The 72,089-nt window shown below is 42.2% G+C and overlaps 1 protein-coding gene across 2 annotated transcripts; it reads right to left on the bottom strand.

The window, feature by feature from the left end:
- Positions 1–22,291: 22,291 nt before the first annotated feature.
- On the bottom strand, positions 22,292–45,077 carry Cd34 (CD34 molecule). Of its 2 annotated transcripts, none has more exons than XM_076873006.1 (8): positions 44,653–45,076; positions 35,241–35,426; positions 34,397–34,644; positions 32,957–33,037; positions 25,033–25,183; positions 24,764–24,816; positions 24,278–24,442; positions 22,292–23,594 (listed from the first exon to the last, which is right to left on the bottom strand). In XM_076873006.1, the coding sequence occupies exons 1-8, from the start codon at positions 44,729–44,731 to the stop codon at positions 23,409–23,411; spliced, it is 1,149 nt and encodes a 382-aa protein (XP_076729121.1). In that variant the 5' UTR covers positions 44,732–45,076; the 3' UTR covers positions 22,292–23,408. The 2 variants fall into 2 exon arrangements, with proteins under 2 accessions (XP_076729121.1, XP_076729122.1); XM_076873007.2 differs by having other exon boundaries at positions 23,505–23,750; positions 44,653–45,077.
- Positions 45,078–72,089: the final 27,012 nt, after the last annotated feature.

The raw sequence follows: 72,089 nt of genomic DNA, 5'->3' as shown, positions 1-72,089 counted from the left end.
GAGGGAATATTAGTGACACAAGGAGAAGGGAAAGTGCTAGGACAATGCCCAGAATATATGAGGTAGACTGTAATTTATGCAGAGAGGGGGTGCCCTTGGACAGGACCCCAAATAGTTCATGCAAAGAAATGGTAGACATGTCACAGCCACTGAACTTTTTTGTTTTATGATGTATATACATTATTAATAGAGAATTGCTATATATAAACACACATGGGAAGTTGCTCAAAAGTTTTAACTGATACATGTACATATTAAAATAAGTAAAAACTATTTAATTGAAAAAAATACTCTAAACCATGTAACCTGCTGTGGCCAAAGATGTATATCATGACATAGTTAATATGCTCTATATTATATTTTAAGTATATACTAAAAATCTAGGAGTGGTAAAAGAATATTAGTGTTTGTATCTGAGAAAATATTTTTACCAATATTTCTTTAAAAGTCTTAGAAACTATAATCCAGCTACATTTGAACTTAAAATACAAAAAAATACATATATATAATACAAATCACAGAGCAATCACAAAACCAGAGCATCGCAGAGATCAAACAAAACTCTCATTATTTACATAGAGAAATGTCAATTACTTAAAAGTTTCGTTGACAAGACAGGATTAAACCGTACCCTCAGATTCTGCCACCGCAGAAGTATGTATACACAATACTGTAAGCTCTGCAAAGAACAGCAAATCAAGTAAATGGGCCTGTCACCTGAAAGGCCCGTAGGTAACCTAATTAAAGCAGGCAAAGCCCCAATTCAAGCTGCACTCCACAAAGTCAGAGAAACATCGAACTTGTGCAAACATCATCAGTACCACTTGGTGCTTGCCAAGCCCTTTACCAATTCAGGATACCTTTTAAACGTTTTCATTTAGCCTCTCTACGATCCATCGGTTAAGTAAGCTCTCCATTTTAACTCTCAGCTACACACACTCAGGCCCATACACACACGTAAAGGGAGCACTGCTGCTAGCAGGCAGGTTGCAGGGCTATGAAACACTTGGCTTTTTGGGGGCACCTCCCATCAGTCACATAAAATGACAGCACAAGAACATGAACACCAAGCCCTAAAATGTGGCATATCTGTCAACACGGAAGTGATGGCCACGGTCACACAACTCACACAGGGAAAACTGACGGCAGCTCTTCGTGGTTAGATGGTGAACATCATGAGAGCAGGATGCTGCCTGTCTTTTCACAGGTGCATGCCCAGTGCCTGGTACAGTGCCTGGCACAGAGCAAGCTCTCAAGAAATCATTATTGAAGGAAGAAATAAATGACTAGTCACATGAAACCATAAAGCAACAGGGATAATGGAGGATGTTCAAAATCATAAAAATGTTTCCATGAAACCCAGGCAAGCTGTTGACAGCAGTTGACTGGGGATAGTGGTGGGCAGCTAGGTAAAGGTAGAAATGAAAAACTGCAAAACAAATTAAGAATAGCTGTACTCTTTATTAACAGAGATTTCAAGGTTTATCAATTAAATGAAAAGTGTGGATCTTATTTGGATCTTGATTTAAACCAACAGTTTTAAAAAAAAGAGAGACAACAGGGAAAACTTAAATACCTACTGGATGACAGGTGATATTTAGGCATGACTGTGCTTTCTCCAGGTGTGATAAAGGTATTATCATGCAGATACATAATGATGTCTGTATGGATAAAATGCGACAATGCCTGAGAAGTGCTACTAAATAATCCATGAAGGGGGGAAGGGGATAATAAATGAGAGGAGATGGGCTATGCATTGAATGTGCGTTGAAAACTGGGTGATGGGAACATAAAGATTGGGAACACTCTACCTTCATATGCCTGTGAAAATTTCCACAGTAAGAAGTTTTTAATAAAAGAATAACCATAATGTCAAATCACAGTTGACATATTTGCATTTGCTGCACCGTAAGAAATTAACCGAGTGGTATATCTGGTCATACACAGGCACAGTCATTTCCACAGAGACCTGCAGAACATGGCTGGGAATCCCGCCTCTTATCCATTCCTGCCACCATGTTCATCTGGATTCACAGGCTACATGTCTGCCCTCACTCTGGGCCCAGAGATGCTTGTGTTTCCTGTTTCCTCACACTGACTTCTACTCCCCTTTGCCAATCCTCCCTTTCCTGCCATGAGCTCTTTCTTCTTTCCCCAGCCCTCTGTTCTATCTGATAGTACTGGCTGCCTTTAACCCACCTCTGGGTATCAGGTCATACTCCTCCTTTCTCATGGCCCTGATTGATGGCAATGAATTTTCTCATGCTCATTGGCATTAATCCCTCCCTATCCTGAAAGGTAGTCACACTAGCAGTATACCCCAGTATGTCCATACCTCCCCAAACTTGTCACTCTTACTGGTGTGAGTCCCTTTCTTCCTCCACTTACCTACTCAGATCCCTCCTGCACATTTCCAAAGCAAACCAAATAAGGATGGGTCAGCCAATTAAACATCTGCATGCCTCCAGCATGCCAGCTCTGCATCCGGCACCAAGGTGACGGCAATGAACAAGACAGACACAGACACGCTCTCCTGAAGCGTTATGATCTAGTGCACATGGAATTAAAATTGGTTCAACTGTTCATCAGCCTTCCAGTCCAGATTGTGAATCCTTTATTCAGAACGTAATGAATATCCAGCAGATAAAGTGAATGATTCTCCCAAGTCAATGCATAGGTCCCAACAGTAGTTTAAGCCCACGTAATGTGGAGGTCACCCTAAACTCCACAAATGAAAGGTAGTAAGAGAGAATTTTTTAATGAGAATCTTTTTTTTTTTTTTTTTTTTTTTTGATGAGCAGCCAGAGACCCAGCCTCTGGGGAAATGTATCAGGGAGGTACAAAGGAAGGTTTCTGGAGCCTGGCTTACCATTACCAGCTAAAAGCAGCTCTCGGTGTGCTTGGCTTCTGCCTTCTTTCCTATTCTGGATCATCTGCTCCCTCCTCCCACTACCAGCCTCCTCCCTTCTTCCTTCCAGCTGCAATGGGAATAAACCTCAGTTACCCCTCCCCATTCTCCCCACTTCTCTGTGCCTGTGGTTTCCTCTTGCCACAGCGTCTTTCACTTCCTATCGCAGCCTTGAGAAGAACTGCCCCAACTGCTGCGTTGTTGCTGTTCTACAGCAACAAGAACTTTAAATGAGCCCTGTTACCAGTCAAGAATTTCACGAAGACTCCAGTATGAGGACCCAGGTCAACAAGATGGCAACCAGTACACAAAAGAACCCCATAAAAATGGCCTGCAAAAAAAAAAAAAAAAAAAATGCTAATCCCAGCCCCAAGCCAGTACAGACACACACCCCAACTCCGAGCCCAGGGCCTTGTCTGACAGTGTTGATGAGTGCCAGGTTCAAGAAGACACACCAGGCTGGGGTGGAGATCATCTCTGCAGGAGTATTTTCAGGGCCTGAAACTAAAGCAGGTAATGAGGCCTGAAGTGGTAAAGCAGAGATATCAGGAGACTTAGCTGTAGCACGTGGCAGGAACCATTAGCCTCCCTTCTGTCCTGAGCTGGGTTTGGATCAGTCCAATCTCTTCTGCACAGGCCTGTGAAATTAGAGAGGGAGGGACAGTAGCTTGTCAAACCAAGGCCACAACCCAGCCCTGCACAGGAACTCTCAGGCCTCCTGGCCCAAAGACAGGGTAGGGCACGCTCCAGACTCCAGAAAAAGGACTAAAAATGAGGAATTTCTCTGATACAGAATTGCTGTTTTTAAGGCTAACTCTAATAATCTATCATCTTGACTACTAGATTATCCTCCTATGGGATCTCAAAGGCAGGCCCAATGCAGAATCTTCAAGAACTCTGGAGATCTGAAATGGTCACAGTAAGTACCCCCAACAGAGACCTAAACACTTTTCTCATTGCCTATGGCAGAGGTTGGCAAACTTTTATCTTTTATATCTTAAAGGTCAAGAGAGTAAATATTTTAGGCTGTTGGGTCATATGGTCTCTCTTGCAACTACTTAACCACGCCCCTATCACATGAAACCAGCCAAAAACAATTCATAAATAATGAACATGTCTATGTGCCAATAAAACTTTATTTACATAAACAGGTATCCAATCCATGGGTCATAGTTTGCCAAACCCTGGTCATTGGGAAAACCTGCTCTTCTAGAATTTTCATGCCCCAAAGAAGAGGCCACCATGTACCTAAAGGGCTCCCACCCACACTGAAGCCAAGGGACTTCATTCCTGCTATTCACTTCCAGAAAACACTGAAGAAAATCTAGGCTGCTTGCTCCAAAGCCTGGCCTGGATCAGCAAGCTGGGCAAAGGTGGAAAAAGCGGTAGACATCAAATCTGAGGGCTTCAGAGCTGGAAAAAACTAGATCCCTGGGACTAGGCATCAAGGCCTGGAAAAGGAAGTGGTGTGCCCAAGATCATGTGCTGCCAAAGGTCTCCATATTCTATACTCTGCAGAGTGATAAATAACCAGAAGCATATAAACAGTAGGCTAGGGGAGGCCAAGCACCTATGGCACCTCTCTATAGCACTACTTGGGGCTGAAAGCAAATGGTTCGGCAAAGGTCAAGGAGACTGCCTAGAGAGGTAAGTATATGTACATATGACTATTTTTCCAACAGTACCTGAACACAGTTACTAGGGAGAAAACAAAAACAAAACCCCAAACTTAAAAAAAAGGATGTGGTTAGGTAGCAGATGTGGGTGATCAGCAGAAACTGGTCTAGGAGCCTGGGCAAGCCCTGGGGTAATAAACAAGCACAAGGCATACAGTATCACCCCATTCCAGGTCAATGCCCTAAGTCCTGGGATCTTCTCAGCAAGACCTTCTCAGCAACCAAGTACCTTCAAACTTCGTAATCCAATATCCTCCAAATCTCTTCCCAGAACTGACTTCCACTGCAAACTTAAGTTGCCTGACCATAAACATCTCTGTCCCAATGCCCTGGCCATCATCTTGAAGAGCACATGTCCAAAAGCAAATAAAATAGGATTCCCCCGTGAAAGTCTGAATGCTAATTTTTCTTTTTCTTCAATCACCGAGGCTCAAAAATTCAGTACCTTGTCTTCCCCATGTCCTATCTCCAAGTCAAAGTGGCTTTCTATACTACCTCTTCCTCCCCATTCCCATAGGCTCCACCCTAACCCATGATCTCCAATCTGGTATGTTGCCAGTCTCCTGCCTGGGGCCCCCGGATTCCACAACACCAGATCTTCCCTCATTTATTCATCCACCTCACATCCACTATGATCCCTTCAAGGTCAAGGTCGAGTGTTATCTACCTTTTGTGTCCCAGCTCCAAAAACCTAATCCAACATGGGTGTGAGGGGAGGATACAATAAATGCTTAATGAAGGGTTCCTAGCTTTCACCATGGAGCACTCAAAAAAACCTCAGGGCCTTCCTATTTCCCAAGACTCACAAGCTCTGAAGGCCCTCTAACAGCTCACTCACCCTTCCCACCCTCATCTCTTACCATCCCAGAAACAAGATCTTGGCTCCATCAAGCTGATCAATCCCTGATCCTCTTCATGTGCCCATCTTTCCTGCATCCACATCTCTGCCCACGCTCTGCTCACCCTTCCCTGCAATGACGTCCATGCCCTGTCCCCACTACGCACTCCAACTTCTATGCAACTGCCAGTTACTGAGCTGGGGGTGGGGGATGTAAAAAGGGGTTAGATGATTTAAAAAACAAAATGGGGAAAGAGGAGTATAACAAGGATATGCCGGGGGTCTCTGATCCCTGGAGGCAACACCCTCCCAATGGTCGCAAATGATTAGAGAACGAAGAGGCGGGAGGAGGAGCCAGATTTTTCCACTGAACGAAAGGCATGATTTTCATCACTGCTTCTGTTGCCCTGGTAACCAGGGACAGCCCAGTGGAGAGTACAGTAAAAGAACACCATGTTTATCTTTGCTGTCTGATCCACTTCCCTGTACACCCTTCCCTGACCATCCCCTACCCCCTAAGCTTATTCCAAATTTCTTATGATGCCATCAACATCCTTCTGGTCTCTTGCTCAAAACCTCAAAGGCAGAAGTAATTTTTCCCTCTTTTTACCTAAGGCTAAGTACCATGTACTTTTCTACTGCGGCATTCTGGGGGTCATCTCACCACACCCACCTGCCATGCCAGGGGCCCCAAGAACCAAGGATTGGCCTCAAAGCACAAGAATGGCATCCACTCTGCCAGATGTTCCCCTGGGCAAGGGGAAATAAATGGGCAAGGTGGTGGTGAAGACTGCCCAGCCAACCCTTCTTTCTCAGGCCCAGACAGCTTGTGTGGAATGGGTCCCGTTCTCCCAGTCCCCCTCCCATGCCTGGGATCAGAAGAAGGAGCCAAGCTGGGGATGGGGGGAGTAGGTCCACCCACAAGCTCTCCCAGATCCTGCCTCCTACATGGACACGGTGTCTGCGTGACCTGAGAACAGAAACAGAGTGCTCGCCCTGGGAGATTATATAAGCGTTATATAACATGGTGGCACCAATAAGCACACAGACGCAGTTATCAAGTGCCAGGGACAGGGCAGGGGTGGAAACAAACAGAAGGGGCTGGAAGAACAGCCCTCTTGCCACCAATGCCAAAGCAATGCCAGGCCCTAGCTGCCTCAGCCCTGTCTATACCTGCTCCTTCCACCCCAGAGGACAGAGAGAGAGACTTGCCTGGCTCTGCATTCTTCTTCCCACGCTGGGCAGCATGGAGGGGCCGCAGCACCATCACCACCCTGGCCCTGGCAGCCTCTGTCTGGCCTGAGACAGCCTGGCCACCCTTCTGGCAAGGGGGCAGCAAGGGGGTCTTAGGTAGGGGAGGGGTGAGGGCAGAGCCCCGCTTCTGTTCTCCTACCAGAATGTGCTTGTTTGGGGAACAAGGACTGCAGCAGCTCCAGGATTGGCTGGGCCAGCCGTCCCTCTGCTCTGTCATTTGCTGTTTCTCTAAAAAACAAAACAAACCGAAAGGGAAAGGGAAAAAAAAATTAAAGCACATTTGGCAAAGGCTAAATCCCAAATTTTGATATAGGGCTGCAAACAAAGCCGGAAGGAGGGGGGGTACTAAAGAAATTGCCCTTTTTTTCTGCAGCCCCCACCTCCCACCTTCCACCATATCCTGGCAACCTACCACCTATGAAGCGGCAGTAAACCTGGAGAATTGTCCCCAGTCCACGACCCCCAGCAGCCCCTGTCTAGGTCGCTGCCTCAGTTGCCTGCGCTTCTTCCAAGGCCGGTATTCCCCCTCCCCCTCTGCAGTGAGCTCAGAGTCCGCGGCTCCCTCCGGGACTTGCACGCGGGGCCAGGCGGCGGCCTGGGGCAGTTCAGGGCAGTTTGGGGCCAGATCTTCATCAAACTCCTCCATCATCACCACCACACCCACTTTATTAACATGGGGTGGGGTGGGGGGGAGGTAAGGGGGGGTGGAACTGAACAGAGACAGAGCCCAGTGGCATCTCCTCCGGTGGCACCTGCCCTCTCCCAAACTATGCCTCTGGCCTTCCCGCCGCCTCCGCCACACGCACCTCCGAGCCCCCTGAAGAAGGGGGAAAAAGAAACACGTATTAATATCACGAGCCCTGGCGCACCATCCCTCGCCCCCTCAACCACCTGTCTCTGCGCTCTCCCTCCCCCACAGCCTTCCTCAACTCCGGGCGCCCCCTCTGCAGCAAAGGGGCACCACGCCCACTGCGGAGCCCAGGAACCCAAGGTGGGAGGGGGCTGGGGCTTATGTGCGGGCCGGGGGCTGCTCACCCACCGCCCAGATGGCCCTGACCCCAGAGTGCGGGGGCCCGCCCGGGCTGCTCCAGGCCGCGATCCACTCCCACACCCTGGAGAGGGGAGCTGCGCTGGGAGACCGAGCTGCAGCGGGGGTGGGGCACGGGCGGGACCCTGGGCATCGCTTCCTGGGAGCCCACCATGTCCCAGGACGCTCCGGGACCGCGCTGCAGGCCCGGCCCGCGCTGCCCACTCCCACCCGGCCAAAGCCCGGCTCTTACCTCTGCGGCCGCCACACTCCCGGGGGACTGCGCAACACGGCTCGCTGCCCGGCAGGCGAACCGCGGCACGCGGGAGATGCGCAGCAGCTGCGGACGCCGGACCGGCGGCAGCCGCCGCCGCTTCCCGGGCGTGTGAGCTCAGCCCGCCCGCGCGGCCGCGCTTCCCACGCCCGGCGTCCTTCGCGGCGCCACCCAGCGGCCGCGTCCAGCACCGCACGCTCGAGTCCGGGAAAATTCTGCCGCAGCCCTGCCGAAGGATTTGGAAATTCCCAGAATTTGCCAGTAGGTTTGCAGCGGGGCGGGGGTGGGGGGTGGGGTGGGGAGAGGGGCCTGAAAGGCCTTCTGACAGTCCCCAGGCTTGGGACAGGACAACTCTCACTCACTCTATCCCTGAAGGAGACTCCTGAGTCTTTGCATATCATACTGTTTCCCCCATTGCTCTGACATTTCGTCCTCAAAATACTCTCCCAGTGACCCCTCTTTTAAAATGGGGGTAAAATGACGAGAGCTGGCATTGTAGGGCCTCCGTAAGCCTGCATAGGGATCATAGAGATGAGATCAGAGGTGTGCACTGGATCATTTGCAGAGCTTATTTGAAAAACAACACAGATGCACCAGCCTACCTGTAAATTCTAATTCAGAAGATTTTAGAGGACTGATTTTCAATCTTTTCTTGGATCTAGACCCTTTTGAGAATAGAAGAGCTGTGAATCCTCTGTTCTTTTGTATTCACATGCATAGCAAACACAATTTTGCATAGAATTTCAGGGAATTCTGAAACTTCTCAAAGCTCTTTGACCCCCAGGTTAAAAATTTCCTCTCTGCAGGTATCCACAGATAAGAGACCTAGCTGTTGATTCTCTGAATCTGCTTCCACCTTTCCTCCAGCTGTTTGCTCCTCCTGAAATATCTCCAGCAGACCCCAAGTCCATATTTCTGCCTGAAGAAATTCCACCTGTGCTTTCAGGCCAGTACAAAAGCCTCTTCAAGTGCCATCTGTGACCTCTGTTTTCTGGGAGTAAGTATGTTCTTTATGTCTTTTGTCTCTAGTAGATATACATGCACCTGTGGTTATCTGTGTGGTTAGTTGTAAACTCTTTTAAGATCAATTTCCTCCTCTGCAACAAAGGTATCTTAAATGGTATGCCCTTGACAAACTGTTCATAAATAATTAAAGAGAAGTTGGGTTGAGGGGAACAGGAGGCCCAGGGAGAGGAATGCTTTTGTTTCAGGGGAACCTGTGCCCCTCCTTCTCTCCTGATGGATGTTCCACCAATAACCAACATGTAACTACTTCACTTACATCTCCATGTCTGAAAAACAGAATTCTCAGATTGACAAGGTCTTTTTATTGATTCCTTCTCCTCTGGGCAAGGCCACAATTTAGGGTTTCCTGGATGAAAGTGGGATACAAGTTCATGAGAATGCATCTGCCAAATAGCAGCTATTCTGCCACTAGTATCCATTACTCCAAATAAGAGGTATAAAAACCCACTTGCCATGCCAGAAGCACAGTGGCACATGACAGAAGCAACCAGGATGTCATCCTTGATTGTCCCATCTTACTTCCCTACCTCCTTGCACATACTAAATTTCAAAGATTGCCCACCTCTGAATTCTCAGCACACTATCATTTCTCACCTGGATTTCAGCATTTGTCTCCATCCTACCTAGCCTGCCTGCCTCCAGTCTCAACATGCTCAGAGTCAGTTGCCACATCTGCTATGGACTGAATATTTTTGTGCCCTTAAAATGCATATTTGTGTCAGGCATAATGTCACATGCCTATAATCTCAGCAGCTCAGGAGGCTGAGGCAGGAAGATCATAAGTTCAAAGCCAACCTCAGCGACTCAGCAAGTCTTTCAGCAACTAAGTGAGACCCAGTCTCAAAATTTTTAAATAAAATAAAAAGGGATAGGGATGTGTCTCAGTGGTTGAGCACCCCTGGGTTCAAACCCCAGTACTAAAAACAATTTTTTTAAAAAAAAAGAATACTTGTAATCCTAAACCCAAAGTGAGGGTATTAGAAGGTGAGATAATTAGGTCATGAAGGCAGAGCCCTCAGGAATGGGATTAGAGCCCTTGTAGAAGAGACACAAGCACTTGCTCTCTCTTTTTCTCTCTGCCTTCTGTCATGTGAGGAAACAAGAAGACAGTTGGCCATTTACAAACCAGGAGCAGACCTTGCCCAGAAACAAACCTGCCAGTCCCTCCATCTTGAATTCCCCAGCATCCAGAACTGTGAGAAGTATGTGTCTGTCGTTTAAGTCACCTAAGCAGCTCAGGAGGCTGAAACAGGAGGACCCCAAGATCAAAGCCAGTCTCAGCAATTTAGCAAGACCCTAAGCAACTTAATGAGCCTATCTCAAAAGGAAAAATAAAGAGGGCTGGGGATAAGGCTCAGTGGTTAAGTATCTCTGGGTTCAATCCCCAGTAACAAATAATAATAACATTAGCCACATCTAAAATAATGTCTGCTTTCCCTGGCACCATAATACTTCTGCAATAGTGTCTTCAGTGCTTAGTATCATACCTGGTGTCAGGTGGGAACACACAAATTTTTATTAAATTAATGAAAACTTTGAACATGATACACATTCCAGATAAAAGACTCTGGAGCAATACAGTGGTGTTGCAAGATGCGGTGGGGCCAGGTCTACTGCTTTTTAAGAATAGCATCACTCACTTTTAACAAATGAATTTCTATCTTTCTGAGTCTTCCATTTCCTTAACTAAAAAATGGGGATAATAGTACTCAGGGTTGCTTTGAAGCTGGCTAAAGAGATATGTTGCAGTACTTTGCAACTTTAATGTCCTCCATATCTATATGTTAGTCAGTATTGTTGTATTACTTCACTTGATCCTCACAGTAACATTTTAAGTAGGCAGCTGACATTTCCCATTTTGCATATGAGGAAACTAAAGGTGGACAGTAGAAGGCAATTTGCCTAAGGTCATCTAGATAGTTACCAAGAACAGAAGAGGCTTGACACTGGGTTCCAGCATAGGCTTTCTCCACCACATCACCCTTTCTCTTCCCTCCCATCCTTAAAATAGGAAGCAGTGTTGGGACTCATATATGTCAACATCCTGAGGATCATGTGCTCACAAATGTTACCACTCAGCCTTCTTCTAAAGAGTTTTTCAGTGTGTGAGGTGTGTTGGTGGTAGAAACAGGACAGAAAGGAATGGGCTAGGGAGAATGACCTTGGAGATGACCCTCTACTCCCCACTTCTGCCCCTAATCACACCCTAGTGGGGTGAGCTCAGTCGACAGCCCCTCTGTCCCATGTAATTGGACTTCTGCAGGCTCCAAGGTTCCCAGAAGCTGGATATCTGTTTCCTCCACATGTCCAATTCTGTCCGTCAGCAAATATCTACTGAGTTCATATTAAGTGCTCTGTCAGCACCTGCAGAAGTGTGGCCAAATCAACCACCTGGGCCTTGATGTGCCCATTCTGCAAAATGGGGTTAATAGCCTATCATGTGTCTGTTGTGAGACTTGAAAAGGATGACTGATGGCTGTTGGCAGGTTGTTGCTAGTGGAGACGCCTACTGCAACACCCAGGCCCGATGGCTGCTGTATTTGAAGCCGTGGGAATGGGTTATTTGGTAACCAGGCGGTGTCAAAGAGGAGAAGAGGAGCTGGGGAAGTAAAGAAAACAGAATGAAGGCTGAAGTGCTTGCTCCCAGGAATGTGGAGACAGCTTTGGAGGTCAGAGGTTGTTGGAACTGTTCAAGAATGACGTTTGACTTTCTCGGCCCATGTCGAGCCAAGGTGATGAGAGGTTTTCCTGAGATCTTGGTGAACAGGGGGCGTGGACCACAGAGAACCAGAAACATGGCTGTGGGGGCTTAGATGAAGCCCCTTTTCAGAAGCTCCAGAAATAACTCAAGGGCATCCTGAAAATGTCAGTGATATCATCAGACGAGGCATTTCTACAAATGTGAAGAACGGAAATGGTGCCAGACACATAGTAGGAGCTTGATGTGTGTGTCCCCTAGGATGTACACATCCGGGCATCAGGTGTTGAGTCCCTTTGCTGCTGGATCTTCCCATAGCGCTGCCTTTGCGTGTTTGTTTCTCGATCTGTCCGGAGCCCCAGGGGACACCGGGTGGAACTGCCCTTCACAAGATCCCCGTGTGGGTGGTTATGGTGACTTTTCTCTTTAAAGATTAAATCGTTTTTCCCCCTCTTTCCGTTCAACAAAGACAACAGCCCTTTGGTTTTTTGATAAACGTTCCTTTCCTACTAGCAGGTGGATTCGCCCGGGGCACTAAGAGCTGTGCTTTTAAACACACACACAAGCCCAGCTGTTTGAATCTGCTGCTTTGGGTCTGCTTATTTCCCTTATCTCCTGCCCCGGGGGCTGGGTTTTCTCTGCCTTGGCAGGCTGATAACATGTGGAAGGGAGAGAACCATTCTAATTAATAGACTAATTAGTGATACAAGCCTTTAATAGCTGATTATAGGAAAGTCATTCCCCATCCCCCAAGTGATTGATTTATTTATTGCCGTTGTGCTGCATTATGGTAAAATAGTCAGCTTCTAATTATCTATTGACTGCTCCAGTCAGACCTTTCCCTTCGCTTCCTCCTTGTCCTGCCCCTTGCTAATAGTGGGCACAGGCAGAACGGGAGAATTCAAAGGAGCCAGTGAGCAGTGGTGGACAGATGTGTTAGGATCTATCAACCACCTATCCTGACAGCTCAGAAGTGAAAAGAGAATGGGAGGTGGGGAAAAGGACACAAGAAAATCCTACCCACCCTTCTAGAATTACTCCCCCATGGTTTCTGCCCCTCTGTATGCCACAACTCACAGGCATTATCAATGGCATTAAAAAAAAAAAAATAGCCTAGTGTGGGACTTAAAAGCCTGCCCTCAAATCCAGCTGCACAGGTTCAAAACTCATCTGTCTTACTGGCTTGTGATCTGGGGCAAGTCTTTTCAAACTCACTGTGCTTTAGTCTTCTCATTTGTCAGGTGGAAATATAATTGTTCCTCCCCAGGATTGTAGTGAGGATAAACCATTTGGGGCACTTAGCACAGGACTCAGCACGTACTAAGCCCTCAGTAACATCAGCTATGTTAATTACTGCTGCCTGAAATTATTACACATACCTGTTACGTATAAGGAATGTGATAAATGTTTGTGGAAAATATGAATGACTAGTTCATAATTCTCAAGTAGATTGTAAGCCCTTGAAGTTCAAAAAGGTGGAGAAAAGAGAAATTGAACAATAAATCATCATGATAAAAGCTACCTTTAGTTAAGTGCTTATCATGTGCTAGCCTCTGAACTAATTGCTCTATATACATTCTCTCATTTAATCCTTATGGAAACTGATTTTTTATCATCCTTCTTAAATCACAGTTGTTATTATTGTTTTTTTTAATAGCCTGAGCTCTCAAACACAATGTTGTGGGAACTCTGTGTCCTCCTCCCAAGATTCCAAGGACTCCCGGGAAATGAATTGGCAGTTTCATGATCATTTTTCCTTATGGATTCCTGCTCCGGCTGCATGCAAGCTTTTTTACCTGCCTCCTACCAATGCTGTCCCCTCATCCCCTCACTTTCACACATGGCAGGCTAAGCCCTTCTTTTCTTCTTTCCCTAAAGGCTCCTTGGGACACAGGACCATTTTACCTAGAAAACTTATTGAAAGGTGGGGCCATCACAGGATAGCAGACGGCACAGGAAATCACTGATGTGCTCAGCACCCTCCTTCTGGACTATTCTACTCTGAGCCTTTCCTGCAACCACATTTCCCTTTCCCTAAGAATCTTCTCCCGGTCTTTGTCTCCTCTGAAAACATCATATTTCTGTTACTTTGTTATGCAAAGAAATTTTACTTTTTTGAATAAACGCTTCCATTCAAGGATATTCTCAATCTCAGGTCAGAGAAGGAACCAAGAGAATAGGAGCCCAGTAACTTTTTAAAACTAAAAATGTTAACAAGAAGTATTTTCCTTGACCAATAAGCAAAGCACCATCTGTGATGAATCCTGCCCCACCCTAGAATGAAGACATATGGCAGTTGTTTTTTCATAACAACATTTGTTTTTCTTCCTGTTATACTTGTAGAAATGGTATGACGTATTTATTATAATACCCTTTTTTTTTTTCCAGCGGAGGGAACTGAGGATGAAAAAAACATTTTTTTTTTTTTAAGTTACTTGCTCAAAGTCCCACAGCTAATGTCAGAGTTGAATTCCAAATGCAGACCTGATTCCAAAGCCAGAGAGATTGACCGCGACACCATGTGGCCACTTAGTGCAGCTCAAGCGGATCTTGAAGTGGTTCCATTCACAGGCGATTCTTCCTCAGGAAATCTTTCTGTTGGGGGAGGTCTTGCAGGTCAGAGGAAGGTGAATTGATTGATTGAAGGCCAAAGACATTAAAACCAAGTAAGAGCTAGGAATAACTACCTATGTATAGCTTCACATCTGAGACCCAAGAGGAGTTATTAATCACTGCTGGATGATTACTCTGATTGCTTCATTTGTTGGTGCTGCAGTTGCTGAATTTTACTGTGCTGTATTTGACCTTGGGGAGGGGTTCACTTTGGGGGAAGATAAGTAGAGTGGAGGAGGACAGAAACCAGATTATAGTAGACTGAAGAGCAAGTAATAACCAAAGTTATAATTTCCCCATTATCACACTTTATTATGGGGAGAAACCCTTCCAATAAGTATCATGATTTGTATTTTAGGGATGAGAAAGCCCAAGTCACTTTACTTATGTGTGGCAAAAATCCCTCTGATCTCTCCACCAGTGACATATTATATTAAGGAATGTCTTCCAACTCTTTCTGGGAAGAGTTCTCATAAATTCTGTTTCTGCAACTTTAATCCACTTCCAGTAGTGTTCTTGCCTCCCTTACAACCTTGGTTCCCCAACCAGCTTCCCAGCTGGGATACACTTTCATCTGGGTCTGCCTGACCCATTCCTGACCATTCCTGCCTCAGGTAAGTCTTGCACAAGAGAACTGATGAATCCAAGCTAGCCATTCTTTCATTCATTCCACAGCTAGTTATTGAGCTCTCTCTGAGAGCCTCTGCTACCTGGCCAACCCTTTTAGACATCCTGAGCAACCAGCTTGAAGTGGAGGTTTTAAAGATGCAGCCCACACTCCAAAGCAAGAGGAAGCCTGTCTTATCTTCCCAAAGAGAGAGCCTCTGCTCCATTGCCAGGTAGGAAACCATAAAACACTCTTGGCTGCCATTCCCCCTCTCTGTTATGTCGAAACAGTGACTACTAGACCTCTTAAGATTTTTTTTTTTTTTAATTTCCCTCCATCTTCTTTCTTTGAAAATTTTCAAACCTACAGAAATGTTGCAAGAGGAAATAGTGAGTCCCCCATTTACTGGATCATTTTCTCCTAGATCTAAAATTGCTAATATTTTACATCACATTTGCTTTCTTGGCCCTCCCCATCTGTCTTTATATACATACGTATTTTTTTCATAATAATACTAAGATGCAATTTGCCTTTCCACTCTCATTCTCTCACAGGTATGTCACATGTGTATGTGGATATATAGGCTTCTATGTGGTATGCTAGACCATGGGAAACTAAGTGCAGACATTATAAAATTTCATTCCTAAAGATTTTTGCACACAAAACTAAAATAAGGCCATTCTCCCAGATAGCCGCAAAAACCATTATCATGTCTAAGAACCAAATCCAGTTGACTGTATCAACAAGACATCTCCCATCCAGACATTTTTCTTCAGCCATATGTTGCACTTAACTTCCAGAGTATAGTCGTCTCTTTGCTGGGCCCCTCTTCTGTCCATGATCCACATTCCAACCAAAGAGCTTTCCAAAGTGTAAATTTGATTATGTCTCCTTCCTACTTCAGACTTTCCAGTGGCTCTACGTTACCTTCACAGTGAAGAACACACCTCAGGTGGCACACAAAGCCAGCCAGTATTGTCTGGATTCATCTAGAGCAGCACTACCCAATAGAATTACACTGTGAGCTATTTGTTTGTTTGTTTGTTTAGAATTTTTTTTAAGTTGTAGATGGACACAATACCTTTATTTTTTTTTATTTATTTTTTTTACATGGTACTGAGGATCGAACCCAGTGCCTCATGCATGCTAGGTGAGCGCTCTACCACTGAACCACATCCCAGCTTCTTTATTGTCATTTCAGATTTGCTAGTAGCCACGTTTTAAATAGTAAAAAGGTGAAACTAATCTTTTTTAAAAGATATTTTTAGTTGTATATGAACCATTTATTTATTTTTATGAGGTGCTAAGAATCAAAGTTGCATCATATGTGTGAGGCAAGCGCTTCATCACTGAGCTACAACTCTAGCCATGAAATTGATCTTAAAATACATTTTATTTAATCTAGTATATACAAGATGTTATCATAGCAACACAAACTTAATATTTAAAAAAGTACTCATGAGATACTCGACATTCTTTTTTTTTCCTCTTGAAATCCTTAAAATCTGGCATGTACTTAACAAATTTAACATCTCAATTCAGATGTCAAATTTTAAGGGTTAAAACAAAATGTATTTTTTTTTACTAAAACTAAAGGTTATGTTTTACACACACAATGTATATGGTTCATTTTGAAAGTTGAATTAATAAAATGAAATAAAATTGGAAGTTCTGTTCCTCATTCATACTAGCCACATTTCAAGTGCTCAGTAGCCGCATGAGGCTAGTTGGTACTGAAATTGTGCAGATTGAGAGTAGGAGTTTTAAGTATGATCCAATGTCCCCTGGGGATTCCTTAAACACATCTAAAGGGTCACTGAAATCAAAACTGTTTTCATATTAATGCTAAAATGTTATTTTCCTTCTTCACTTTCATTCTCTCACAAGTGCAGAGTGGAGTTCCAGAGGCTACACCACATGTAGTATCACAACAGATCTAATACAGAGGCGCATAAGAGAACTGGCAATCTCCTGTTAAGTCAGATATTAGAAATTTATCAAAATGTAAAACAGTGTCACTCTTTTTCTCAATGGTTTTTTGTAAAATATAATTATTTTTCATTTTGTTACATGTTAGGTAATAGAGTAATAATTATTTTCAAATAAATTAACAAATAATTTCATTTTTTCTGGTTTTATTTCTTCTTTTTTCTTTTTTTCCTTTTTTTTTTTTTTATTGTTGTTGCTGGGGACCAAACCCATAGCCATATGTGTGTTAAACACATGCTCTACCACTGAGCCATACCCTCAACTGTTTTAATTCCTGACACTGTCATTATTGATGGATATAATGAACCATTTATATAGAGTCAAAAGCTCTTTGAAATTCTCAATTTTTAATGATGTAAGAGAGCTTTGAAAATAGCTGCCTAACTCTCCAGTTATATGGCTTGAGATTTCTTCTCTTCCCTCATATTTTTGGCTTGAACTTCCAGTTCCAGACAAGATCGAGTAGATCCACTTCTCCCTGTTCCTCTTTGCAAAATTTATTTAAAAACTCTGCATACAATATGTAAAATGACATAAAAAGACTGATAGGTAGACAGAAGAAGGCAGAATGATTATGAAGTTCCAGACTCAGGAAATGATATGGCATCGGAGTGGTGTCATCAGATATCTAGGGGAGAGCCCAAATGTCACTCTGGCCCAGCAATAATGAGGCCCCTATGCCCCACAGGTGGGGAACTTGGACCCACTAATACAATATCAAACAGAAGATTGACTACTAAAACAGAAGATAGACTATCCAGAGTTTTATAACATCATACCCAAAATATCCAGATACAATTAAAAACCACTGGTATATCAAGAACCAAGGAAGTTGTAACTTGAATAAGGAAAGGCAATTAATAGACACTAAGAGCAGATGATAAAGATGTTGAAATCATCTGTCATGGTTTTTACTTTTTTTTTTTTTTTTTGCGGGGTAGGGGAATTACCGGGGATTAAACCCAAAGGCACTTAACCACTGAGCCACATACCCATTCCTTTTTATTTTTTATTTTTTAAGATGGGGTCTTACTAAGTTGCTTAGGGCCTCACTAAATTGCTGAGGTTGGCCTTGAACCTGCAATCCTCCTGCCTTAGCCCCCAAGTTGCTGGGATTATGGGTATATGTCACTGTGCCCAGCTGTCAAGGATTTATAAGCAGTCATAAAAAGCTTTCAATGAGCAATTGTAACATTTTTGAAACAAAAGAACTATTATAATGTCTTGACAAAGACATAGGACATCTAAAGAAAATCATATTATATGCTCTGGCCTTAAAAGAAGAATTCACACTTCTGGAATGATTATCCTTTCTTTGTGCCTGGGCCAAAGCTTCTTCCTCTTCCTGGACACCCATTTCTCTTTTCTCCTTTTTATCTGTTGCTTGTTCCTCAGTCAGCCCAGATGTCTCCTCTTCTGGGAAGCCTTCCATGGCCTTCCATGGTTTCCACGGCCCTCCCACTCAGAGCTTGCACACCATAGCACTTACGCTCCATGCAAACTATTCTGTCCTCTCTCTCTATCACACCCACCCAACATAAAGACTCAACAGGAGGGCCTGTGTCTTACCTAAGTTACCTGACATATTACCTGGCTTATAATAAACCCACAGAAATGTTTGTTGAGTAAGTGAATAGATTAATGAATAAATGGAAACTCTTCAGTGGTTCCTCCTTTTCCACTGAATAAAATTAAACTCTGGTCCAGCTTTATCCATCCGACACAATCAGTGACACACTGATTTTTGGGGGACTCACTTTCCCTTAACACATCCTCTTTCTCTGCTATACAGAGAAAAAGACTGTTCTTTGAAAGTAACTTTTACTTTCCTGACTCCACATCTTGTATGTGCCCTTCTTTTGGCTCCAGACGTCCTCAACTCATCACCACCATCAAAATCATACCCACCTTCACAGACCTACCCAGATCTCCCCAGCTGGAAGGAGACTGCCCACTCTGGATGCGCTGCACTTCATGTAGACTTCTGGGATATCATTTCTTATTTTATTCCTTGTATTTATTTTGTTGTTATTTGTTTGAATATACTTATATATATACTATATACTTATATGTTCTTTGCAATGTTTTAAAATCTGTGGTTCAAATAAATGCATATCTTCTTCATCTCAACCTCTGTTGGCTGAGCATCTCACATGGTTCCTTGTTACTCTTTGAGTTTCTGTTTCTTTTTCTAAAAGAATAGTACCTACTTTGTTGAAGTTCTATGAATATTAAGTAAAATACACTATTTTAACATTGATGCTGTGTCTCAATTTTCTTAAGTACTCAATGAAGGTTAGCTCCTATCAATTATTGTTGTATTATTTGAAGGAATAAATGCACTGAGCAAGTGCTATTAGCTCTAACTTCAAAACATCTTTTTTTGAGCAGGGCTACCGGGAATTGAACTCAGGGTCACTCAACCACTGAGCCACATCCCCAGCCCTATTTTGTATTTTATTTAGAGACAGGGTCTCACTGAGTTGCTTAAGGCCTCACTTTTGCTGAGGCTGGCTTTGAATTCGTGACCTGCCTCAGCCTCAGCCTCCCAAACCACTGGGATTACAGGCATGCTCCACTGCGCCTGGCCCAAAATATCTTTTGAATTCCACTTCATGATTATCTGCTCCTGGCCATGAGCATTTCCCCTGACACTGTCACTAGAGTCTACTTGGTCTCCTCCCTTCTCCTCTCTTGTCCTCTACCTCTATTCTTAACTCAGCAGCCAGCAGGATCTTTTTAAAACAGGAATCAGATCAAATTACTTTTCTGCTCAAAATGGTGATTTCCACTAAAAGGCCTAATATGATCTTGTCTCCTGTCATTCTCCCCTCTCACCAATGCAGCCTCAATGGCCATCTTGCCTTTCCTCATACTTTTTTGCCCTTGACAAGTCTGCTTCATGGAACTTTGCACTTGCTATTTGCTCTGCATGGGAGGAGCTCTCCAGCTTGACCTATAACCAGATCCACTTCTTCTTTCAAACGAACCTACGCTCTTAACTGCCAACTCCTTAAAAGTAACTACCACATATAAAACATCAACCATTATTCCCAATCTACACTCATCCCCTTTAGTTTTTCTTTCCAGTTTCACTTACCTGTGGTTAACCACAATCAGAAAATATTAAATGGAAAATTTAATATTTTATTCTGAGTAGCATGCTAAAAAAATCTCTCTCCATCCCACTCTGTCCTGCCCAGCCCATGAACATTCCCTTTGTCCAGAGTATTCACACTGTATGAGCTACCCGCCTACTAGTCATGTGGTAGCTATCTCGGTTATCAGGTCAATTATTGCACGATCACACTATTCATATGTAGGGTTTAGTACTATCTGTGGCTTTAGACATCTTAGAACATATAAAGGGGAACTTCTGTATTTTATATTTTTATAGCTCTTCATATGCCCTGAAAACATACCTTTATGTTTCCTGAGATAAGATTGTTGCTTATCTCCTTGCTAGAATTGTAAGCTCCACAAACATCTGCTATATCTCCAGACTCTAGAACAGTGAATGACAAATAACAGGTGTTTAATAAAAGTTGGTGAATGACTTAACAGTGGCTGGAAATTCCTTGGACGGAAGAAACATCCGGTTGCACAAAACTGCTCACCCTTTCCCGGGTTTGTGTGAAAAGGAAGTGTGGACTCGATCTACTTAGAAGGAATGGAATGGGGATGACCTATTCATCAAGGCTGAGTGTACTCTCATTTATCCATTTAGATGAAAATCTGGCAGACATGAGTCTGTAATGAACAATGTAATATGGCAGAGAGCCCCAGGGCACAGCAGAAGGAGCTGAACCTCACAATCTCCTGGGATTTTAATTGCTAGGCCCAGGACCTGCTGGAGGGCCAGGCCTCACATACTGCATGTTGGTGAAATGCTCCAAATGGGAAGCCCCAGACCTACCCTGACATTCCTTTACTGACTTCATGACATCCAACTAGAGGAACCCAGAGGACTCTGCAGAAGAACAGGGTGATATGATGAAGGTAAAAGTTTCCCATTCAGGAGTTGTGAATTCTAGCTGACTGGGCAAGTTGTGTCCTTTCTCTGAGGCTTAGTTTGGGTTTAACTGTATCATAAGGAAGTTGGGTTGAATGTATCTTTAAGGTCCTCTCCATCAGTGCCTTTCTGTGGTTATATGAGTTTTGTGTATGACATAAACTGGACTAGACTCTTCAGGGTGGGGCAGTGGCAGAGAGAAACTCAACATGGAGCCGCTTGAATTGAAGCCGAGCAGTAGGAGCTCAGCAATGCCAGCAGGTGGAGCCATTGCTGCACCAGGATGTGCAAGTCAAAGGTGGGAAAGTGATTTTCTGAGGAAGCAAATCTTCCCAGCTGTGGTGGAGAACCCTACCCCTCCCACCCCCCACCCCACCCTGGGAACACAGTCCTTCCTTCCAAAGCTTACATGTTCATACACTCAGGGAAAATGGCTCCAAGACCCAATTGCTTCTTTTCCTCTAACTGGGTCACACTCTTAAATGGCCACTATGACAAAATGTGCTACTAGTTGGAAGCTAACTGGATTTTTCTTTCTGATTACCATCTTGCTTTCCTCCAGTCCCAGGAGGGTTCTAGCCCCCTCCCTTCACCTCTCCTGGGTTCTGTGGAAGAACCTCTGGTTAGAGAAGTTGGAGGAAAGCCAGAGACACATGGGGGAGGGGGAGGGCTAGAGGGAAAGGTCTGGCTTTGTCAAGATAAGAATGGAAGAATCGACCTTTGTTAGGGCCCAGCCACCTCTGCCACTGTTGACACACTTGGAGGTGTTTCCTGAGGCTACTGGGAGTGTCCAGCAGCACCCCCCCCCATTTCCTGTGGTCTGGGGTGGGGGCATCTGGAAGTTGGAAAGAGGTGAGTGCTTACAGATAGCAGCCCCAATCCTGAGGGTGGAAACCCGCTCCCCTCCTGGAGTTGGCTGCCAGATTTCTAGAAGAGTCTCCACATCGTCCTTTGCTATTTCTGCTCTGAGCTGGGGCACTAGATGGTCTGGTAACAGAGGCTGCCTAGGACATCATCCCTTTCCTTTGTTTTGAGTATTTTGCATGCAGCACCAGTGTGTTCCTCTTTTCAGAAGGGTGTTCCTAAGTCCCAGGCACATCACCCTCCTTCCTGAAGGTCCCTGCTCCATTAGAGCCTGCATTTCTCTCTACTACTGGAAATATCCAGCCTCCCTGCCTCCCCGCTATAGAGAATAGTTGGCAAACTGGACCACAGATCCTCAGCCTCCTAAATGGTACCTGTGTCCCCTGAGATGGTCAACCTCTTCCCAGGCTGGTCCTCCCTACCACATTGCTTCATGGTCCTGCTGGGTCTGATGGGTCTACTCTGTCATTCAGAACATCTAGCTGGGATAGCACCACAGAACAGATATTTCGGTATTACTTTAATTACAGTATTTAAACACACAACTTTTTATTCAGAAAAAAAAAAAATCCACCCAATCCTCATTTCTGGAAAGTTCTCTTTCCAACCGTTATTGAAACCAGGATCCCTGCTCACCCCTCTAGAAAAACAACAGAAAAGGACTTGGGTCTCCCCCAGATGAGGAAGCTTGTGATCTCTGGGAGAAGTCATGGGGCTCTGACTATCTGGAGATGCAGAGCAATGAAGGGATTCGGGTGGGGGAGGCAGAAACAGAAGTCTGCTGGGGCTGAGGTCACTGCTCAACCCAGGAGTCAGAGGAGGGGAACAGAAGCTGTGCAGATAAGAGGAGACTGTGATCCAGCCTCAGCACAAAGAGAATTCTGCCGAAGAGCACAGGTCAAGAGGTTCTGCTCAGAGATCTGGATCTGGTCTCATGGTCCTGCTCACTTTGATCCAAGGAGTCTCTGTGTGACCCCTGAGAGACCAGGACTGAGCTGTTTCTTCTACAACTAGGAGCCAGAAAACTGTGTCAGCTTCTGTATGTGGACAGAGGGAGACACATGAAGCTTGGTGGAACTTGGGAGAGCAAGTATGGAGCTGTTGGCTAAACCCACAGTGTCTTAGAGGAAGGATAAGGGACAAGGTTTAAGACAACGTGTTTTTTTCTGGTTATATCATTGCAAGGAAGCAGGTTCAAGGGATAGTTTGGAGAAAGAAATACAAGGAAGAAACAGTAAAAGCCTCCTGGGAGGAAGATATGGCCTAGAGAAGCCCATCCTTTTCCCTAGGGGCTTCTGTAAGGGGGCAGAGAGCAGGAGAGAAGGAGGGGGTCCCTGGGTGGATGCTGCAAGGCCATCAACCACCCTGGCAGCTCCTCTGGACCTTGGCTTTTCCCCACCACACCTTTACCAAGTAAAGACCAGAGTCTAGGCTCAGAGAGCTGAATGTATAAAGGGCACCTGGAAAGTGGAGGGCCCCAGGAACGGCCTCTGGGGTGCACACAGAGGGGAAGGGTAGGACATGAGAGATGTTGCCTCCAGCACGGAGGCAGTATGTGGTCAAGAGGCAGAGAGGGGCCACTTTTTCCTGGACACTGCCCAGTCTTGCCCCACCCCGCCAAGTCACAGTTCGGTATCAGCCACCACGTGTTGTCTTGCTGAATGGCCGTTTCTGGAGGAGGCCTGGCCGGTCCCGTTCTCCTGAGCCCCTCGATTCACACTGGCCTTTCCCTGAGCCTCAGAGGAGGACCCAGGTCCTGAGCTATAGCCCTGGCCTCCACCGTTCTCCGTGTAATAAGGGTCTTCGCCCTAGACAGTGTATAAATAAAGTAGCATTATCTGGTCAGCAGGGGTGTGAGACACTGTGAGGAGGGAGACCAGAGAGAGGAGGGGAAGGGAGGGAGAGGAGACGCAGCTGCACGTGCAGGCTCCTTTCTTCCCGTAGAGCCGTCAGGGTTCCAGCTCCTAGAGGAAAAAGGACAGAGGAGAGGCACCACACCGCGCCACCAGAGCCCAGTAGCCAACTCCCCCAAGAAAACTGGCCGTCCTGAGGGTGGAATACACTCCCCAGAGTAGGTGACCTCCCAAGGCCAAGAGGCACGCCTCAGTCTTGTCCTCCCCTTGTCCAGAACACTTCAAAAGTAGAAGCAAGATGGCACCTACTGGGCCTTCAATATGCTTATAAATAAGTATGGTTGACTTAGTAGTCGGTTCTGGTTGTACTCAGCTGAACTATCCCAGTCAACACAATGACATGAATCATCTGCTCTGAGAGTGAATAAGCGGGCTGGCCCCATTACTTCACCCACCATCTTGCTTTATGTTGTTTTGATTTTTCAACCGATACAGTATATGCATGCCTGTGTATCCCCATACGGGAGCACCCAGGTGAAGTGTCTTCTATGGTATTTCTCCTCCCCCTCCATGATACCCCACCTCCCCAGAAGACCACTATCTTCCTCATTTCCTTTGCCCTGGACCCCAGAACTGACCAGCCTTTCTCCTGTAGGGCTCCAACTGCGACGGTTCATCAGGAAATAGCCAGTAGTGCCCAAGACAGCCAGCAGGATTCCTGAGGTGACTAGTGCAATCAGGGTCTTTCTGGAATAACTCTGGTGGTTCCCAAGATCTTGTTTCATGAAACCTTGGATCCCCAGCTTGAGGAGAAGACACAGAAAAGGCAGCCTGTCACTTGTAGAAAAGGATTTCTAGGAGAGGAAGGCCAGCTTACTTTACATCCCCGAGTGCAACTCAACAATGAATAGACACAAGAGGATAGTGACCTTGGGGATTTCTGAGACAGGGCTGAAGACTGGCATCTCTGAATTGAGCTGCACTGTAAAATTTTTGGTTCAATCAGAAGAATGTGAAGGCTGTCAGAGAAGAATGGAGGGGCAGGAAGGGAAACTTCTGGAGAAGATAATTACTACTCCCTGACCCAGTGTTCCCTTGGAGACCCAGCATCTCAGAGAACTTACCTTTCTCAGCTTAGACTGGTGTTTCTCCATAAGCAGGAGTTTGCTGGGAAGTTCTAGAATTAGAAACAAGGATTGCTAAATCTAGAAGCTAGACAAACTTATGCAGCTATATCCTCCCATGCTGTTCTAGAAGATGCTCTGATGGCCAAGTTGGTCCATCTCAGCACCTATGGTCTCTGGAGCTCAGATGTGGGATCTTGACCCAGGATCTTTTAACCTCAGGCCTGTCTAATCTCAGCCCTACTCCCTGAGAAAAGGTGCATCCTTACCTGTTCCATTGGCCAAGACCAGCAGTAGACACTGAGGTTTAACTTCAGACTGGGCGAGAAGCAAGGAGCACATGCCAGTCCCAGAATCAACATCCTCTTTCCCACACAGTATTTGAATCAGGTCCTCTCCTCTATCCTTCTTAAAGTCCTCCTAGGAAAACAGAACAACAGAAAGTAGGAGACGAACTTCCCAGTACCTCTGAGCTGCATTTATAGTCTCAGGTAACAATTCTGACAGAAATTATAAATTACCCCTTCCACAAGAAGAACCTTTCTTTCTTAAATTCCCATTGAAAAAAAATAGTTACTAACAAAACAGTAAAAAAAAAAAACAAAAACAAAAAAAACTTAATTTCCCTGTACCAAAACATATACTTATTAGTATCTAAGATATCAGAGAACAGACTCAGGAAATGTTATCTTTAAATAAGATTGCCCATTTGTGCATACGCAGAAGGATCACAAGTTCAAAGCTAGACTCAACAAATTGGTGAGGCCCCAAGTAATTTAGTGAGACTTTGTCTCAAAATAAAATATATAAAAGAGCTGGGGATGTGGCTCAGTGGTTAAGTGCTCCTGGGTTCAATCCCTGGTATCAAAAAGAAAGACAGAATAATGAGAGAGAGAGAGAGAAAGGAAGGAAGGAAGGAAAAAGAAATCACTAACAGAAATGATGAACAATAATGCAAAAATAACTAAGAGAAAATCCTTGTTTGAAGGTTACATTAGACTCAAATGATGGCAGAAAAGTCAATGAAGGTGAGTGGAAGACAAACTTACGAGGGACCCTCCCTCTCCCTGTGCAGAGGGGTTTCCTAAAGGGCACTGCTCAAATGGAAATGATGCTTTTATCTGGTGTTTCAACCCCTTTTCCATCAAAAGCATGAAAATCTTAATGAAGTCCAGGTATCCTGCTCCAAGGTTGCTGACTGGTTCCTAAGACTCGGGAACTCAGACTCAGAAGATGAACTTCAACAAATGAATCCCAGGAAAGGTATGAATTGGAAGCATTGGTTTTGCCCTTCAAAACCCTGATCTCCCACTTCCCAGGACTTATTTCAGCAGCCTCCCACCAGGTGACCTCCCTTGCACAACCGAAACTAAGACTTTCTCCTCTGTCCGGATGGCAGATGGCAGAGGCAGAAATGCCTGATGGCTCTGACAACTTTCCTGTTAGGGGAAAACTGCTGGGGCATGTGACAGTCATCAGACCTGAGCCTCTGTGGAGGAGAATGCTTCCTGTTTGCGGGCAGGACTGCTGTTCGTGGCAAGGCCAGAGGTCCTCCTAGTTGGAAAGGAGCCTGGGTATTTTCCTACTGCTAAGATCTAAGTCAGGAAAACCCAGGTTCCTTTGCTTCTGCACAAGGCAAGGTCAGGATTGGCCTTAGCCTCCCACTGGAATTTGAGGGAGGTAAGGGAAAATAACCGGGCATGGATAAGGCGAGAAGAGCACGGCTGGTCAACCCGGGTCACAAGACACGAGCCCAACGGTAGCCTGAATCACCTGCCAAGACTAGGTCACAGAGAAGTGCATCCTCAGGCCCCTGCTGCTTCTTCCCTCCATTAAAAGATCAGTTCTGCAGGTTTCCCAGTAAGTCTTTGGGTAGAGGCTGTCCTTCTGGAAAAGTCTGGCTCTTTAAAACATTTTGCATTAGGCAATGAGGACCCCACATTGGCTATGACCAGCAGTCTCCTCCTGGAAGAGAATTGGGTAGACCCGGTTCTCTTCCCTCACCCACCATGGCTTCTGGACAGAGGGTAGGAAGTTCCCCAGCAGGTTTCTGAAGTGTCTCTGGCTGAAAAATGTCTGCTTCCTGAGGGAGACAGAGGGGCAGGGCTCCCCTAGGATCTAAAGTAGCCAGAGAGAATGGCACCTTCCCCTACTTCTCAGTGCTCAGAAGCTGCACCTCTACAGCTGCTCTGGCATTTATCAAGCCCTGAATATAAGAAACTGTGGCCGAGTGCAGTAGCACACGCCTGTAATCCCAGCAGCTTGGGAGGCTGAGGCAGGAGGATCGTGAGTTTAAAGCCAGCCTCAGCAATTTAGCAAGGCCCTAAGCAACACAGCGAGACTCTGTCGCTAAATAAAATATAAAAAAGGACTGGGAATGTGGCTCAGTGGTTAAGCACCCCTGGGTTCAATTCTCAATACCCGCCCCCCCCAAAAAAAATAAACTATGAAAACTGCTCTCTTATATATATATGTGTGTGTGTGTGTGTGTGTGTGTGTGTGTATGTGTTGTGTGGGGTTTGAGGATGGGATTATCTATGAATTCCACACAATCAAACTCCTTTCTCTTCCTGTAGTAGGGTCTTTGTTTGCATCAGCAATTAAAATAAATGATGCTTACTATGTCTAGGACACAGTCCTAAGGGTTCTTCATTTACATTTAGGCCTCCCACAAGCCTAGAAGATGGGCATATTTATTCTCTTCATTTCGTGGATAAGAAACAGAGGTACACAGAGACTATTTACATGGCAAGTATCATGACAAAGGTACAATCAAAGTGCTAAGGGACATACAAAGGATGGCAAGGTCATGTCTAGCTTGGAGTTATTAGCAGGAACATCTCAAAATAGACCTTGAAGAAGGGGTAGAATGCCTGCAGGTGAGGCTGATGGGGAAAGATACCAGGGAACTGGGAATCACAGTGGACGTGCAGGGCATCAACCTTTTTTTTGCCGTTGACTAGAATCTTCACAAGTTATGCAGCTAGTCTGAGTGTCAAGTTCCTCAGCTGTAAACTGGGTTGTTTGCTTGACTAAAGAGACATTGTATGAACAATGTTCAATACACTGGGAACCTAGTGGACACTAGATAAATGGCAGCTATTACTATATTAATAGCAAGACCTTATATACTATATCACACAGAGTCCATATTTTACCATATTCTGCCTATCATTTCTCTTTAACTAGACTGTAAGACTTCTGAATGTGTGTGTTGGGTGGGGGCAAGGGTGTACCATACATAATTTTGAACCTGTACTGCACTAATCATAAAACCAAGCAAACAACAGAACTCAAGGAATTGTTGTTCAACTTAACACCCCACTGGTTGGCTTCCACATGGGATCCCCCCCTTGCTTAACTTCTTGGATTAAATTCAAGGGAATAACAGCAGCCTCCCACTCTGGAATCCAAGGGCCTCAGTGAATTGTGTTTGGGCCTAGAGAGGAGCAGGTGGGTCCTGAACAAAGCACAATGCTTCTCCGGATGCTCGGAATAAACATCCTCCCCCAAGAGACACTGTTCGGGCAAACATCATGGGAGAGTGGGCAGGAGGAAGCCACAGCCTCACCATTTTATTCATGAGAATCAGATTTATGAGCCCCTAATTACATCTGCTCATACATGTGACTTTGGAGAAATAAAGAAACCATCTAACCTTTCCAGAGCAGCATATTCGAACTTTGCAAAGTCTCCAAACATGTGAAAGAAGAACCTCAGGCACTGAGATGGGAGTGAGGGGAGGGACAGGCATTTTTCTAAAGACCTTGAAGTCATTTATTTTCCAATGCTGAAATTTTAGGATCAATCTCCCTCAACCAGCCCTTTCAAAAATAATGTTATTTTTACTTTGCAGTGGGCATCTGACAGTGCAGGTAAAAATTATATTTTGACACGAGGACTGGAGTAATTCAAGGACCTGTTAGAAGTCAAACAACAAAGGGACAGTAACCAAGGGGAAGAAACTAGATTGTCTCTAGAGCTCAGGTTCTTCCCAAGAGACACACTATCTTCATAAGTTTTCCATCTCGAGCTTATGTTTTGTGCATGGAAACTGACCTTTAGTGTTTGGGCAGAGGGCAAAGAAGGCGGGGGCTGGAGATGTGATCTGGGGGCTGGAGGCAGCACAGCCCAGATGAAGTCAATATGACAGAATAAGAGTAATGTGAGCTAGTTGAGTAGAAACAAACCCTGCACATAAACAGATGTGGAGAAAGGTAGCAGTGGGGCTGGGGATAGAACTCAGTTGGTAGAGTGCTTGCCTTGCATGCACAAGTCCCTGGGTTCAATCCCCAGCACCACAAAAGAAAAAAAAAAAGTAGTAGTAAAAAAACAAATTTGTGGGCAAAGGACTTGAATTATAATTTCTCCAAAGAAGATACACACAAACAGCCAATCTGTACATGAAAAGATTCTCACCATCACTAATTATCAGGGAAATGAAAATTGAAATGATAATGAGCTACTACTTCACACCAAATAAGATAGTTTTTATAAAAAAAAAAAATCAGAAAATTTCAAGTGTTGAAATTGGGAACCCTGAGCACTATTAGTGGTGATGTAAAATGATACAGCCATTATGAAAAACAGTATGTGGTTCCGCAAAAACAGAATTACCATGTGATCCAGCAATTCCACCTCTAAATACACACTCCAAAACTGAAATCAGGGTGTCAAAGAAACAATTTGCACACTCACGTTTATAGATGCATTATTTACTGTAGCTAAAAGGTGGAAAAAAATCCAAATATCTACAAGTGGATGAAAGGATCAATAAAATGGAATATATACACACAATGGAATATTATCCAACTTTTTCAAAGAAGGCATTTGTGATGCATGCTATGTATGGGTGAACCTGGAGAACGTTATGCTAAGTGAAATAAGCCAATTGCAAAATGACAAATACCACACGATTCTACTTTTTGTGAAGTAGGTAGAGGAGTAGCCAAGCTCACAGACACAGAGGGAATGGTGGTGTGCAGGGCCTGGAGGAGTGTGGAGTTCTTCTGCAGGTTAAGGGTTCCAGTTTTGAAGGATGCAAAGAATCCTGGAGACTCGTACAAAAATGTGAATGTACCTTACTGAACTATACACTTAAAAAGGGTTCTGAGGGTACATTTTAGATTATGTGTATTTTACCACAGTTAAAAATATTTTGGTGGGGCTCGAGATGTGGCTCAAGTGGTAGCACGCTCGCCTGGCATGCGTGAGGCACTGGGTTCGATCCTCAGCATCACATAAAAATAAAATAATATATTATAAAATAATATATTATAAAAATAAAATAAAATATTTTTCACCAAAAACTGAAAAATAAATATTAAAAAATTTTTCTCTCTCTTTTAAAAAAACAATTAAAAAAAGTAAAATAAAAATATTGTGTCCACCTAAAACTAAAAAATAAACATTAAAAAAAATATTTTGGTGAATTCCATTCAACCAACAGGTATAGAATAAGACAATAAAGTAATCTCACATTTTAGAAACAATGTGGGGAACCACAACCACAAAAGCTAAATTAAGCTGGCACTGCAGCAGAGAGAATGCAAAATCAGACCTGGGGAGACATGCTCTGCTAATGAACGTTCTGAGATGTAGAAAAAGGTGTTTGAGGACACTGCAGTGTCACCTTCCCTTTCCTTGGCTGCCTGGAGCTAAGGATGGGGAGCAAAGGGAGAGTAATAGAGATTTATGTGTCTACAGAGTGTAGGTACAGAAGACAGGCCTAAATAGTCTATTTGGTACCCACCATGCAGTAGGGCAGAGTTAGGGTTTGGGTAGCTGAGAACCATGAATGCATTGTTCTGTTATGAGCATGAAACCCAGGTGCAGGTGAGTACTGGTATTAGGTGGGTACCAACATTACATGGTAGGGAAAACCAAACAAGGAAAATTGAACCTGTCATGCTCCTCATTAGGCTCTGGGTAGAGCTACAAATTCTGGAACAAGAACTGCAGGCTGAGGAAAATTGATCCTGGGGAGTAGGAGGTACTGCTGTTTGGGGGCTGGGGAGGAGGCCTCTTCAGGAAGAAAGGTAATAGACAAACGGAACTACCCATGTACTGACTGCCACAGGGATGATTCATTGTGAGCAGTGCAGAATCCTTTAGCATGGAACACTGAGGGAGCTGCTCTCTTTCCAAACCCCTACTTCACAGGTCCTCCCCAAATCCCAAAGGAAATACAGAGTTGTGACATAAAGTATATCAGACAGCAAAGACCACAGTGAAAAAGATACCAGAGCAGAGTAATGGGAGTTATTTCTAGAGTGGCCCTTGTCTTGTACAACGACCCTAGTTAAAATGACCCTAGTTCACACTTTGAAAAGCAACAGACACTTTGAAAGCCCTGCAGTCAGCTCTAAATCCTGGCCACAAAGAATTAGCATTCCGGCACAGATTGATGTGATACACAGAAAAGTAAATGCTCAATCAAAATGATAGTGAAAAAAAATGATCATTTTCCTTTGTTATAGTTAACAAAGGAGTTGACAATTTTTTTCCCTTAATGAGTAGGGTTGGAAATCAGCAGCAGAAACACTCTGGGTGTATTTTTCAAATTGCATTAAGTTATTCTATTCTGTGAACTTGTGTTTTCACAATTTCTGTTCTTAAAACGCCCTGGCCTAAAAATTCTTTTAGGTGAAACTTAAAAAGATGTGTTAGTCAGAGAGAGAGACCCAACTGATGGTTGCAAGTAAGATGCAGTCATTGGAATGTCCAAAATAAGTAACTTATACCCTCCATAAGCTGCAATCTATTCATGCCACACACTACCTATATGTTTTCGTTAAGTAAATTCCCAATTTGTAAGAAAATGCTTTTTATAAGTAAATAACACTCTTCCTTTCACCTCCATCCTTCATCTTGAACCTTGTTATTCTCATGAAATAGGATTTTTCTGAAACCAGGCAGGAGGCTTGGTATCATCATTAAAAATTAACACGAGGCCATATATATTCTTAACCAATGCAGTAAGACATGAAACTGAAACAAGAGCCCTAACTACTGAGAAGAAGAGAGAAACAATATATAGTGACAGAGAACAGGATTGCTTTCCTCAAAAACTAAAAAGAACCAAATAAAAAGCTACTGGAATTAATAAGCAAGTTCAAGAAAATGGTTAAACCCAAGGTAATTATTCAAAACTCCATTAACTTTCTAACATCCCAACAATAATCAACTGGAATATATAATAGGATATCGTGTTATAAACAAGCTTAAGAAATCCATCAAACCTACAGAGAAACGGAATAGAGGTATAGTTCAATGGTAAAGTTGCATAAATCGCATGAGGCCCTGAGTTTAATCCCTAGCACTGGACCAAAAAACAAAACAAAAAGAAACAAAAAGAATCAGCCAAACAAAAAACTTGCAAGGAAGAAAAAAATCTAAATTAAAAATAAATAAATAAATAAATTTAACAACAACACACCAGGCTTAAAAATGCCAAAGAATACTAGGGGGGAAAAAATGAAGGATTTTTAGAACAGTTCCAATTAAAATGGTGGTGGGATTTTTTTTTTGGATACTGACAGATGTCTTCAAAGATTTTCTAAAAGAAGAGCTGGAAACTACTATATACTTTTTATAGTATAATGAGGAAAGACCTGATTAGCCACATATTAAAAATACAAATAAACAAACAAAAAACCTTAAAATTTTAAAACGGACAAAAGCATAAACAAACTAAAAAGATAAAAGTAAACAAAATAAAAAGAATGTGCCCACACATATAAAAACCTGTAAGCTACCATGTAAATTAAATATAAGCTTTATTGAATGAGGTGATCATTCAATAAATAACGTTAGGAAAAACAGTTTTATGGAAAAGACAGCATTACAACAAAATAAATTCTGCATGGATTATAGAGTTATATGAAAATAATGACACTACCACTAGAATTAGTTGACTAATTTATACCTGGATAATAAAAAGGAATTTCTTAACATAAAAGCATACTTCAATCTGACATAAAATAACAAAATTTTATTCCAATTGGTTTTGCCTTTTTTGCCCACCAGATGGGGCCTCTTACTCCCAAAAAATACAACACTCAATGTTAGAAGCAGCCTTTCTCTGCTGAACTCCTCAGACCCCTACCAAAATCTGGCCCAATCCAAGATGCTTTAAGGATGTTCAAAGGGTGTGTGGGGGAGGGGAGGACTAGCAGGTCAGGGTTGACTTACACAGCTAGAGGTCTCATTTAGCTCCAGGCAGATGCCCTGAGTCAATCTCACTTCTCTAATTCCTGAACATTTGATTTCTCCCTGTATTAAAACAAAAACAAAATACATATGAGAATCTTTGTCTTTCATTTATTTCTTACCTCCTTTCCAGTTGGATTTCTATGAGGTACTCTCTTAAAAGGTTTTAGGAAACAGGAAATTTAAAATTTGTCAATGATAAAAATCCCAAATCTGAAAGGCTCCAAAATCGAATTTTTTGAGTACCAACATGATGCAGTAAGTAAAGATGTCACATCACAAAGTTTGTCTTATGAACAAAGTTATTGAAAAATATTGTATAAAATTGCATTCAGGCTATGGATATATGTATATGTGTATATATGTAATAGACACATTTTGTGTTTTGACTTGGGTCCAGTCTCCAACCCCCAGCATATCTCATTTTATGTGTAAATATTAAAAAAAAAAAAAAATCCCAAACCCAAAACACTTCTGGTCCCAAGCACTTCAGATAAGGGACATTCGGCCTGTATTGATTCTGTATTCTTCTATTTTACACATTATCCCTGTTGGATAATCAAATCGTTCATTACTGGGTTACTGGCTTGGGCTTATAGGCAAGTCACTATTTACAATTTATAAACACTGGCTCCAATGATACAGAAATGGGAGAGGGAATCTTTTCCCAGTTGGGCTATTTTTCTTCTAGTCAACTGCACACTTGCTGGAAGCCCATATAGACAAACAGACAGTGGGATGGCCAGACAGATCCTGGAGACACACCCATTCTCCTCTTGGCCCTTAGGACTGTCCAGATTCTTATGCTGGCTCTTTAGAAACAGAAACTAGGTGGGCCTCTCATGCCTGTCCTAAGACTGCATGCATTCGGATTTTCTGCCCTTCATGCTAAAAACTGTTGACAGCCACATGCCTCAAGCCTCAGAAGGGAAGGCTGAGCTAACCATCCCAAGTGCACTCAGTTCCTACCACTGCCAATGGCGCCCTCACTGCCTCTCTATGCCTGTCACAACCACCAAACTCTCTCACGCAGACAAAATGCTATTTGCCCTAAATATTGTGAGAGAAGCAGCTCCCTTAAATGGGACATGGATTCCAAATATTCCCAAAGGGAAATGGTGCCCAAGTCAAAGCCACACTTATAGGTACAGAAGGAACCATAGAAGACTGGATGGATCTCTAAGAATCTCCTTTGCTTTCTACTAGAAAAAAATGTAATACCCAAAGCAAAGCTCACCCTTGCCACCTGAGTGTGCTCTTTCCCCCATTTCTGACGCCTCCCAGCAATATTCAAAGTGCATATTTCTGTGCTGATTCCCATATGATCCAAATCTCATCATCAGCTGGTATGAAAAGAGGGAAAGAGAGCTTGCTTGCATATGAAGTGAGAGGGCAATCTGCCTTTGGGCCCAATTTACCCACCTTGATGATGCTTGGGGTAGGAGAAGATGGTGTATAGGGTTCCGTGGGTGATGTTATCACAGAGCTGGTGCTATTGGGTGAGTAATCTGAAACATTTACAGGTGGCTTCAAGGTCATCTCTGAAGTCGACACATTTTCTGGGGTGGTGAACACTGTGGTGGCTACAGAGGTCTGTGACTGGACAGAAGAGTTTGTGGTTTCGGGGACTCGGGTGACCCTAGAAGTAGATGTCCAGCTGTCCGTAGCCTCTGGAATACACCAAAACTCAAATGTTCATGTGTGCACAGGCACATATATACAAATGAACACACACAACCTCAGCTCATGACATGGACAGGGATTTTTACATAGAAACAGGAGCTTGGGGAGGTACTGTTACTTCATCTCCTTACCTCGACCAAACTCATTCCAAGCCATTGTTGGAACCATAGCTATAATCTAGCATGTGTTTGAGGTGCCCTCCAGATTCTGAAAGTGAATTACATGCTGCCTTAGAGAAGCCGAAGTTGCCCAAGATGAACCTAGAGCCCTTCAAAGAGAACATGATCTATGCTCAATGCAGTCCTCATCTGATCTTTATTACCAGCTGAACTCAGCATGGGAGGAGCACTACAGGGAGCACCACTCCTCAGGAGCAGCTGCCAATTCATTGACCTGAGAAAGATGTCATCATTGGAAGAATTATCTAGAACCTACTTCAGAGAACCCTAAGCAAGATGCCCAAAGTACTAATGCAAGGGTTAGTTTGATTCTATCTGTGGCAGAGGACATGGTCTGTAAACATTCTATCTGCTTTATAAAAGTACCAGCAGCATTGCTTGAGGAACTTGGACAAATTCTTTACCTGAGATGACTGATGTGGTCTCACTGCTGTTCTGAACCACAGGATGGAAACTGTTATTTCCAGAGATGCTTTGTGTTATGTTTTCCTGGTTGGGTACACTTGTTGGAACACTTTCATGAGACATATTCTTGGAGGGTGATTCTGGGGTAACAATAGTCACGTTCTCCATATTTGTGAACCCAGAGGCTATGGGGAAACAAGGAAGAAAAGTCAGAACCTCTCTGGAGCATCATGACATCTCCTGACACAGTTTCTTAGCTTCAAGCAGAAACTTTTTGGAATACCCCCTCCTGCCCCTGGCAATGAAACAGCAGTAAATCCTCCTGGACAGTGGACTGATTTCCTATTACTAGATTTTTCCAGAGCAAACAGAGAAATAAAAATTTATATGCACACAAGTGTCTAAGGTAGTATTAACTATAGGAGGGAAAAGTTGCAAGCATCAAAATGAATTATAATAGGATAAATGGCATATACACTTAATATACCACAATCACTACACAATCATATACATAATTTTCCCAAATAAAAATTTATAAATTCCAAGCAGCAATGTGAAAATATGAGGTAATGTTCATCAGTGTTCAGTAAAATATTAAAATACAAAATTGCACCTGAGATATATGAGATATACACACATACATATATGGCAGAGATAAAAAAAAAAATCTAAGGAAGACAAGTTTCTATTTCCTCTTTGATGTATCCTTCTCTTTTTTGGTCATTCCCCATCTGACATATTAACTCTTGGAATTAATCACACTATCACTATGTAATCTCCTTTAAAAAAAAATCTTCTTGGTCTTTCTCATTCCCAAACCCCCTCATCTTTTCCCTTGTGACCTTCTAATACATTCTCCTTTCCTTTCATTAAGGAACTCAGTTGCAGCAAGAACTCCAAGATTTCTTTTTTAAGAGGCTCTAACCTAAAAATTCCTAATGGACCAGAGAACACAAAGCCTGGTTTCTTATTAAGTGTAATGGGCAAGGGGGGGGGGGCTACATTCTGGCTCCACCAAGAACTAACTATGTGATTTCACATGTGTATGTACCTCAGTTTACTTACCTCTTAAGTGAGGGTCTTTTCTGTCTACCTTATGTGAGAAAATCAATGATGTAACAAGTGATAAATTACTTTAGTTGAATGTTCCTGAATCTAATCGTTCTCTGAAGATCTTTGCAAGTGTCCTTGCCCCTCATTTCCATATATTCTGCATACCAAGTGGTACCATCTATAGATTCAGGAAGGAAAAGGCTTCTACCTGGACCTTGGACCTTCTGTGTCTCCTGTGAGGACTGACTGGCATGTACTCTCTCTTCTAGATTGCACTTTGAGGACCAGAAGTTCTTTGACTTCTTGTTCAAATGATTCTTTTCTCACATCTGAGATCTGCATGGACTTTTCCCCAGTCCATCTTTTTAAGGGTGAACTGCAGCACTAGGAGGTGTAAGGCCAAGGCCCACTAGTAATCAAGTGCTGGCCACTTGGAGGGTATAGGTGGGGTGATCCATGCATCCATGCAAGATCCCCTAGAGCGTGGGCCCAAGACATAGGGAAGAAGAGAAGGGAATTAGGCTGGGGTGAGGGTCCATCTCTTCCTGATAAGTCAAATTGTGTACTGAATTTCAAGAGCGTGAGAATCCCAAATTCAAACCTGGCCTTCCAAGTAGCCATGAAGGTTATGTTTGTCAAGTTAACAAAGATAGAAGATATTTTATTTACCAGTTAGTTGGCCTGCTTTAAAACTGTGAAGTTATAAATGTAGACATACAGAACGTGGGCCTCTGTTGTACTCTGGCCTTGGGCTCTGTAAATATTAGAGGTCGACTTAGTATCCATAGTTCACACTTGCAGTACCAACCTCAAGGAAATGCCTCTGAGGATCCCAAGACACCCTAAAGCTTGTCTCCAAATTTTCCTGCTTAAGATCTAGGTCTGTTTTTCAGAGGTTTACAGGTAAACAGCACTGTAGAATGAAACCTCTTGATCCCTCCGTATCAAGAAAGAAGTCAGACTTTTAGCTTCAAGTCAATTAGCCTGAGGCCAAGGAGGCTTCCCCTAAAGGTGGTGACCAGGGTTTCACTCTACCACATCTGCCTTCCTCCTCAGCAGGCTGCAAGTAGATTAATATCAACAGCAAATGTATAGTCATTTTTTTTTTCTCTTAGGTGATAGGAAAGCAGGCAGAAGATGAAATATTACTATCTCCATTTTAGAGATAAAGAACATAAATTACAAAGGGGTTGACCAAGAGGCAAGATCATAGATGATGTAGGGCAAGTAGTGACAGACACTGGTGTTCAGCTGATTCCTGCATCATGTTGTAAGGTGGTCAGGCTGGGTTTAAACTACTAAAGGGCCCAAACGCATTCTTCACACTTCTGGAGAAACAAGGATGGGTGAGTTCTTATCTGGCTTAGATGGGAGGTAGGTTGATCAAAATAAAATAGATGTGAAAGTGAATTCACGCTACTTCCTTTTTTAGATAGGACCCCCTCACTAATCTGACTCTAGGACATGAATTCATTATAGGGAGCAGGTGTTGGTGACATTAGGACACTGAAATAAAAGGCACCATTCCAAGGCACCCCTGGAATCTCCCCTTGACACCCTCTTTTTGCCCACACCCTCCCTTCTCTCTTCAAACACGTCAATTCCTGGGAATCTCATCTGGTCCAGCCTGGCCCAGCCCTTTTCCCTCTCCAAAGGAAGCAAGGCTTGGTTGAAATGATGTCATGCTTTTGAACCCCCTCCCCCAAGGGGCCTCCTTCACCCAGACAAACACTTTTGAACTTTTCCAGATGTGAACAGAGACCTGCTGCTAGTTCTGAAGACAGAGGTGTCTGTTCCAGAATAGTGAAGCAACTCTGGACCTAGGCCAGCTACTGACCCGCGGTGGGGACGGGCTCCCAGCTGCAGCAGCCTCCTCCCTCCCACTGTTTGGTTAAGCATGGAGGAAGGTACTATAATCTGTTTGCAAATGAGAAGGGGACCCTAACGTCACATTCATGGCTGTGAGCCGAGGGTGAGCAGAGAACCTTCTGAAACACTAGAGACATAGACAAAGGAAGGGCAGAAAGGCAAGGCTAAGGGACGGGCTCTATATAAACTGGCACAAAGCAAGGAGACCTTATGGCCAGGGACCCAATCCTGACCTGGCTACTATATCACTTAGGTCACTCAGTTGAGTCCCTGGGCTTCAGTCTCCAGGGCTCCCTTTAAAAGTTCACCAAAGAGACCGGGTCTTGAAGGAATGACAGACAAAGAGTCAAGATTGACTGCAGGCTTCTTTTTATTCTCTTCCCCTTCACATCCATAGCCTGAAACCATCAAACACTGGCCTTTCTTTTTCTGAGCTTCTGACCTGCGACTCTGTAGGGGACTAACAGCAGCCTACAGTCAGTGGGAATCTGTCAGACGCTGAGAGACAATTGATAAAACCTCCACTGTGGTCCATTCTAGACAAGAGGAACAGCCCTTGACCCCATCCCTGCAGAGAACTGTAGTTCAACTTAAAACTGAATAAAAGGCCACCTTCTGTTGTTTACTCCTCAGCCCGTCCTTATTAACTGCACCACTGTAAGGGCTAGACCTTAGTTGTCCTATAGGATCTTGATGCACAAACTTGGAGCCAGGGAAGAAACAAGGTGTCAGGAAGTTAACAAATGAGAAGGATAAGAAGTCAAATAGATGTTACAGAATTCATGTAGCAAAATTCACACACTGAACTTATAGGTATTTATTTAGAAGCAATTTTTCTTGTTGGACATGCAAATTTAAAATACTTGGTTATTTGCTCTCTTAGCCAAAGCTGACAATTAGAAAGAAACTATTAGAAGCAAATAAGAAGCAAGCAGCAGCCGAAAACTAAGAAACTAAAATAAATGAAAAGCATACATGGGTACCAAACCCGCACTAGTCTGGTATCATTTATAAGGAGTAAATAGATACACACCTTCATAAGCATTAACAATGTCACTGAGTTGCAACAGAGCTATGTTATTTTCATGATCCATCTGAGTCATGAAGGTTGAAAGTCCTTTTATCTGGGGGTGTACTCTGAAGAAGCAGAGGAACTCGCAATGCATTTGAAAATACTTCCACCTACAATTAGTATGTTGAAGATTCTTTTGGTCATGAAAGGAGGTTTACAAATTCTCAGAGCTCCAGGAAGCTGTTATAAGTAAATTCCCATACTTGAAGAGACTGAGGTTTTCTATACTTGGTCTTACTTTTCATAGGTCTCTCATAATTTTTTTTTTAACCATGCTGTTTCTTGGGCAGCTGACAGCCAGCCCCAATCTGCCCATCCAAATGCTAGCTTCCAGCCCAAGTGAAGCATTTTGAAGGAGTTCCTGGGTATCTTGGTGGAAGGCACATGTCCTCAGACAGGACCGGTTGGAGCCCACAGCCTCATAAATGGTCTTATTTTAACTCTCCAAACCTTTCCTATAAAATGGGGATTAAAAAACAAACCCTACCTCCTGGTTGTTTTGAGGAACAAAGGAGGTCACCAAGTGTACAGCACTTGCCTGTCTGGTAAGTTGTTTAAAAGCCAGCAGCTGTCATTATGATAAGCCCCTTCCTTCTGCTCCCCAGAGAGCAGAAGGCTTATCTCTATCACTCATCTGGCACAAAATCACATATGCTGTTTCCTCAGGATAGGCCTAACTGTCACCTCAGTTAGACTACAAATATCTTGAGTGGTGGGGCCATTCTTATACTTGTGTGTTTTACCCATGGCACTGAGGATAATCCTGGGATGTCAGGAGAAAGCAGTAGGGTCGAATAGGTGCGCTGGATATGTTCATACCTACAGCTTCTACTATGGCAGTCTCATTCTGATGCTTGGTTTTAAGAGGAAATATATTAAATTAGGGAGTGTCCACATAAAGACAACCAGGACTAGATTTCTAGAAATCGAGTCACACTGTTGAAGACCTAGCATTATTTCATTTAGATCAGGGCTTGGCAAGCTATTGCTGGCGGAACAAATCTGGCCAGGGACTGATTTTGTATGGCCAGTGAGTCAAGCATGGCTTTTACATTTCTAAGTGTCATAAAATAAGACAAAGCAAAGATGTGCATGAGAGACCCTGTAGAGCTCCCCAAACCTTAAATATTTACTATCCAGGTCTATACAGGAAAAGTTTGCTGACCCTTGATCTGAAAAAGAAGAATCTGAGAAGGGAGAATAAATGACTTCTTTCAAGATTCATTTCACTTAAACAGTATATGCACATTTTCCCCCCTGAAGCACCAATGATGTGAAAAGGGTCTTGCTCAGTTCTATAGAGAGCACAATATAAGCCAGTTTGATTCCTTCCCTCCATTAGGCATTAGTGTCAATGTAATTTAAATAAATCCCTCAAGGATTCCACAATCTAGTAGGGCTGACTAAAATGGTCTTTAGGGATTTTCATGAAGAACCAGATTAAACCTATGAAAATCCAAAAAAAAAATTAGTATAGTGATTAGAAGTTACAGTAAAGCTAATTTCACTGCAATACAAGGAGAAAACTTAATATAGGTTTTTTGTTTTGTTTTGTTTTTTAATGAGATGAGCTACTTTGTGAGATAAGTAAGCCCCTCATGTTTCTTGGAAGCATTCAGGAAACATCCTTGTTAGGGGTCCTGGCCAATCCTCTGATCTACCATGAGTTGGAAACATACTAAACTAGAACAAAGGGATGGGCTGAAGTCTTCCTAAGCGTTAGAGGGAAAGCTGAGGTGCAGGCATAAACCAGGTAAAAGTCTGCGGCTTGATCATCCCCGGTGTACTGAGATTTTTCTTTTATAGTCATATAGCTTGTCTTGACCCCATCCATTTACTTTGGAACCTCAATAGCCTAAGGATCCTCAGGTTGCCTACATTTCTTCCACTCATGGCTTTCGGTTTTCTTTTAGCTCCTGTGACCCTTGGATTGCAGCTCAATATCTTATTGTACTCACTATTACACTACTTCAACATAAGCTAGCCAAGCACCCATTCCTTTAGTCTTCGCGGAGAACCACTCACACAAGACCAGTAGGCAAAAAATGATTTTTACTGAAGGTTTGAGAGTGTGGAGCAAGATTACAGGGCATCCCAGGAAAGATGAGGGTATAACCTTGAAACATCATATCTTACCATGCTAATGACATCATACTACAAGGAATCTTCTTAATCAGGTCTTTTCCACCCTCCACCCATCACTCTTCCTCTCTTGCTGCAGGTAGGTCTCCTCTCCCTGGGCTCTTGAACCCTCTAGCCTTTGTCTCTTGAGACCACCCAAACACAAAGCCCAGTTTATCATACTTAGCAAGCCTGTCTCCTGTCTGCCTTTGCACTCCCAGGGTTTGTCTAGGTTGTTGGCTTTCTCACCCAAAGATCCAATTAACACATTTTCTTTAACAATGAAGATCTGATATCTAGAGATGCCACTTCCCTAAGGGGTATCTGTTTTTATTTCATTTTAATTTTTTCCAAATCAGGAAGGAACAGACCTCCTAATTAAGTCAAAAGGCTTTTCCCCTTGCACCTGAAGGGAAGTGATTCATTCCCTGATGGGGCCCACAGATCGGGTCCAGTGAAGTACACCTTGTCATGTCTCTCTATTTGATCTCCACCCTCCCAAAATGCATGCATCTTTTGCCTTATAGCACAAAAATCAGGGCCCTTTAGACAAAATATTGTAGAGAATGTGTTTTCATTTGTTAGCTAGAGGGAAGAAAATGTTCTCATTAGAGAAGCTGAAGCCCCAAAAAATATGGAAATTCTGCCCTGGCAACCATGAGAAGTTTCTATTGGAGGGTGGAGTTTTGATCTTTTCCCATACCTTCATGCTTCCTGTTCTCCCCACCACAGGACTTTTAGTTAGATCAATTGAAGTCCATGAGAGAGAGAGGCCCAAGTGCCCTGAGGGTGGAGCTGGGTAACCATCCAACCCTGAATGTAAGCCCAGGCCTTCCAGCCCAGGGTCTAAAGGAAATAAGGCAATGAGACCGTAAGAGTGGAATTTGTTCCTCCTTATTATTTGTTTTTGTAGGACTCTGTGCCTGGGTTTATCTGCTGCAGTTTGGCACTTCTTGCCCTGAGCATTTGGAGACAAAGACTCAGGAAAGGAAGGAGATGAGGAGGCCCAGGAGGTGGAGCCAAAGGGATAAGAAAGGGCCCAAGGCCCTAGCAAGCTCTATCAGCCAAACAGGAATGCTGTGAAGTCCAGGATTTGCAAAGGTTGTGCAGACTGGGCTGGCCCTACAAGGGGGAGCACTGGGGACCACTGACTTAGTCAGAGGTCCCCAAGGCTACTCCTTCTCATCGCCATGTGGCAGACAGTCAAAGGGTGGAGTCCGCTCCCCTCTGGAAAATATCTGATAAAATTCTTTTCCCTTTTCTTTTTCCCCTCTTACATGTAGCCCCAGACAGGATATGGGTGTGGGGTCCACAGGCACGAAGGACCCAAAGAAAGAAAAGGAATGTGACCTATTCCGCCAGGACTGGGGGTGTTGTCAGGGTGAGGGGAGTTATAGACCTTGAAGGAAAAAGAGACCCTAAGCCTGAAAAAAAAGAAAAGAAAAGAAAAAGGATCCCTAATTAATTACCGGGCTGGTAGCTAAGCTGTGCTGCCCAGGGGTCCCTACCCACCCTCTGCAAAGAGAGCCCATTTGTGGTTAGCTGCTATGCCTGTGTCCACGCCAATCTCACAGGCATAGAGCTCCTGAGACCAAGTTCTTCATTGGGATAGTAATAAGACATCACAGAACTCCACACTAAATTTCTCAGTAATAATTGCACTCCTTTTTTTTTTTTTTGCAATGGCCCATTGGTAGCATTTCAACTTATAGTCACTCATTTCATTTATCCTACAATATACCCAGGACAGAAAATAACTCCTAATATTAAAAAAAAAAAAAAAAAAAAAAATCTAAACAGAAACCCTAGAGAGGTCTTGGGGAAAGCATTAAGTCCAAGTAGTAGACTATTCTTCAGTCCAAAGCTGAGATGCTGAACTTCCCAGCACATCTGTCGGAGGTTTTGCAGCAGTTGCACTACATCTCCCCCTCCCCCAGCCCTCCTCTGCAGGCCAAGGCAAGAATGATACTAGCCAGCTGAGGAAATAAAAAAGGGTGGGCCTCCCTTAGCCCAGGCCCAGGTCAGCATGAGCTGTGGGGCCAAAAGAAAGTGCAGCATCTGATGGGAATCTGAGCCATTGGTCAACTCACCCCTGCTATGAGGGAACAGTGTAGCACCCATTCTAGGGTTTCAAAACCTCACCAACAGCTTTATCCCTGTCTGAAGAGCGTGTCCAAGGTTTCCAAACACTCAACCCAGAACCTAACTCAGCCTCCTCCAAGCCAAGCCAGCTCTCTCCAACTGGGTGGACCCAAACAGGGATAGTAGAGGAGACTGGGAGCGAAGAGGCCCAGCAAGCAGATCTACTTTGCAGGGCCACCCAAGGTGGGTGGTCTTTAGTATGTGGTGAGTTGGGAACTGGGAGTCCTAGAGAGTTGTTTAATAAAAGGGAGAGCGACTTACAAAGTTTCAAACCTCTAAGCGAGATGAGATGGAAAGGTTACTTCCCCAATGAAAACAATTAATCATGTTTAGCGAGTGCCTACTATTTTTTTTCCAAAGTGAGAGCAAGAGCTTAAGAGTGTGTGGGGGTGAGCAAGGAGTGTCCTGACCTGTCTGCTAGCTTTAGAACTTGGAGGCCAGCAATAACTACTTTGAGTTTGTGCAGGGGTGAGGAATTGTGAAGAGAGGGAGGCAGGGAGCCCTCGGTAGGATCCCAGCGGTATCTGGAGGGGTAATTCTAATTTTGCTTTCCAATCTTTAATGCAAGATCACCCCCCCTCCCCCAACCTCAAGGGCTGTTCATTCCAAATGCCTCTGCTCACCCAACTCGGCCTTCCTCCAGGACTCCCAGGACCCTGCACCTCACCCCCTGTTGACTTCCCTTGAATTCCTTAATGTCCATTGTGGATCCCCGGTCCTAGTAGACTGTGGGCGCCGGGGCCCTTCCCACCAACCCGCTCCGGGACGCTGCTTTCTGAATCAACCAACAGCCGCACAACTTTCCGGCTTCCCTCCTCCCCCTTCTTCTGGCTCCCGCTCCAACTTTGCGCTCCGCACCTTTGGCAACGCCGAGACGCTGGCATCTCCAAAGCGCTTTATTTTAGTCCATTTCAGCGAGCCGTGTTGTCCGGCTCACACCTCGGGTAAATTTACATTCTCATGGTGTCTTTCCCCTCCCACCGCCACCGAGTCCCAGGTGAAACGCTGGTCCCTCCAGAGCAGCGGTGGGCGACAGTGCGCGGGTGGGGCAGGGGTCCCTTCCCTTCGCGCAGCTCTGTTTGGGCTCAGCCCAGCCGCCGCTCGACCCTCCCCGCTGGGAAGGCGCCCCGGCGCGGCGCGCGATCGGTACTCACGCAGCAAACTCAGCAAGCAGAGCGCGGTCCAGCCCCGCGGCATCCCGGGCCCCGCGCGCGCGCTCCTGCGGCCCAGCATCCTTCCCGCGCCGCTCCCGAAGAGATGCACAGAGTGGAAGACACTGCTGGGCCCGGCCGGGACGCGCTCCTCCCGCCCCCTCCGCCCGGAGGGGGTGGGGGATTCTTGCTTTTTTTTCCCCTCCTCCCTCTTTAGTCTTGGCAAGGCCGGCCCCTCGCCTTGGCTGCCACTAAAGTGAGCTTCCCTGGTTAGTCCCAAAGGCCGAGGACGTGAGTCCAAAAAGGTGGAGGGTTGCGTGGCCCCACACTTCTTGTTCAGCTTTCTGAAGAGGCCTGATCCTGATTCTAGACTTCAAGCTGCACTTACACTTAACTGTTAACCCTCTGTGTCAGCCTTGCTGGTGGCCAGGATAGAGGCAAGTTTCTTCTGACCCCCGCCCCCCCTCCTTTCCTTTGTGTTTTTCTTCATTTTAAAGTGTCAAGCCCAGAACAATCTGTGGAAGGAATCTGCTGTTACAGCCTGCGTTTACAAGTGTGATCATTTTGCTAATCAGGTAAAATGCACCACATGTTCAATCCGACACATTTAATGATAGACACAGTAGATACTGTGTTGCACGTTAATGAAGAATTTAAAAAGGGCAAGACACATAAATTACTATAATTACACATTTTGGCAGTTCAATGTATCCTTGTAGACTTTTTCTCTCACCCTCTCCTCCAGATCTATAGTATTTGTGCTATTTTGAGGGATATTTTTTCCCCTATAACCATCCATATTTTGCCACTTAGTTTGATGGTAAGAGTTACCATCATCATGAAGACAAAAGACCCCCATCCCCAGCATCTGGAATGCCTTCTGCCCAGTCACTGTTCTTTAGTCCTGAGTCTAAGTCTCTAGGGACTTCGCTTGGCTATACCTTCAGAAGACCCTCCAGTGATTCCACCCTCCACCACCTTATTCATTCCCAAGCTTTCTGTTCCCAACAATTTGTTCTGGTTGTTGGTGAATTGAACTGCAGAAACTTGCATCTGGGCAGTCAGCCTTGCTATGAATTGGGGTGGAAGAGACAGGAGGAGAGAGGAGATGGCTGGGCAGATGACTCTGGCAGGGGTTGAGATAAGGCATAGTCTGGGGGAACTCAGGATCAAATGCTCAGTCCAGTCTCTTCCATGATGGCTAAGTCTCTTGCCTAATGGGGACAAAAGGAAGGTTAGAGCAGGACCTTGGGATCCCTTCTGATTTACTTCTCTACAGATACCGTAGGATAATTTGGGTTACACAGCAGAAGGGTGTCTTTTTAAAAAAGACCCCAAATCTTATTCTGATCTTAGTATCTTTAAGTAGTGAAATGAATAGTGAATGAAGGGACTGGGGTTGTGGCTCAGTGGTAGAGTGCTTGCCTAGCATGCATGAGTCACTGGGTTCAATTCTCAGCACCCCATACAAATAAATAAAATAAAGGTCCATCAACAACTTAGAAACATTTTTAAAAATAGTGAATGAAGCTTTTCATCTCATGATAAAAGCTTAATATGCTTCATATACAGATTTAATTGAACACTATATAAGGGTACAGTATGATTTTGTTTCAGGGCAAATGGTGATTCAAATCTGACCATTTGTTATCAAGGGCCTGCAGCTGGGGACAAAAGGGCTGCAAAATGCATTTTAAAATCAGGTATTGGTCCTTGGGACTCCCAACTAACAAGGAAAACACCACATCTTCCCCTCCCTTCAAATGCCTTAGCTTCAGGAGATGGATCTACTTCAGGTACCTAATATGAAGTTGTGAATGAAATGTGGGATGGTATTCCCTGCTAGAAAAGGAAACACATGTGGTCCGCTTGGCTCTAACTTTACTCCCAGAAATTTCTTCGGGTTACTTCCAAGTGCCATTTGTCTTCCATAGCTGGACCATGAGAAATGAGAAACTTACCTCTCTATCTCTAGAATCTTAACTAGCTTGGGAGGAGAGAGAGAGAGAAGGAGGGAGGGGAGAGAGGAAGAGAGAGAGAAAAGAGAAGAGAGAGAGAAGAGAGGAGAAAAGAGAAGAGAAAGAATTATTTTGTGAAGCAGAGTTTCTTGAAGCATGATCTACCCAGAATCAGAATCAAGGGTAAGGGCCAAGAATCTATCCTTTTAATAAGTACTTTCTATGATTTTTTTTTTTTTTTTTTTTTTTTTTTGCACACTGGTTCAAGAAGCCCTAGTGTGGAAAGAAGACACTCCAGGTACAACGGAATGAGGACAAATGGATGCCAGGCTTCAAGGGAAAATAAAAGCAGGAGGCTGGCAATTCCAATGTTTTGAGACTGGCGCAGTATCTTTTCTGGCCAGCAGAGCTATAGATGCACCAGAACTATGAAGCTAGGTGATGACTGGTCACTCCACATGCTTTCCAGGTCACTGGGACTCATCTTTCCAACTTATATACCTTTGCCTCAGCCACCCACAAGCACAGTTCTGGGTGTGCCACTCTATGTCTTCAGCCGTGTGTTTCCTCATAGGCCAGACAGTTGAGGTAAGTCTCTTCAAAGCTTTAGTCTTTTGGCTTGGTTCTCAGAATCTCTGCTTCCCTAAGCTGTTGCTAGAAGAGGATTCCAATTATACCACCTAGAGTGGAGACAGCAACAAAAATATCCTGAGTGAGAGGCTCTGTCAGGTCCTTTATAGATCTTTGTAGGTAATGACTACTCTTACTCTTGAACATATCCTATCCCAAACACATACACGCTTCTTACTAAATTAAAAATAGGCCCTCGTCCCTTGTTAAATATAACGATTTTGATGTAAAAAATAAGATAAGTATCAGTTTATTTTCTGTTGCTATAATAAAATACCTGAGACTAGATCATTTGTAAAGAACAATTGGCTCCTGGAGACTGGTTGTTCCAAGAGCACCTGATTCTACTGGCATCTGGTGAGGATATTCTAGTTGCATCATAACACAGTGAGAGCATCACATGGCAAGTCAGAGCAAGTGAGCCAGAGAAAGTTCCTGTTTATAACAAAACCATTCCCTCAACAACCTATGAACCCATAAATGGATTAATTCATCCATAAGGACAGAGCTCTTATGAGCCTCCCAAAGGTCCTGCCTCCAAATACCACGTGCATATGAATTTGGATACTAGGTTTCCAACACATGAAAAATGAAGGATGCATTCAAACTACAGAAGTAAATGGCTTTGACAATCCTGAGTTTTAAAATATATTCTTCATTTTGTTCTTGGAATCTAAACTATTACATTTACATGGAACTATTAAAGAGTTTGGAGTTTAAAGTTTAAAAGTTGAGGAAGTTTACCTTTTGTAGTTAAGCATTTAATAAAAACAATTGTTAATTCTGATTTTTCTAGTTTCATATTTTGGAACAAGACTTTTCTCCCATATTGCATGCTTTCTCTGTGGGTCTTTGAAAGTGCTCAGGGTTTGGTCCCCATATGGCAGGGAGGAGTGCCTGGTAGTGGGGGTGTTCTGATGCTGGAGAGAAGCAATGAGAACCTGTGTCCTTGAGAAAGTTCCTTTCTTTCTCTTTCTGCCTTCCATTCTCCTGCATCTTTTGGCAGAACCAAACTGGAAACCAGCTGACAAAGGAGGTTAAGAAATGTACATGCTGATTCTCAGCCCCAGTGTCCTGTGGGAAATTACTTTGATACAGTGGCTGCCTCTATGATGGGCAGATTATTCCAGAGGTCACTGACCAGGAAGACTCAAACCAAATTATGATGATCAAATCACAAAAGTTTTTGAATCTATTTAAAACATAGAGCCTGATCCAAGGGGCAGGAGTTGGGGTAAATTGACACGCTTGGGGTAGTATACAACAGGGTGAATGGAATATACCATCTGAGTCTTGTGTTTTATTCCAGGGTAATTATGAGAACCAGAATTGAGATTAAGTAAGAGAGCAAATGGTAGATTCTCGGGGACTCTTACCTATTTGCTTCATTGTGAGGTGCAAGAGCAGACAGGCCTGACCTCTGGTCTTTGTACACTCCATCAATGTTCTGGACAGCCATCTTTTGTGTCAGCATTTCCTCGACAGAGCATATAGGCCCAGAATGGTGTCACTAATAGGTAGACAATTTAGTAATGGCTTTCAGCTCACAGGTGACATGAGTTATTACTTTTTTTTCTATCCCTCTCTATCTGCAAGTAACACTCCAGTTTGTTTCGTTTATTCTATTTTTACATGCCTTAGAGGTTACTAATATTTTTAGTACATCTTCTGAATTCTGCCTACCTCTCACAGGTTACTTGTTTGCTTATCCCCTGTAGTTAATACATCTGAGGAGCTCTACCCATCTCACTTGCTGTCCTTGTCCTTTGTAGTGGAATTGAATACCTCACATAATAGAACAACTCTACATTGTACCCCAACATTATACAGAGGAATATAGAAGTGTGAGACTGGGTCTTCGAAATGCAGGGTAGGTAATTGGGAAAAATCCAGTTTCATTTATTTTTCATACAGATAACGGTTTTCCTAGCTCCATTTACCAAGTGGTCTCTTCCCTCACAGATGATCTGACCTGACATTCTGGTCATGTGTTGGCATTTGACAAAATTGTGGGTCTGGTTCTGGGCTCTCTGTCTACTGGTCAGCATACATCCCAATGCCTTTGCTATCTCCTTTACTGTGACTTTCATTAAATCCTGATATCTGTAGGACAATTATTTCCCTCCTTAATTTTCTTTAGAAGTACCCTATTCTTGGCTAGTCTTGGCTCTTGATCTCCCCACATACATAGCAATACTTTGATCACTGCTTATCAGATTCCTTTCCAAAACAGGCTTTTGGATTTTGACCAAAATTGCCCCACTGATTAATTTGGAGAAAACTGAATGTTTTATTCAGCAGTCATGTTGTATATCACCATTATTTGAATCTTTGTGGCAGTTTATGATTTTCCCTGTAGTGGGTTTTACTTTATCTTCTGTTAGATTTATTCCTAGGTAATTGATGTCGTCTAAGGCTACTGTAAATAGTTTCTCCTTTTTAATTATTTTTGTTCCTGATGTATGAAAATGCAATTCATTGTTTTATATTAATCTTGTATTAAACTTGTTTGTTAAATTCTCCTATTATTTCTAGATTCTTTTCGGTTTTCTATGTAAATGATCATATCAGTGCAAATAGTGATAATGTTATGTTTTCTTTCCAATCTTCTGCCTCTAATTTGATTTGCTCAAGTTAATGTACTGGCAAGAACATCTAGGGATGAAATATGTGGTGATTCTACACATCCTTGCCTCAGTCCAAATTTTGAAGGGTAAATTTCCAGTGTGTTTTGCTGAGAGCTATAGCTAAGTAAGAATGACGCATGGCAATTTCCTTGTCAGCCTACCCCATGTTGCTTAGAGGGAGGACTCTCCATTGTAGAAATGGGCTTGCCTTGGACCCAGGTCATTTTCAGTGACATTGCATGTATGTTTGAGTAAGGTAACCCTGCTCAAGGACCAGGGCGGATCCGGGTTTAGGGCAGATCGGGGTTTAGGGCGGTTCCAGGTTTAAGGTGATTCCTGCTGGGAATAGGGCGTATCCTGCTGCCTCAGGTGCCCGCCCGCTCCTTGAGTTCCCGTTGAGTTCTCACGGGATTCAGAGAGTATTTTGGGATGCAGAGCCCAGTGGAAGTGTGGATTTTCCCCAGAACGTGCTTGTAGAGTGGAGGTGTGAGTTCGGGGATAAAGAATTGCTGTTTGAATCTACAAGGCTGTGAATGGCTCGTGATTTTGTGCCTAGCCAGACTGCGCCAGTGTTTAATATTTCCACATTTGCTTATTCTTTAATACATGCTTTTTATGTGCTAAGGAAATTCCTTTCTATTACTAATTTGCTAAATATTTTTCTCTAATAATGAACTTATGCTGACTTTAAAAAATGCTTTATATATAGCTATTAAAATGACAAAGTTTCTCTCTTTTAAAGGTAGTACTGTGAATTACATTTATAGGTTTTCTAACATTAAATCAGTTTGCATATTTTGGATTAAACCCATCTTCATCATGGTCTATTATTTTTATACAACATAGAATTTAATTTGCTAATGCAATCATCTTCTTATAATTTTTTTCTCTTACACTTAGAAATGGGCACAAGCATGTAATTTTTAAAAATCTTTTTGTTACTGTCTGGTTCTGGTATTAGAGCAATAAACTTTTTATAAAATAAGTTTGAGCATATTTCCCCACTTTTTTCTATTCTTAGGAAAGGTTTTTGTGTTGTTTTGTTTTGTTTTTGTACCAGGGATTGAACCCACAGTGGTTAAACACCACCACATCCCAAGGCCATTTTTTATAATTTTTAAATTTATTTTTTATTTTTTTATCTTTCATACATTTGATTCAAGTGAGTTATACATTTCCATTTTTATCCCAAATACAAATTGCAGAATCACATCAGTTACATTTTAAATTTTAAGAAAGGGTTTTGCTAAGTTGCTTAGGGCCTTGTCAAGTTTCTGGGGCTGGCTTTGAACTTGCAATTTCCCTGCTTCAGCTTCCCAAGCTGCTGGGATTACAGGCATGCCCACTGTGCCCAGCAGAAAAAGTCTTTATAAGGTGGATGGCTTCCTTTTAAAGATTTGTTAGAATCTTTTGGGCCTGATAGTTAGTGTGGAACTATTTTACAATAGTGCTTCCATTTCTGTAATTTCATAAGAATTATCAGATTATTTTTTTTTCTTGTTGAGTAAATTTTGTTATTTTCCTAGGAAACTATGTATTTATCAAATTCTTTAAATTGTGGCTGATAAAATTTCTATTTTCTTGTAACTATGTATTTAACCCTGAGTATGTTCCCATTTTCATCCATATTATTACTTGTTTGTGAATCACTGTCTTAACTTTTACAAACATTTAAGTTGCAAGATTTTAAAAATTATTTATTTTAATTATATGTGTATATGCTGATATATAACTATATATTTATAACATATATAACTATATATAGGATATATATAACTACATGTACTATATATAAAACATACATAGCATATATAACTATGTATATAGTTATATATAATTGTATACGGTTATATATAACTATATATATATATAACTGTATACAAAAAATTATATATATATATGTATACACACACACACACACACACACACACACACACATATATATATATATATATATATATATAAAACTTTGAGTGAGTTGGAAATTATTCCTATGTTGTGAAACTATCCCTCTCTTGCACTTGAGTGGGTGGGACTGTTCCTTAGAAGGGCGTGAACTTGGGCTAATCAACTAGTGTAGGCGCCCAAGATAATCAATTGGCATCTTTCATAGGCCCTGGAGACATCATTAAAAACAGAAACATGATGTTCAGAAAAGAGGCCATGAGTGCAATGTCTCATGTCCCCCTTCTCCTCCAAGCATAGTCCCAGGGCTGCCACACCAGTTTTGCCTACTAAGGGATAAGCTTGTGAGTGAGAAAGATGTGGCCTTTCAGCTTAACTTGCACATAAGCCAGTTTTTCTGTGATTGCTGCAACTAGTCAGAGCTGAGGATCTGAAGCATAAGTGGAATGGAAGCATGTGCCAGTGCAATGCTATTTTGTTGCAGGAGAAGTAAAGAGTAAGTATAGGTGGTGATATATGTTATATATTTATTATCTATAAGAATTGTTCTGGGTCTGGGTGGTTGAATTATGGGTCATTTTCACTTTCTTCCTCCCTCTTATATGCCATGCATAAATTTGTTTGTTTGTTTATTTATTTTGCAATAAGCATGTGTTACTTTTACAAACAAAAATAATAAAGTTATTTTCATTTTGAAAAGGAAAAGGTGTGGCAGTTAATAATTATTGTAGTTCTTTTCTTTGGATTTGTCAAATCCTGGGTAGTCTGTAGGAGCAGTCATGGGACAGCTGAAAGCAACTTGGTTAAAGGGTGACAATGCCAGTGAAGAGGGTGACCTGTATAAAGAGCTATACACCCTGGGGAGCAATTTCCTGAGAAAGGGACTGAAATCCACTGTGTAGGAATATGAGCATCTGTGCTTCTGGTATTGACTCTGTTGGCTCCCCTGCCATCTTTTCCAGTTTTTCAGCAAATCTTCCTGATGGTGCAGGCCTAACCCAGCATTGTTTATGAGTACTACCAAAGATCATTATGTTTCCATTAAAACCAGAGTATCAAAGGGGGTTCAGGCTACCCTGGGGGTGAGGTAGAACTGATTCAAAAAAATTCCATTTTTTTGAATTTACTTTTATTTTTATTCAGGAAAAAAAGAAATGGAACTCCTTGGCAAAATATCCTTCTTCATGTGAACATCCATTCTTTTGGTACTGTCCACAATAGATGTAGGGAGGAGATTTCCCTGCCCAGAGCGTCCTGGAATCCTTCTTGCACCCAATGCTGTTTCTAGTTCATAGCCCAACAGGCTATAAACACCAGGCACCTAGTGGCCTTTGTCTCTGTAAACCAAATGGAGAACTTTAATGACATACATTTTATGGACGCCAAAAGAAAAGAGGATGGCTATTTTTAACTTGGGGCAGGAAAATGCGGCTGGAAAGGAAACATCTGTCTCAAACTATTCTCTGGAGCTTTATAGGGAGGTCTTCTCTAACATGTAACCATCCAAAATGAAATAAGGTGTTTGGTCCAGTCCTGGCTCTGCAAGCAAAAGGCAAAGCATTCCTCGCTTCTCTTCTGTGTTGGGGCTACCGCCTGGAACAGACCACTCAGAGGCACAACATGGGGGAAAGGCTAAAGACAGACAGATTCCTAGGAAGTTTTGGAACGCTTCTAGTTTATCATCTTCATCCAAAAATGGCTCCACCCTCAAATTTTGTAGACTCCTTAATGGGGGGTTGCCATAGGACTCAAACTGGGAGTGAGACCTCTGAGTGCCAGAGTGCTTTCCATGGCAGTTTGGCAGCTCATCTCTGAACACAGAAGTTTTTCTTTCTTTCAGGGGCAGCAGGAAAGTTCTCTTTTCCCCCAAGACATGCCAGTTTCCTGGGTGTCTTGATGGGGGGTTGGGGCGGGGAGTGGTGTTCAAAGTTCAGAAACATCTTTTTGCCTCTGCAGAAGCATTATCAATCATTTCTGGACACACAGAGCAAGGCTGGGTTCACCCATCAAAGGCTCAGGACAGTTTAAGTGGTGTGGGATGCAGATTTACAGCAAGGCTGCTCAGTCTCTGGCCAGATCCAGGAGAGGCCTAAGTCAAAAGAGGAGGTGGAGATGAGGAGAAGCAAGACAGGGCATGTTGCTGGCGAGGAATTGCCAGTCTTTGTCTTGGAAAACTGACCAGAATATTCACAGTGTAGTTCTGTGATTTTTTTTTTCTTTTTCTCATTTTCTTTTCTTATTTGATTCTCCCCCACCTCACCCCACCCCACCTTTTCCTGTTTTCAGCCAAAGACTGGGCCAGGAGAAGAACACTTTTTTTTTTTTTTTTTTTTTCCAGATTGAGTAGGGAGATGCCAGGAGAAATGACAAGGAAAGAACAAGAATAAAAGAGCCCGATGGATGCACTCACTCCCTCTCTGGGTATACTCCAAGCAGAGCTGTGTCACAGCAGCAGGGCTGGAGGGTGTGAAACAGGGTTGCCAAATTGCATAAGTCTCTAAAAAGATCCATATGTCTGGGCTGCACCAAGCTGCCTAGCTCAGGGAGGGGGCCGATAACATCATCTGCTGGATAGGGGTGTGCTCTCTTCCTCAGGGGACTATTAGATGTCAGCTTAACTAGATGTTGTCAGACTCATGATGACCCAGGTTGGGAATCTGGGGTGCAAGTGTTTGGGGTGGGGAGTTAGGAGGAGGGACAGGGAGCAGAGCAAATTGGAAAGACAAAGTGTGTAAGCTATAGTACATGAAACATTGAAAAGGGAAGGAATTTGGAAACTCCAGGATATGAAGTTTTCTTTGAAAAATTTTCCCATGCCAGGACAGTTTTGGGGGAGTCATTGTGCAGATGACTGCCAGGCTATTTGCCCACTTCGTGGGAAGTCTGGACTCCTCATTCCCACAATTAGCTCTCCAGAGCCAGTGAAGACTCACCCTCTTCCTCCTCACATCTTTAAGCTCCAGAATGTAGCTTCCTCTGGTATGGAGGGTAGCAGATGGTGCACAGCTGTGGGACACATCTGGTCTTGCAGGGATCAGAAGACGACATGGGACCAGTTGAAATCTTAATGGTTACCCTGGAGGCCTGTCTCCAAAAATTTGGGGTGGTGTCCCTGACACTCTACCCATCTTGGGCAGATTTCGTGTTTTTCCTTAGTCCCCTATGCCTCTTCTCCTTTCCAGCTTCAACTGGATTAGAAGGAGATGATTTTGTGAGAGTATCCAGACAGCTGCTTCCCAGATGTGTGTTTTCCCCAGAGATGGCCATATCCAAACTGGGGGGCTTCGGCAGAATTGGGGGACAATAGGGACAGGGCCTGGGAGGTTTCTTTGAGATATATATGGACCTAGGAGAATAAGCACAGTGACTATCTAAAGATATGGTAAAAACTGGAGAAGGATTGGGAAGGTTCCGGAATGTTCTCAATTCTCCGTTCCAAAACTCTGCATCCCAATGTATGACTGCTACATTGCCAGATGGCCTCCGTGTGTGTGTGTGTGTGTGTGTGTGTGTGTGTGTGTGTACTTGGCATGTAGAACAGAACCTTCTCTAGGGAGGTCTTGAACCCAGCACTCCTCTGTCTCTCCATTACTACTGTATTTCTCACCTGGAATACCACTGACTTCTAATCTGGTCTCCCTAGGACCATTCTTGAGTTTCTCCTACTCATTCTTCAGGAAGCAGGCAGATAAATGTATTTAAAATTAAAACCAGGCCATTTCATTCCCCTGCTGAAAACCCTTCAATAACTTCTGTTTCCTCTACAATAAAATCCAAAGTCTGCACCAGGACCCCTAAGACCTAAAGGGGCTCAACTCCAACTTGCCTCTAATATCATCTCATAGTCTCTTCATCACACTGGCTGCTTCCAGTTCCTAAAACTTGCCAAGTTCTTTTCCAGCCCTAATTCTTTATCCAAGCTTTCCCTTGGCCTAACTTCTCCTCCCTGCCCACTTTCTGCAAATTGGCTCCTCATGATCTTCTTGCCTTCCCTGACCACCAGTGGAGAACACACTCACACCATCCCTTGCCATTTTCCCCAGAACTCCCTTTCAAAAGCTCCTCCTGGCCCTTATCAATACATACAATTTTTATTGCCTATCTTCTCTATTGATTGTAAGCAGCAACATGGAGGTAGAAACCATATATATATTGCGCTCTGGAGCAGTGTAGGTAAAAACAGGCAATCTCAATAGTCGTTGAAACAATGAATAAACTTCATTTTCTTTCTTTCTGCTTTTTTTTTTGGGGGGGGGGTTGAACCCAAGGCCTTGTACATGCGAGGCAAGCACTCTACCAACTGAGCTATATCCCTAGCCCCCATTTACTTTTTAGTATTCTCTACTCAATGGTTTGCCATACATATATTTTATTCACACATTAGTAAAATTTGCTATTATTGTTACTGAGGGAACTGGCATATACTATTGTATCTCTTGCATAAAAGCCTGGTCTTTTTTATGCCTCAAGAGAAGACAAATGTAGAGAAAGAAGAAAGTCCTTTCCATGGAAGCCTGAATGCTCATTCACCTTACTGAGGACCTATGAAAATGTCACACCCAGCCCTTGTTCTCTAATTGGCATTTGGAAACCCAAGCCCAACCCCAGCTGTACAACCTGTTCCCCCGTCTGGAGTTTGTGGAGCTCTGAGTGGGGCTCTGAACATCCGTGGGCACCTGGGTAAATCATTTCCCCTCTGCAGGGCTCTGTGCTGGCGAGTGTTTGATGACCCAGGGCTCTCTGAAGGAACCAAGATGGTTGCTAAGACCCCTTCTGCCTCTCACTATACCCACAACCTGATGTAGAAGAGGAAGACAGAGCCATGCTTCTACTGAGGGGACTGAGAGGGACATGTCCAAGCCACAAGCGGCTGCTGGCTGGGGGAGTAGGGTGGTCATTTCCTTATATGAGAAACAGCCCAGGGGGAGAGGGGAAGCAGCCAGAGTGGGTGGCCAATTCCTGTCTCTGACCCTTGGGGCAGCGCCTGCAGCTCCTGCCAGGCTCCCACACCTTGGCTAAGAATAGCTCAGCTCTTTCCTGCTGGCCTTCAGTCCCCCGGAGCCCAGAGGAAAGCGAACCGGACTGTCTAACCTCAGGCTGGGCCGTCCCTTCCGGCGATTCTCTCCTCCGCTCTGGGGATCAAAGGGCCGCCAGGGATTTCAGTTCTGGTTTCTGACGCTACCACCTAATAATAGTGGTGCACAGGGAAGGGTGGTATCCAGGCCATCTTCGGAAGGGTGGGAAGCCGGAGGCCTTGAACCTGAACTCTCAATGCCAAGGGTTGAGAGGATGTGTGTTTGGGACAGAGAAAGGTGCCAGGGAAGCTTCACAGTAAGCTAAGGTTAGAGGAGGGAACGGCACACTATGAGCCTGAAGGGAAAGAAGCTCCTAGTTCTGAGTCAGACCAAGACAAGGCCTGGGCATCTGCATAGATACCCAACTGCACAGCCAGCTTGGGAGCAGCCAACCTGGAGAAACAACCCAGTGTAGACAGTTTGGTGGTCCAGAAAGCAGATCCCTGCATGAGGTAGGGGCTCCATTCTGGTTCCTGAGATGACTTCAGGACAATCCATAGACTATATAATTTATCATCCAAACAGGGCCACTTTTGATAGTGAAAGCAAGCTTTGTTAATAGCCGTGCCAGAACAGCAAGCACAAATGGGTTCTATTCCAGGAGAAAGTAAGACTTCTGGTTGCTTTAACCATGACCCATGCTGGGCGTCCATGTTCTGGTTTCCATAGATAACTCAATAAGAACATATGAAATGCAATAGATGAAAAAAAAAAAAAAAACATTAGAAATTGAGGCACCACAGAAATCTGGGGAGTATGAACAAGCTTCCCTGTTTTTCATGGGTCCTGTCCCTTCTACATAAATTGACTGGAAAGAAGTTAATTATAGACTCAGAGGAGTGGCACAGCTGAGAAAGAAAGGAGACCTGCCACAGGAAGTTCCATTGCTGAGCCTGGGTGGGGGGCCGCCTGGATGGAGAGATAAGCTGAGCTCACAGCAGCAGTGCTGGTCCCTGCTTCTCTGCAGTTGAAATCCTGGGCCTGTAGCAAGCCCCATAGAGAACTTCTGCACCCATTCAATGGCAAAATAATTTCACCACCCCAGTTAACCATGAACAATTTCTGCAGCTCACTTGAACAAACAGGTCAGGTATCCATGCATTCAGGAGCATGGAAAGAGCTGGTACTAGGCTATGTGTCAGGTTCCATGTAAATTTCTGGGGCTGTAAAAACAAACAAGACCATATTCCCGCCTCTTCAGGAACTCACAGTCTAGCCGAGGAGACAAGGAGACGGAGTGCTGAGTAATTCGTGAAGCAATGAAACAATGATGCTTTGGTGGAGAAACTTGTTCCAGAGCCTCTTTTTCAGAGTACTGAAGACTCTCCTAAGCTCCCTGTTCGTACATGACATTTGTCAAGATAGCAACACATTTGCTAATATGGTGAAATTTACTGAGCAGCACTATGGAACATTTGTGAGGATCATAGGCTTTGGAGTTACTCAGGCCTGCGTTTGAATTCAAGCTCTTGTAACTCACAAATTGCATACTCCTCAGCAAGTTTCTTAATGCTTCAGGATCTTTTAATCTATAAAAGGTAGATTGGCCATAGCATCTACTTCATCTAAACATCTACTTCATCTAAATTCATTCATATGAATTAATCACCCAGGCATTTTGTTGAAATACACATTTTGATTCAGTAGATCTGGTCTTGGGCTCAGGTTCTATATTTTTAAAAAAGTTCCCAGTCAATGCTAATACTGCTCCTCTGAGGACCACACTTTGGGCAGCAAGGACATCCAATGTTGAAAGATCAAATAAATGCTGAGCACAGAGCTGACAAATGATAACTTAAGTGCTCAATAAATGTACCCTCTTACGATCCAGATGTAAAATGAACATGTTCATGTATCTTCATTTAAATGTCTCCCCGTGTATTACTTATTAACATAATTTAAAAGAAAATTTCTTAAGTCAGGGAAATACTCCCTGTCAGAGCTTTTGGGTACCACATGGGGCCAGTCCTTTTTACTGTCCATGACATTGGGATAATACCAGAAGAGGAAAATGAAAGATTTAGAAAGGACTTCTAATGTCCTACAGTTCAATGGCAAATTTACCACCCTTGAAACCCCTGGCCAAAAGAGTGGGGGACTCCTGCTGAACTGTCCCAACTCTCCAGAGAGCGTCACTCCCAGACTCAGAAAGTACCAACACTAAAGTACCAATAGGAAGAACATGACGAATATCTTTAGATATTTCTGTAAGCTTTGGTGATTCAAAAACATGGCCCCTAATTAGTTGACACCCCTAAGAGGCAGACTCTAGGACCCTTTGTCTTCAACCTGAGACAGCTTGTGACTGCTTCAGCCACTCAAGTGTGACACTTTAATAGTGCTGCTGTGAAATTTCTGAGACTAGATCTGAAAAGGCCCTGTAATTCTTCCTGTTTTCCCTTGGAATGCTTGATCTCCTGATGTGCTCCTTCTTTGGGAACCCAGCTGCCACATGCCTTATGGAGAGGTCCCGTTTAGATGCCCTGGTTGACAGTTCCGTTGTCAGTCATCTCAGCTCAGGATGCAGGCATATAGACGAAAGGGCCTCCACATGATTTCACCTCCCAGTTGCTCAATTCATCCCAGCTACTCAGTTTACCCAGGTGTAGCCCAACAGGGGGAAGCCAATACAAGCCCTTCATGCTATGGCCTGACCTCTGATGTGTCATTCAGGAATAAATAATTCTTTCATAAGCAATTCTTTTTTTTGGCATGAGAAAATATAGATCTGAGGTTTCAAAATTAAAGTTTGTTTGTCTTAAAACTTTACAAATATTACATATTATTTATTAGAGAATTAATTATCCATTGTTTTTAAAGTAAACATCAGATCTTGAAGTTCTGTGATTAATTATGACATCATTAGAAGAGAAGGAGTGGGGGAAAAAAATCAGGCTTTGGAAATGAACAAACCTGATTTTGATTTTCAGCTTTAAAATTTACTAGTTTTGTGATCTCAGGCAAATAAGTTTATTTTTCTACATTTCAGTTTTCTAATGAAGTGAATGGTGTGATAATACCTACTGCATAGAGACTGTGGGGGATTTTAAATAAAATGATTATAGGACATAAGCAATAGTTGTTTTTGCTATTATTTCCAAAATGATCTTTTGAGGAAAATGTGCACAAGTAATTATAAGAACATGCACGAATGGAACTGAAGCAACTTAGACTGGGCAGACAGAAAGATTTTTGAAAGACCTACACACTAAATTTTAAAATGAGTAAGAATAACTAGATAGTCTCACATTTTAGAACCTCAAAAATTCCCAAGAATTTTGGGGGCACATCTGTAGAAAAAAAAAGACTTTTAAAAACAGCAATATCACCTGGTGTGGTGGCATACACCTGTAATCCCAGTGGTTAGGGAGGCTAAGGCAGGAAGATTGAGAATTCAAAGCAACTTAGCAAGGCTCTAAGTAACTCAGAGAGACCCTGTCTCTAAATAAAATATAAAAAAGGGCTGGGGTTGTAGCCCAGTGGTTCAGCACCCCTGGATTCAATCCCCAGGACCAAGTAATAAATAAATAATAAATAAACAAACAAACAGCAATATTTGTATTTAAAGTTGAAGGTAAATAATAGTCAAAACAATCTTGAAACGAAACAGAGTTGGAGACCTTATGCTTTTATATATCAAAATCTGTTGTAGAGATACAGTAATTAAGGTGGTGGGTTTTGAAGCCAGGACAGATAAACTGACACATGGGGTAAGGTAGGCTTTGGAAACACGCCACATGTATTATAACTAATTCATTACAAACATGACAACTCAGAGGCTATGAAGAATTCAGAAGAGGAATAGAAAGGTATGAGAAGAACATGAAGAGTTATCACAAAAACCAAGAGATGGAATTGCTTCAAGAAGGGAGTTATTAACAATGTCAGGCATAGCAGGTGACCATGAAGCTGAAAAAATTTCTTCAAATTGGACTTTCAGTGGGGTTGTGGATACCTTAGGATGTGCTCTTTGGGTAAGGTAGACAGGAGCCAGATTATTGTGGTTTGCAAAATAAGTGGAAAAGACAGGAAATGTAGGTTACATGAGAAGTGAAGGGCAGAAGTTCCTTATTTATAAATTAAGAATAGCAGAGACTTGAGTATGTTTATAAGCTGAGGAGAAGATGAAAGTGAAGAGAAAAAGAAAATTCACGTCACTTGAGATCTGAAAATTACTAGTCCAGAGGAAATTCATTATATTCCAGGGGAGAAATAAAGATTGAGTCAAGAATAACAGGTGGTGAAAGGCTGTAATCCCAGTGGTTGGGGAGGCTGTAGCAGAAGGATCACAAGTTCAAAGCCAGCCTCAGCAAAAGCAAGGCACTAAGCAACTCAGTGAGACCCTGTCTCTAAATAAAAGACAAAAATAGGGCTGGGGATGTGGCTCAGTGGTTGAGTGCTCCTGAGTTCAATTCTTGTTACCCTGCCAACGCCCCGCCGCCCAAAAAAAGAATGACAGATGGCTTAACTGTAATTGATGAGTCTTTAAATGTCTTCAGAAACAATTATAATAACATTTTAGTTAAAATGGCTTCAATTCTTGGATATTCTCATTTATATATCAAAGGTCTTTTAGCTGCTTAAAAATGTAATATCTCAGGCATAAAAAAGGTTATAAAAGAGCAATGTAAGGAACTTATGAACCCTGTGCTCACTTTAAAAACACAAGGTTGCCAATACAAGGAAAGACTCCTGTGTTCCCTGTTTCTGATCCTTATTCTTCCCTTTCCCTCTCCCTCCAAATGTAATCACTTCCCTTGGTGCTTATTATTCCTGAGCATTTTTATACTTATTATACATTTGTACATATCTTTTTAAAAAATATTTTTGTTGTAGATGGATAAAATACCTCTATTTTTATTTATTCATTATTATGTGGTGCTGAGGATCGAACCCAGTGCCTCACACATGCCAGACAAGTGCCATACCACTGAGCCACAACCCCAGCCCTATTTGTACATATCTTTAAGTGACAGACATTGTTTTACATATTTGCATATTTTAAATAAATGAAACTACATAAATGGCATTGCAAGTTGCATTGTGTGATTTGGTTTTATTTCTCAATAGTTTTGTGAGATATATGTGTGTTGACATAAGCAACTATAGTTGATTAATTTTTAGTTATGTATGGTATTCTATTATGTGGATCGACATATTGTAATTTATTCTCTATTGATATTTTCAGTATTTTCCAGTTATAAACACTGACACATGAACACTTCTGAACTTGTTTCCTTGTATACATGTGTAATAAACTATTTATAGTGAATACATACTGAAGGATATAATTGCCAGGTTGCTGAGAGATGAAAATGCTCAACTTTGGTAGAGCTAAATTGACAAATTTGTTCCCCAGTGTGATAGTTTCTATTTATTGATTATGATTATGAAAAAGTTTCAGCTCCTATCTCTTAAATATTTCCTCTTCTCTATATGCTTTGTTCTTTCTTTCTGGATCTCTGAGTACATGCTTATCAAAATTTCTCAGTGTAATCTCTCAGTTTTCTTAACTTAATATCTATTTCTCTTCCATATTTTCTATCTCTTTGAATATCTGAACTGCATTTTAGAAAGTTCTTCATTTCCATTTTACCATCTACTGATTCTTCTTTGAGTTGCATTTTTATTTTTAACATATATATATATATATATACACTTTTTAAAATTTATATATCACAACGGAATGCATTACAATTCTTGTTACACATATAGAGCACAGGTTTTCATATCTCTGGTTGTATACAAAGTATATTCACACCAATTCGCATCTTCACACATGTACTTTGGATAATAATGATCATCACATTCCACCATCATTTCTAACCTCATGTCCCCTCCCTTCCCCTCCAATCCTTCTGCCCTATCTAGAATTCTCTATTCCTCCCATGCTCCCTCTCCCTATCCCAGTATGAATCAGCCTCCTTATATCAAAGAAAACAGTTGGCATTTGGTTTTTGGGGATTGGCTAACTTCACTTAGCATTATCTTCTCTAACTCCATCCATTTACCTGCAAATGTCATGATTTTATTCTCTTTTATTACTGAGTAATATTCCATTGTGTACATATGCCACATTTTTTTTATCCATTCATCTATTGAAGGACATCTAGCTTGCTTCCACAGTTTAGCTATTATGAATTGTGCTGCTATACACATTGATGTGGCTGTGTCCCTGTAGTATGCTGTTTTTAAGTCCTTTGGATATAGACTGGAAATCCATATGTAACAAAATGAGATTAAACTCCTATCTCTCACCATGCACAAAACTCAACTCAAAATGGACTAAGAATTTAGGAATATAATCAGAGACCCTGCGTCTAATAGAAGAAAAAGTAGGCCCTAATCTCCATCATGTGCGATTAAACCCCAACGTCCTTAATAAGACTCCTGGGTATAAGAATTAAAATCAAGAATCAATAAATGGGATGGACTCAAACTATTAGGTTTCTTCTCAGCAAAAGAAACAATCTGTGAGGTGAATAGAGAGCCTACAGCTTGGGAGCAAATCTTTACCCCTCACACATCATATAGAGCACTAATCACTAGGGTATATAAAGAACTCAAAAAAACTAAGCACCAAAATAAATAAATAAATAAATAGCCCAACCAATAAATGGGCCAAGGACCTGAAGAGACACTTCTCAGAAGATGATGTACAATCAATCAACAAATACATGAAAAAAAATGTTCATCATCACTAGTAATTAGAGAAATGCAAATCAAAACCACTCTAAGATTTCTTCTCACTCCAGTCAGAAAGGCAGTTATTTTGCATTCAAAAAACAATAAGTGTTGGAAATGATGTGGGGAAAAAGGTACACTCATGCACTGCTGGTGGGACTGTAAATTGGTGCAGTCAATATGGAAAGCAGTACAGAGATCTCTTAGAAAATTGGGAATAGAACCACCACCATTTGACCCAGCTATACCTCTCCTTGGTGTATACCAAATGGACTTAACCTATATATTTAATTTTATTTCTTTATTTGTGTTATAAAAATACATCCCATGTATAGAATCATTGAATTTTTGCAATTTTTAAATTTTCAGAATTTTGTTTTTATGATATGTTATAATCATCTTCCATCCTGTCACTTGTCCTTTTTTAAAAGATTTTTTTTGTTATATAGACATTTTAAATTGCAATGTAGTTAAATTTATCAATCTTTTCCTTTATGATTTGTGCCTTTTTATCATACATAGAAAACTTCTGCTGGGTGCCTGGCGCATGACCATAATCCCAGAGACTCTAGAGGCTGAGGCAGGAGAATTGGAAGTTCAGGTAACTTAGTGAGGCCCTGAGCAACTTACTGAGACCCTATATCAAGATTAAAAAAAAGTGTGTGCATGTGTTGGGGGGGTGGGGGTTCCTGGGGAAGTGGCTCAATGGTTAAGCACCTCTGGGTTCAATTCCTGATACGATACGCCCCCTACAGAAAGTTCTTCCCTATGTAATAGTCTTAAAGAAATCTTACTATGATTTTGCCAAAGATCTAAGTTTTGCTTTTTCACATATTCCATTTGGAATTAATATTGATATTGTACAGATGGGATTCTGTATTATTATTTTACACAATGCTAACTGAGCCTTCTCTAATTAGTTGTCTGTTCCATATCAATCTTTATCATTTCAATCCTAAATTTTCCATTTGTATGAATGTATTTCTGGGTGTTCTAGTCTATCCCCTTCAATTAAGTTTCTATCATGTGCTAGTATCTATTTTAATTACTATAATTTTCATGTAAATTTTGGTATATAGATGTAGGGGCACTCCTTTTCTGCTTTTTCCTTAAAAAAAACTTGACTATTATTGAATTTTAATATTTCCAAATAAAGTTCGGAATCTGTACTCAGAAAAAGCACCCTGAATATTTTTATTATAATAATGGTAAATATAAGATCTAATTGGGGATACTTGAGTTTTATAATATTGTCTATCTTTCCACGAACATCAAAAACTAATTCTTTTTTATGCCTCAATAACTTTCCACACAAAATCATACTTTTGGATTCATTCCTGAATAACTAATTCTTATTGTTACCAATGATATTTAAATAATTTGTTGTATTGTATAGTAATAAATCAATATTTGTACATTGTTTTTACATTTAGCAACATTGAGCTTAGATTACTTTTGATATATATAGTCATATCAATTGTGAATATAAGTTTTATCTCCTTTCCCATTTCTTCTTTTTCTTTCCTTGCTGCACTGGCCAGAACAGGAAGTCTTTTTGCTCTGGCTCCTGATTTTTAAAGGAAACATTCCTGACATTTGTCCAGGAAGAATAATTTTCTCTAAGTTTAGACCAATGGTTCACAAACTTCAGGGTATGTCAGAATTACCCAGAGCAATCATAGATTGCTGGGCTCCATCCCAAGCATTTCTGATTCTGTAGACTTGGGGTGGGATTTGAGAATTTTAATTTCTCAAATAAAAATCATCCCTGGTGATGCTGATCTTGTTGGTCCATTTTAAGAATCACTGGTTTAGATATAATTTTTTGTCAGATATTACTATTTTCAATCCTCTGGTGTGTTCTTTCCCTCCTTCTCGGTAATAGAACCCAATCTTTAATTGAGAATAGTGTAGCCCAGGGAAAAGACTTTAGTCCCCAGACCTCCTTAGAGTTAGCTGTAGCCACATGACTAAGTTTGTGCCAAAAAATTGAAGCCACGTCTTGTATATGATGTCTGGGAAGATTCCTTGAAAGAGAAGTGTTTAGGTGATGTATTGCTGTGAAAGAAAACACAAACTTGGTGACTCAAAGCAAACATTTTTACCTTGCTCACAATTTCAAAGCTCAGGAATTCAGGAAGGATTTGACCAGGTGTTTCGTCTGATCCACAGTGTCACTGGGGTATCTTAGGCTGAACATCCACTTCCAAGATGGCATTTTCATTGATATGGCATCTGTGCTCTTGGCTTCTCTTCTTATGGTCTCCCTTCTCCCAGGTTCTTTTTGTATAGTGGGGGCTTCTCAGAACATGGCGGTCTCGGCACACTTACATTGAGACTGGCTGTAAAAAGGTAGGAAGTGTGGCTGCCTAGAAATGGCATCGTGACATCCCTGCCACATTCTGTTGGTCAAAGCAGTAGTAGGATCTTTCCATATTCAAGGGGATGAAGAAATAACCATTCTCATGGGAGAAGGAAAAGGTCACATTGCAATGGAGCATCTGGGATGGGAGATATTTCTGTGGCTACCTTTAACACATGCAAACCGTCCCAGGAAGGACAGAAACGTAGATGCAATGGCTGGATTATAATGTTCACATTGGACTGTGAAGTTGAAGCTTAGCACTGAGGACAAAGCAGAGAGAAGCCTGAGTTACTGATGATACCATAGAGCCACCATATCACCGCTGCTGTTTATCTTTGAATGTTCTCTGTATGAGGAAGAAATGATGGTCCCTTTTGATAATTGAGGGGTTTCTGTTATGTGCAAGTGATCTTAATCCTAATAAATAAGTCATTAAGTTAAGGAAATTCATGTCTCTCTTTAACAAGAACCACTGTTAACCTTTATTAAATTATTTCCCTTATATAGTGCAGTGATCATATTGTTTTTCTTTAGTTTGTAAGTATATCTAAAAGGAAGTTCATGGATTTCTCTCTCTCTCTCTCTCTTTCTCTCTCTCTCTCTCTCTCTCTGTCTCTCTCTGTTTGTGTGTGTGTGTGTGTGTGTGTGTGTGAGAGAGAGAGAGAGAGAGAGAGAAAGAGATGGAGAGAGAGAGAGGGAGGGAGAGGAAGAGGGGAGAGAGTTTTAATACATTGCCGTTTTTGAGTATTTTAGGTTGTCTTGAATTTTGCACTTTCTATTTACTAATGGGTTGATACGATTTTTCTCTTACTGTACTGGTACATACTTTTGCTTTAAAATCATATTAGCCTGGTAACAGAAGTCAGCGAGTGTTTTCTCTTCATCTATTATCTGGAAGTGTTGGCATGATATTAGATTTATTTGTTCCTTGATTGTTTTATGGAATTCACTTCTAAAATTTCCTAGTCTTAGGTGACAGCATATATTTGTGTAAAATTTTAACTGCTCAATTTATTTAATAGTTTGAGTACGTGCAGATTTTCTATTTTTACTTGATTGGGTTTGGATAATACTTGTCCTTTGATTTAAAAAAGGTGCATAATTATTTATACCAGTCTAATATTTTAACTTATTGTCTTTACTGTTATGAATGATTTTTAAATTTTAATGTTCATTTCTTTTTTTTTTAATTAATTCTTCTTGGCTTCTTTCTACTAGTATTTGCCTGAAAAATCTTTCTTCATCCTATTTTTACATTTCTGCACCCTTAGAAGTATCCTGTGTCCTTACATCTAAGATGTGTCCTTTGTAGAAAATGTAAAGTTAAATTTTCCAAAATCCATTTTAATGTCTTGGCCTTATATTTGTTAATTTTTATTCTAATTACATTTATTATATTCATTTGTCTATTTAGATTTTTTTTCATTATCTTATTGTATGTTTTCTCTTTGTCTCACTTTTCTATTATTTTTTTATTTTATTAGATTAGTCATTTTTCTCAGTTCAATTTTTTTCTCTTATACAATCTTGAAAGTTTAACGTTCTGTTTTAATTATTTCAAAGGCTAAGCTTAAAATTATAGCAGGTATATTAATTTTAATGAAGGTGAAAGTATCTCCATTCCTCTCAAATATTCAAGGCTTTCCTCTTTTGTCTTACATGGGATGTTGTTATATTTCATGAATTAAATTCTATGTCATTAACTTATCCATTCATTCAGTGAATGTTCATTAAGTATTTGCTATGTGCCAATCCTGTGCCAGTACCACAAAATACATCTATAAACAAAATGAATTCTTAATCTACACTTTTAAACAAGAGCTCTAGGGGGGATTTTTTTTTTTTTTTTTTTTTTTTTTTTTTTTTTTTGGTGTCTACCCTACTCCAGCCCCAAAGTCCAGGCAGAAATAGAAAAATTCCTTTGAAATTTATCTTTATATATAAACTGGTAGAAACAAACCAAATTGCATGTGTGTCGTGCACATACAAACACATATATCGCCATGGTTTAAGAACTCCTATTTTTTTTATAGAAGTTTTATCAAAAACAAAAGGAACAAAAACACTCAGCCACATTTCTCTTTAGTTAATTCTCTTGGTATTTACCTGCATATGTCTAAATAACATGTTTACATTGCTTCTTTCTGACTTTTTATTATAGTTGTTTACACATAAATTCTCTGGGTTGGCAGATGTAATTTAGCTGTTTTTTAATTCACCTCTCTCCTTATACCATTCAGTCTTATCCTACAATATTAATGCCAGAAAAGACAATAAGTGGTTTGTTTTACATAGATACAACATAATATTAACCTGTATAACCTCTACTCTGCATTTATTATTTTATAGCTATACAAACTCTATTTATAAGTGAAGCAAGTAACTTCTGAATATTTTTCCTTTCCTTAGCATTTTTTAAAAAATTTCCCTGGACATAACTGTGGTCTTGAGTTATCTTTTGCTTTGATTCTGGTGAACTCATCATTGATTCAACCCTGAACTCTCCATATTGTTGATTCCTCCTCTCAAGATATACAGCAATTTAATCTTCTGAAAGAAATCTCTTCAAGAGATTTCAAATAGGCTCATTCTGTACCATGGCTTCTTGTCTCTGATGGCTGTCTCTTTACCCCATCCTCAGGATTCTCTCTGTTTCTCTCCTGTGTTGGATTTCTTGTTTTCTCACCTTATCTTCTCTTTAGTGGTTTACTCCCTCATTTGTGACAAGCACATCCTCCACTAGCTTTTTTTTTTTTTAAAATTGGTTGTTCAAAACCCTACAAAGCTCTTGACATATCATATTTTATACATTAGCATACATTAGCTTCAAGTGAGTTATGAACTCCCTTTTTTACCCCAAGTACAGACTGCAGAATCACATGGGTTACACATCCACATTTTTACATAATGCCATACTAGTAACTGTTGTATTCTGCTACCTTTCCTATCCTCTACTATCCCCCCTCCCCTCCTCTCCCATCTTCTCTCTCTACCCCTTCTACTGTAATCCATTTCTCACCTTGTTTATTTTCTCATTCCACTCACAACCTCTTATATGTAATTTAGTATAACAATGAGGGTCTCCCTCCATTTCCATGCAATTCCCCTTTTCTCTCCCTTTCCCTCCCACCTCATGTCTCTGTTTAATGTTAATCTTTTCTTCCTGCTCTTCCTCCCTGCTCTATTCTTAGTTGCTCTCATTATATCAAAGAAGACATTTGGTATTTGTTTTTTAGGGATTGGCTAGCTTCACTAAGCATAATCTGCTCTAGTGCCATCCATTTCCCTGCAAATTCCATGATTTTGTCATTTTTTAGTCCTGAGTAATACTCCATGGTGTATAGATGCCACATTTTTTTAATCCATTCATCCATTGAAGGGCATCTGGGTTGGTTCCACAGTCTAGCTATTGTGAATTGTGCTGCTATGAACATCGATGTGGCAGTATCCCTGTAATACGCACTTTTAAGGTCTTCAGGGAATAGTCCGAGAAGAGCAATAGCTGGATCAAATGGTGGTTCCATTCCCAGCTTTCCCAGGAATCTCCATACTGCTTTCCAAATTGGCCGCACCAATTTGCAGTCCCACCAGCAATGTACAAGAGAACCCTTTTCCCCACATCCTCGCCAGCACTTGTTGTTGAGAAGCAGTGTATCAGAGGCAATGTTTGAAATTGTCTTTAGCCTACTCTCACAGTTTAAAAGAATAGCATTCTTGATAATAAATTAATTCCTTTTAGGATTTTGAAGGCATTGCTCCAGTGACTTTCACCTCCTCGTTTTGCTTTTAGGAAGAAGTTCAAAGCTATTCCAATTCCTGATCTATGAATGTGCCATATTCTCTTTCTGGAAAACTGTAGGCACTTTTCTTCACTTCTTAGTGTGTTGAGAAGCCATGATGTGCCTTGTCTTGGGTAATATGCTCATCTAGCTGGATTCTTTGGATAAGTGTTTTATCTCTGGAGACATATATGCCCATTTGGGGGAAAATATTGTGAATTATTTTATTGTCTGAGTTTTGGACTTTTTGAACTAGACTTCTGGTTTTCTTATCTTTTAAATAATGTTTTCTGTACTGTGTTTTTACTCTTTTCTGGGTGAGTTTGAACTATTTTTTTAATGTTTTTAATATTTACTAGATTTTTTTTTTACTTCCAGAGTGCTTCTTAATTTATTTTCTGAACTTTACTAGGGAGGTTTCTTCCCTCCCTCCCTCCCTTTCTTTCTGGTATTTGATTTTTGATTTATGGGCATAATATCTTTTCTTATCTCCCTGAGAATATTGACAATTGTTCTTCTCTTTTTTTAATTTCATTCTCTGAATAGTCTTCATTTCCTCCAATTTGCTTTCTTAGTTCCCTCTCTGTTCATTGATTTGTTTGGACTCTTATCTTTTAGGACAGAGTCTTTCTTTACTATCTGCTGTTCCTAAGTGTCTGCTCATATAGCTCCTGGGGTTCTAGCAACCCAATTGGAAAATCTGAGTCAGGTTTGGAGTGTGGTTGAGATGTGTCTTTGGGGAACCCCTGGCATAAATAGCTTTAGACCTTTCCCCTTGTACTTTCCAGAGGCCCTATGGAGTTTTTTACTCTCCTGTCTGGGTGTTTAGTTCTAGCTGCAGGTTTACTGGGGGAACGAGTGAGAGAAGTGGGCTGGGGAGGTCAACGTTCCATTTGTGTTCCTATTTCTAGAAGGCTGCATCTGTCTGAGACAGGGGCCGAGCTATGACACTCCAAAAACTCTGTTTCTCCTCTTTCAGCAACTAGATCTTGCTGCAGGTGGAAAGAAGCAGTCATCCAAGAATGGCAAGATGAGACAAGTGGGAGTAGGTGGGTGGAAATATGGGTATCGACTGACCTTCAGCTAATCGTTTAACTTCTCGCTTCAACTTTACCCTCACTTCTCAGAAGTTCCTCCTGCCAGTTCTGAACTATCTGGAGTTGTGTTTTTTTGTTTTTTTGTTTTTTTTGGTATGTGGTTGTGTGTGTGTTTTGGTAACGGGCATTGAACCCAGGAGTACTTAACTACTGAATCACATCCCCAGCCCTTTTTTAAAAATATTTTATTTAGAGACAGAGTCTCACTGAGTTGCTAAGTGCCTCACTAATCTGCTGAGGCTGGCTTTGAATTTGTGATCCTCCTGTTTTCAGCCTCTCAAATTGCTGGGATTTCAGGCATGTGCCACTGCACCTGGCTACTATTTGGAGATTGTTGTAGTTAAAAATTAATTCTGTTGGTTTTCAGCTTTTCCCACATCAGGATTAGAATTGAGATTCACTCAGCCATCTAAGGATGTTCTAAATCAGTTACTACTCTTCCATGTTTCAAGCTTCCAGTATTTGACTATTATTGATTCTCTCCTGCACTCTTTGTTCTGGTGGATTTTGCATTAGAAATTCTCTTTGCTCTAACCTAGTAAGGTTTCAGAAAGGAACAACAGTAAATGATGTATTCATCTTCTGTTTATAACTAGAAGTGTAATGAATTTTTTTTTTCCTGATCCTCCTTCACCAAGCAAGTGGTCCTTGTGGTTCTATCCATAGTGCTTTCCAGAAGCTTGGGTTCCAGCTCCACAGGGAGGGGCCCTTGTTTCTTCTGCTCTTTGTGATCCTTTAAATCAAAACCTCTATCTGGCCAAATGGAAAAAAAAATACTTCTGGGCAGCTGATCATTGAGCACAGATTTATGAATCTGATTTCTTGTTTCTTTAGGGATTTCTCCTACTTTCTTTTGAGCTCAGCTTTGTACTTAAAAGGACATTGGTTATGTTTTATTTTGTTTTACAGCTGGACATTTCAGAGGAGAGACTGCACCCTAGGAAACTCTTCTTTAGATCAGTCTCTCTGAACTGGTGTTGGTTATTCAAATAGATAACGTCATATCCATCCAACTCATTTCACAAATATTATTTAACCCTGTATCCTGTGCTTGAAGCTTTACAGGGATCTGTCCCAATTTTTCATGTACCCAAGAAGGCAAAATAATTGATGGAGCAAAGCAGCTTTGAGAAGTTTCCTTAACTGAGCTGGAGGGTCTGTCAACCTGGAAGGCTGTAAAAAAACTACAAAGTAGCACACCTACATTGGGGACAAGCTGACCTGTCACCCCGGCACTCAGAGGAGGCTTATAACATGGCGGCACCCTGTTCACTGGAAGGAGGTAATTCAATTTAACACCAAAAGAAATATTGAGTGGAT

This window comes from Callospermophilus lateralis, chromosome 13 (genome assembly GCF_048772815.1).
Source record: "Callospermophilus lateralis isolate mCalLat2 chromosome 13, mCalLat2.hap1, whole genome shotgun sequence".
In the NCBI taxonomy this organism is placed as follows: domain Eukaryota; kingdom Metazoa; phylum Chordata; class Mammalia; order Rodentia; family Sciuridae; genus Callospermophilus; species Callospermophilus lateralis.
The sequence above is the reverse complement of the archived record's forward strand: the minus strand, read 5'-3'. Positions and strand labels throughout refer to the sequence as shown.

Bases quoted from the DNA above. Each gene is read 5' to 3' on its own strand.
- Cd34 (XM_076873006.1), bottom strand. From the start codon at position 44,731: ATGCTGGGCCGCAGGAGCGCGCGCGCGGGGCCCGGGATGCCGCGGGGC. The intron at 33,038-34,396 runs GTGGGTAAATTG...GTTTTAATACAG, and splicing joins CTACCCCAAGCATCATCAAG to GGAGAAATCAAATGTTCAGG. The intron at 24,443-24,763 runs GTAAGTTCTCTG...CTTCTCCTCAAG, and splicing joins ACCAGTCTAAGCTGAGAAAG to CTGGGGATCCAAGGTTTCAT.